The sequence below is a fragment of the Mytilus californianus genome, unplaced genomic scaffold (genome assembly GCF_021869535.1).
Source record: "Mytilus californianus isolate M0D057914Y unplaced genomic scaffold, xbMytCali1.0.p SCAF_9, whole genome shotgun sequence".
NCBI classification, from domain to species: domain Eukaryota; kingdom Metazoa; phylum Mollusca; class Bivalvia; order Mytilida; family Mytilidae; genus Mytilus; species Mytilus californianus.
In genome coordinates, this window is record NW_026262745.1 from 31,649,771 (window position 1) to 31,713,952 (window position 64,182).

Consider the following 64,182-nt stretch of genomic DNA (forward strand, 5'->3'; position numbering starts at 1 on the left):
ACAACAAACACCAAGAAACTCTACAAAGTTCTATACATGCTATAGTTCACTGAAAGCCACATCAACAAGACGAAATTTAAAGCAGAAGACTTTTTAAACATTTAACCGACAAAGAGTAAAAAATTGAAGGAGGAAATAGACTGTGCCCTCAACAAATACGTCCTAATTAACTATATCAATAACTGCTGGTTAAATGCTTCAATCCAAATGTTACGATGTGTCTTAAAACAAGACATGGATAAGTTAGAAAGTACTTTGAAATACATGATACACATTAATTTTTTTTTTTCATCATTTGAAATCCTATATTTCAACAATCTGTTCTACCCAAATACTGAATAATTCAAAAGTATCAAAAGAGAGGCGGACGATGTCAAAGCGATATTCAAACTCACATGTCAAAGACAAACTGACAACGCTATGGCTTACAACGACATACGACGAAAAGAGACAAATAAAAGTCTACAAAACACATCTTAATCAGCTAAGTACTGAGTACAAGAACTCCACCAAAACCCGGGGGTGATCTCAGGTGATCCAGAATTGAAAATGTATCCTACTACACATGCAACACTCGTCGTGTTCCTCATCTGTGTTCAAATTCAATGATAGTCTAAAACGGTGATATTAAACTGCAGGAAAAAAGAATGATCTTATCAAATTATGCAGCACAATAATCCCCAACTCATACGAGATTCATCTATACATCAGTGTCATAATAAAAGAGAGGCAAACATTATCAAAGAGACATTAAAACTCACAAGTCCAAAACTAGTTGACAACGTCCTGGCTAAAAACAAAAAGAATACTAAAAGACAAACAAAATACAAAACATCACATAAACACACGCACTTCACAGGGTGGGGTGTAAAAAGGGGGGGTGATATCAGGTGATCCGGAATGGTTAGCAGATCTTACTCCATGCGTGGCGCAAGTCGTATTGATCATTTAAGTTGAAACACGGTATAAATCTCGTGGTAAATACTTAAAAACATAAGTTTCTATACCTCCAGTCAGTGTATATTACATTTTGTAAAGAAAAGTCGCAAGATAACTGATTTTATTATAACTGCTGTTCTTTCATATAAATGCGTTTGAGGACTATGTTTCCGTCAATATACTAAGTAACAGATTTTCACTCTTTTGCGTAATTGGATAACATAGAACGCAGGACAACAAGGGTGCTACGTAGAAGTAACCTGCAGTTGGACTTCATTAAAAGAGGGACGAAAGATACCAGAGGGACATTCAAACTCATAGATCGAAAACAAACTGACAACGCCATGGCCAAAAATAAAAAGACAAACAGACAAATAATAGTACAGATGACACAACATAGAAAACTAAAGTCTAAGCACCACGAACCCCACCAAAAACTGGGGGTGATCTCAGGTGCCCCGGAAGGGTAAGCAGATCCTGCTCCACATGTGGCACCCGTCGTGTTGCTTATGTTATTACAAATCCGGTAAATAGTCTAATTCGGTAGGTCACATTCGTGAAAAGGGAAGGGTGTTGTAGTTACGACATAAGGAACATATCCGATATCATCTGTGAAACGGATATTCCATAACGGTCAACCAACTCGTGATGGCGTCCGTAAAATTTACGAAGGGATGATTTCAACTTCACCATTTGGAACTCTTGGTTTAATAGCTTCCTTGTGAGCAGCAATCCTCTGTCAAGGAAATCATGATAGGAAATACAAGCCCGTGAATATCGTATCAATTTGGAGATATATACTCCGTATGCAGGCGCTGCTGGAATGTTGCTACATAGAAATGGAAAGTTCACAATTGGGAAGCTGAAATCATCTCTTTTGTCGTAAAGTTTTGTTTTCAACCGACCCTCATTGTCAATTTCTAGATGTAAGTCAAGATATGAGGCAGACTTAACTGTATCTGTAGTATCCTTTATCTCTAGTTCGATGGGATAGATTCGTTCAACATAGTCACCAAATTTTGTATTATTTAGTGAGAGAATATCATCTATATAGCGGAACGTAAAGTTAAAGGATATTGCTAACTTCTTATCTTTCTTCCTAAGAAGTTCCTGTATGAAGTCAGCCTCATAATAATAAAGAAACAAGTCGGCAAGAAGAGGGGCCCACATTGTTCCCATTGGAATTCCGACAGTCTGTTGAAAAACACGTCCTCCAAACGTAACAAATATGTTGTCAATCAAGAAATCAAGCATCTTGATAATGTCAGTTTCAGTGAATTTTTTGTTTGAATCAGAGTAATTCTTTACAAAGTAGGATTTATCCCTCCCCAAGACAAGATACTTGTATCTACATTAAATATGTTCTTTATCTTAATATTGCGAAAATTAACGAGACATCAATTGTCATGCATTTGTCAAATCGATGCATAGCTTCAATATTCCACTGTTAAACAAAACAAAGTATGTGTTTTAAATAGAACCGGATTGAGATCATAATTGAATTGGTCACTCATATCTTCTACCTTTTATTACACACCATGAAATTCCTGTGATGAAAACAAGTATTTGTTTTTGAAAAGGAGTTGGAGACAAACTGATCATCAAATTGTACAGAATATTGTTGGATATTGAAACTTTAACCCAAACATCTTAAGTGCACCAATTAATGGTTACTTTTTTATAGTTACACTCTTTGTTTGCTTTTTTGTGCTTATTAAATTAGGCGTATCGATTAATGTTGAGCTGTTATGCCATAGGCTAAGGTCGTAAAACAATTTTGATTCAACGTATCTTAACTCGTAATTATATTTAATATTCAAAAATATTAAGTCTTCAACAGGTTCAAACTGTTAACTGCTTAATACCATATAAATGGTTTTTATAAGGATAATTACGATCGGAACACAAATTCTCATGGTAAGGGCTACAAAATCTGGTAGTCAAAACCGTTCAATGTTTCTTTATGGGCATGAAAACAATCTGGCCTGTTTTCCGCTTTTAAATCATCTTCAGATTTTCAAAATGTGAATAAATGGTGTATGGTATATTTCAATAGAAACCAAAATATGGCACAAAAATCAGTCTTAAACAAAAGTGGGCAATCATAAGTTGAATTTGTATAGTTGATTTATATTATTGACTTTACAAACTGTTGGTAAGTGCACGTGGTCAGGATCGTTAATGTTACAGGTTATCTAAAATACTGGTGTAATATGCGTTTTATGTGCTATATGGTTTGAAAAATAATATTCATCATATCTAATGATTATAGGTTAAACAATACCCATAATTCATAGTATGTAGGGCTATTACAGAAAGATTCAGTCAGTTTTTTAAACTGCTTTAAACGAGACGAAAGAACTCAAAGGGACATTCAAACTTGTTTAACTTATATAAAGAACCATGTGTTATAAAATACAAAAAAAATATGTTTTACACCTGGAAAGCAAACCATATCAAACGAGTTTGACTTCAATACCAATTCGGCAGAGGGGTTGTGTTGACATTGAATATGTTCCAATCCCCTTTAAACTATTTATTCACAGTAAATGCTTTGTGAAACATTAGTGTTTTGTACATTTATACTTGAAAGGAAAAATTCTTTACTCTTCTATCAATTATTTTGCATTACAAAAATGTAGTACATAACGTATGTAATATACACGTTCTCGATAAAATTGAGCAATCATAACAGACGTAATAGGTTAATGTGACAACTAGACTAATAAGATATTTTGCCATACAAGAGGAAACAGTAGTTGACCTTCATTTGGAATATAAAAAGTGATAATGACGGAATCGCTTCAACTTCAAAATGAACGAGACCGATTACGTCGACAAGTAAGTGTCTCCTGCTATGTATGCTTCACTCGTCATGGGATAATATACTATTTTAAAATGTCACGATAAGGGAAATTAAATTAGTACAACCAAAACGTTTTTCTGGGATTACATTCAACGAAAGAAAACGCCAAAACCCAATCAATTGAAATATATTTTTAAATATGAAACGGCTGTACTGGAATCTATACATCTAAGACTGCTATAAGATGCATCTTACGAGTTGAGACATAGGCACATCGTACTGGTCATCCAATTTATGATTGCAGCAAATAGAGACCAGCACTGCCCTTTTTTTCAATAAACAACAAAAATACAGAACACAAATTTAAATTCGAAAAGGTGGAAGTCCATAAAAACTGACAAAATCAAACCTGGTTTTATCGCTTGCCCCCACTTATAAGACAGTTGTTTATAGTTGTTTAAAAGTGGTATCAATAAAGTCGATTTCATTGCAAGCGCACAAAGAAATGTGGATTATTGACCGACATGACATCATCAATATGTCTAATCACCTAGGACAGATTATAATGGCAACCATGTTTTATATATATAATCTTTTTGTGTAGGCAATAAGTAATTTACCGTATGTTGTTCTATTATTATACAATATTTTAAATATGCAGTACAACCTTTTAAAGAAGGTTTTTCTTCTGAATTTTTGCAGCTATAAATATAATATTTAAAAATCAACATTATATGTTGAACTGTATTATCTGGGTAAACAATTTCCCGAATACCCAATATATATATATATATATATATCAATATATCTGTACGTGCAATATATTATATTTCCGAACAATTGCTCCTGTGAAAAGATGGTTCCATGATCACTGAAAAGATATGAGTTCCTGGAGACATATTTTAGTTTTATAGATAAAGATAGAAAAAAAAATGTAGAAGCCGATCCGAAATCGAAAGCAATTAGCAAGTGCCTACATTGTATCATCACTCTTAAAGTTGGTGAACTACTTGTGTACGTACGTACTACGTATGTTTTCGACTTGGATTGCCAGTTTTCCTGCCGAAGGTCGGTGGTTCTCTCCGGGCATCCCGGATTCCTCAACCAATTAATATGGCCGTCACGAAAAAGTCAATAATGCTGAAAGTGGCATAACACACCGAACGCAAATCAATCAAAGTATGTTGGCAAGTTATTCCAATCGAAACAAGAAACAATAGTATGACGCTTTACACATTTCACGAAAAAAAACTACGTTGAATAATTAGACACAACACCAAAAGTATTCCAACCAACATTCATTGAACAAAACATTACACAATTATAAGAATATTATAAATCACGAGTTGGCTGAACGTTATGGAAAATTTGTTTCACTGATGACGACGGATCTGTTCCAATCGTCGTAATCACAATCCCGTCATTCATTTCGCCAAATATGACCTACTGGATTAGACTTATCACCGGGTTTGTACTTGCATGAGCAACACGACGGGTGCCACACGAGGAGCAGGATCTGCTTACCCTTCCGAAGCACATGAGATCTCCGACCCTCCCCCCCTGTTTTATGTTGGGTTCGTGTTGCTCAGTCTTTAATTTTCTATGTTGTGTTTTGTATACTGTTGTTTTTCTTTTGGTCTTTTCCTTTTTTTGTCATGGCTTTGTCATTTTATTTTCGACTTATGAGTATGAATGTTCCTTTGGTATCTTTCGCCTCTCTCTTATAAAACAATGTATAATAAATGACTTCTGCAAACCAGTGGATCGATACCATTGCAAGTTGATGTTTTGCCCAGAAGTGTATCTCCTTCCACATGGTAAACCCGCCGATGGTGAATTGAAATAGCAACGGAATCGTAATTTCTGTAAATTCCCTATTCACGGGGTTCCCATTCTTTTTGCAATAAAAAATTCTAGGGTTTTCTATGATTTTTCCAGGACAATTTATTTACTTTTACTGGAAGACATTTACGCTAGTAACAGTAAGAGACATGTCGCTTTTCTTACAAACACTTCGGAAATTTGAATAGGGCTTTAATTATTAGGCGGCAAAATTATTCCATCCGATAGACGTTTAAAAGAGTAAACAGGTCTTTTTAAATGGAAGCAAAATTACAAACGATAGGAAGACTTTTTGAAGCATTGTTGTAATTTTTGTGCATTTATAGGACATTTCCTATCCTTGACCAACATTTCGGACATGTTTGTCCTATTTCCAGGATAGGATGCGAACCATGTGTTTATAAAGGTCAATTAAAACATTTCTTCCCTCAGCTTAGAAATCCTCGGACAGATTTTTTTATTTCTGGTTTTTAATGTTTTTAAACTTTGACCTTCTTTTAATGTCCTTTTTGAAGTTCCAAAACAGTTTTGATTTAAGCAAGGTCTGACATATCACATTACAGTTTACATAGCTTCAAGTTCATATACAACAAATAAGCATTACAAAATAATATTCAGCACCTTGAAAAATACATCATAAATACATTTCTATGTTCAGAAGGACGGTTTAAAAGACAAAATATCCTTTTTATATACAGAATATATGAAATACAAAAATAGTACTAAAAAATATATAATTTAACCTTAAACAAGTAATTATTATTATTATTTCTCATTGTTGAACAATCAATATCTCTATTCTTTCGCTAATGTGTTTTGGATTGGTTTATGTCTTATTTACATTTACCGTGCATCTTCTCTCATTGATACATATGTTGTTATGTTGAATCCTATTTAAAATACTTTAATTACATGAACATATAAAAAAGAAGTTGTGGTATGATTGCCAATGAGACAACTCTCCACAAGAGACCAAATGACACAGAAATTATAGGTCACCGTACGGCCTTCAACAATGAGCAAAGCCCATACCGCACAGCCAGCTATAAAAGGCCCCGAAATGACAATGTAAAACAATTCAAACGAGAAAACTAACGGCATAATTTATGTACAAAAAATGAACGAATAACAAATGTGTAACACATAAACATACTTATTAAGCTTTGAAACCCTGGAATTTCACCAAATGTAGCTGTAATTGTAATACCATTCCCTGTAACTATCATATAATACAATCCCATATGTATTGTTGCACGTCCAGATAAATAATCATATCTCTGAAGTCCCACTAAGTCAGCCCAATCCACGACTAACCATCCGGGAGAGAAAGCTCCAGCGCACAATAAAACTAATGTAACTACTCCAAATATTGCCGGACATAGTTTTTCCATTTTGTTTGCTGTGGACTTCGGGACAACGACTAATGTTTTTCACTTTTCAGGATATTCGGATTAGCAAAAAAGAATTTAGACCTCGACAATGTAATTGTATTCTTTTCGGATGAAGTGGTTTGAATGGACAAACAAATCTTTGTAACATATTTCATGTAAATTGATAGTTTAAAGTTACATTAACTTTGAATAATTTAAGATACCAGTGTAGTCGTCTCATCTGTAATTTTACCAACTGTGTTCTATTTCCGATTGTGACATTTTGACTGAGTGTGGATTCGCATGGCAAGTGATGTGTACCTAATAGGAGACGCCTATCATGTCGACGCATGAGGTCTCGTTCTTTTTGGAGTTCTAGTGATTCCCTCAGTTTGCGTTTATTATCTTGATTTGTCATCTTAATCGATTTATGAGATTTGGACATCGGTTAACTACTGTTGCCATAATAAACAACTTCTGTAAAAGTTGAGTCTTACATTTTTTTCAAGGTCTGTGGTAAAGAAATGTAAAACATGGGATTGCTCTCACATAATAGAAAGTCCCTTGCTGAGATTAACTCCTGGTTTTTTGTGGGGTTCGTGTTTCTCAGTATTCAAAAGCGTTTTGTAGACTGTTTTTCTTCTTTTTTTTTTTTGTATATAAACATATTAACATTTTAATCATACCGGGGCCTTCCAGGGGCGGATCCAGGAATTTGTCAGGGGGTGATCACCTTTTGAAATCTTAAATTAAAATTCATTTTTCTATTGATATCATGAAAATAGTTACAACTATAGAATTCACAAGTTACACATGATTTATAAAATTGAATCTAATTTCATTTTTCTTGGATGCCTGCGTGCAAACATGTCAACGATCACATCAAGTTCTAAATCTAAATTGTAATGCACGTGCATCCGTGCAAGTCCATTTAGTCGATCCTGGCCCAAATTTAATTTCTCTTCGTTTGTTAATTTACGTGTTGATTGTTTTACAAAACCAATGTCGTTTGTACTTATATGTAAGTCGGGGTTGTTTCTTTAACCTGATCACTTTTATTCGTATCAATGCTAGGTCCATTACAGGTCGTTGGTACTTCAGAGGGGGCTGATTTGTGGCGTTTCCTGAAGGAAAGAGGGTATAAGTTACTAAAAAATTGGAATGATCGGAACTTTCAGACAAACAGATGATAGAACGGGGGTATTCAATTTAGAATATTTATGTGACTTAAAAACTTTAAAATTATATTTGAATTTTGGTATCACTGTAAAAAAAACATTATTGGTCCAGAAAAGTTATTATACAAACTTTAAACGCAATGTAAATAAAAGTATGAATTACCTGCTAAAAACATCTAAGATTGAAGACTGTCTCTTCATTTTTACATCGCAATGACCGTGAGGGCATTCTGATGTATTACTATCGCCTAGATTTCCATTACCTGATTACGTAACTTTCGTTTTGGGTTCTAACCGATCTATAAACATGATAAGTACGCGGATATTAACGAGTGCAAAATAACATTCTTTATCGTTTGTTATAAATACATCTCTTCAATGAATACTGATAACAATATTTGTGTTTAGAACATAAATTAATAATATGAAAATGTTTTGTCGTTAGATATATATATATATATATATATAAGTAAAAAATCAAAAAAGCATGCGGAAGAATATCTCAAGAGCCTTTTGCGACAATCCCGGCAAGGACCAGTAACTCTGCATGGAAGATTGTTTTTGCGGGAAAATATGAATGCCTACTCATATCCAATCTTTTAGAAAAATCGAATTTTTACAGAAGAGTATCCACCATGCACTTGCACTGCACTCTTATAATAGTAGAATAGAATGATATACAAATGGGTGAAAATTATATATACATGCAACTGTTATATTAATATAATTTATAACAACAAACCAGTGTATACTGATTTGTATCACTACAATATATTAGTCATTACGGTGAGGTTGAATTTGATTACACCTTAACATCAAAGAAATCGACCAAGTAATTAGCGATCGACAACTTTATGACTGGTGATTACGATAGACAAATTGATTTAATCAAAGAATTTATTTTTCAAAATGTTCATGTGCACCATTTTTTTGGTACATGGTGCACCATATTTGCAAACCCAGGGGGTGATCACCGGCACCGGGTGACCACCCCCTGGATCCGCCGCTGCCTTCTATAGCTTATTCCACGGTATGTGTTTCGCTCATTTTAAATACCGTGCTGTATCCATACGCTACTTACATTCTAGTACTTTGGTCACTTTTGGACTAGACACAAGTTGTTTCCTTTTTTCTTTTTCGATATTCAAATTTTGAAAAATATTCTAAGTCCAAACTGTATTTTTTTTTTCACAAAAATTTGTTTACCTTAAAGGAAATAGAAACTGAATAAGGAAAGAAATAGAAACCGAATAAGGAAATGAAAATCAAATAAGGAGATAGAAATCGAATAAGGAAATGAAAATGAAATAAGGAAATAGAAACCGAATAAGGAAATGGAAAAAAAAATTTGAGGAAAAAAAAATTTTGAGTTAATAAATTTGAGATAAAAAAAATTCAATTTGGATTAGGAATATTTTTCAAAATTTGAATATCGAAAAAGGAAAAAGGAAACAACTTGTGTCCGGTCACTTATGGATAGTTAGTTGTAGACAATCATAAACTAAAGTAACACTTTATTAATTTTATGCGTTCGGAGCGCTTTTCTGGATTTATTTTCAACGGTAACTCTAAAACCCAAACATTTTCAAAGTAAAAGATGTATGAGGCCTAAACACGTGAAGATCTATATGACCTAAAAGATATAAAAAAAAACAAATATCGTCTACCTGAGGGAGGTGGAATCTTTTTTTCCTTATAGTTTTTTTAATTTATCAACAGAGAATTCAAGAAAACTTGTAAAAACATCATACTGGTACCGTAAACTGACTACTGAGTTGATGATACCCTAGGGGACTAACAGTCCATCAGCAGTGTTTTCGACCCACTGCTAGTAAATTAAAATAAAACCGCATTAATTTTGTGCGTCCGAATCACTTTTCTAGATTAACAACCTTCATCTTGAATGCTCAAACTTAATCATTTTGATAGCAAGGGATGTACAAGACCTTAACACATGGAAAGCTATATTACCGAAAGGCTATGGTCAACTTTGCCTGAGGGAGTTGGAATCTTATAGTTTCTAATATGTTTTTTGAATTTATCAAAGGAGAGCTTTTTTAAAAGTTTGTTAAAGATCATGCCGGTACCGAAGCACTGACTACATAGTTGATGATACCATCGGGGTCTAACAGTCGATCATGTTATTGATTTTACAGTAGATCAGTAGCGTTATGACCCAGTGCTAGTAACTTGAAATAACACTTTATTAATTCCGTTTGTCCAAAGTCGCCTCCTTTGATTGATACATGAATAAATAAACATCAACGTATCATATGTTGTTGTTCATTGCCACAGAGTGTTTGATATGAATAGGCATTTTCAAAATCATAACATTGTTTATCGTATAATAGAAAAAAGTCAAAGTTACATTCAAAAGAGAAGCAATCGGATTGAGCCGTGAAGAGTGTCATTCCATTTCAGTATAAGTAGTTAACTTCATGCATCAAATAAAAGAAAAAAATATAGCCCCTCCCGTCATCGATGTTGCAGCTAAATAGTCCTCCTTTATAATCATTTAGAATGCTGGAAACATCGGGAATTTCTAAGAATTTCAAAATTTCAAATTTCAAATTCTACTTTATTTATTTCTCGTCTTAATTGAATGAAATTTGTCCATTAAATACAGAAATGTCTGCAGATTCTTCCAATACTTAAAAACTTGAAACATATTTACGTTTAAGAATATCAGTTTCAAGACAAATTTGAATTTCTGGACACTAATATAGCTAAATGGGAAAAAATGACACTTTATTTCAATATCTGTAAATAAATATGATTTTTGAGTAATGACATATCTCAAAAATATTTATTAATAACCATAAAAAACTGTATATATTTATTAGCTTAACAGTAAAACCTTTATAAAAATAGAACATCAGGTAAGTTTGTGAGAAAGTTTTGAAAAATTGTGTTTTTATATGGAATATATAGGAGAATTTTCGGTTGGTGAAACACGTTAGACCGAAGAATGTAGTAGAGAATGCATGATATAAATGCCGGGTTTTACAACCTAAAACAGTCTGTCAGAACAGATACCATTAAATTTGTCCATTACTTACATTTTGAAATTGACAATGAGGGTCGGTTGAAAACAAAACTTTACGACAAAAGAGATGATTTCAGCTTCCCAATTGTGAACTTTACATTTCTATGTAGCAACATTCCAGCAGCGCCTGCATACGGAATATATATCTCCCAGGTGATACGATATTCCAAATTTCCAAATTTCCTTTAATGATTTCCTTGATAGAGGGTTGCTGCTATTAAACCAAGAGTGCCAAGTGGCGAAATTGAAATCATCCCTTCGTAAGTTTTACGGACGCCATCACGAGTTGGAATATCCGTTTCACAGATGACAGCGGATATGTTCTTAATGTCGTAACTACAATCCCATTCCATTTTTATTGATTGAGTCGGATGTATAAATACGCAGCCACGTCCGATTGAAATAGGGATTATGAATCCGATGCCTCGTATATTAAAAGTAGGACACTCCCTCCGCTCAAAAACCCTGGTAACACCTCTTTGGATCGGACGCACTACATTAATACGGTATTATTTTCATTGACTGTGTCAGATGTTTAAATACGTAGCCACGTTAACCGATAACAAAAAGTCTTAAAAAGCAACATATTTGTGGACTTTCCTCAAACAACAGTAATGCAATTAAACATGCTATTATTTCTTCATTTCTCTTCATTATTTTAATGTCCTTAAACAAAAACAACAACAAAACAACGAAAAAAAATGATTAAAAGCATCCATATGCCATTGAGATTGAATAATATGCACCATAATAAGGTTTTAATTTTTTATATTTCAATAATTTGAAATAAATTGCATTTGAACCATTATAATCATAACTTTTAAAACCAATCTAAAACATTGCAAGTAAACATAGTATGAACGGGGTATTGGATTATTTATGTTTTGTTTTAGTTTTGAAATATATTAAGTTCACAAATCGATAGATATTTGCAGGAAATGGGATGTAAAAATACGCAGCAATGTCTTGTTGGAATGAGAACGATATACGATGCCTCGTTTAAGTCTAAATGACACAATAACAGCGTAATCGTGTAAATAAAAACAATACATGAACTATTTGTCTCTCTGTCTCTCTGTGTTGTAGTTACAATCAGTAAATAGGACTTGCAGAAATTTAGAAATGGATAATAAAAACGAACATAAAAAGTACCACTTCCTCAAACATGTATATTATAGGACTACACAGAAACATGTTAGAACTCAAAACTTATCGAATAGTCCTTTCAAGAAATTAAAAAATAATTATATTGGATTTTTTCACCCCTGCAACCTTTCCCCCTCTCTCATCACTAACCCAATGCAATTTTGGATTATAGACACTTGACCAAGTATCTCCGCGATTAACATAGTTACCATAATTATCTCTTGTTAACAACAGTAAAATAACAAAAATACCTCAGAGAAAAATCAAAACGGAAAGTCCCTAATCAAATGACAAAATAAAAAGCTCAATCACATCAAACGAATGGATAACAACTGTCATATTCTAGACTTGGTACAGGCATTTTCTGAGGTAGAAAATGGTGGGTTAAAACTGGTTTTATATATCTAGCTCAAACTCTCACTTGTGGGACAGTCGCAAAAAAAACCCATTATGTTGACAACAATGTGTGAACAAAACAAACAGACATAATAGTTAAAAATGTCAAAAATAAGGGTACAGCAGTCAACATAGTGTTATAATCTTAATCACTTTAACAAACAAATATGTCAACAAAGAAAAACAAAAAGGCATATAGACAAAGCACTCAAGTAAAAACGAAAGACAAGCATACACAAATTTACCATAGCACAATAACACAATGACGGGATGTATAAGTACCGAGCCAAGTCAAATGGATATAACTAAAAATAGACTAAACAGTAAAAAGTAATAATTTACAAAGACAAATAAAAGAACACTATTGCATGTAATTAAGATTATAAACAATATCAGTACCTAGAATCTATATTTCAAGACCATCGTGTACCATTTGTGAAGTTGATACGGAATATTTATCAGCAAGGTCTTGGTATCTTCCGATGAACTTTTTTAGAAAAAGGACGAGACGTTTTTTGAAATAACCCTGGTTTATCAACTTTTTGCTCAGACACTGGTGACGTTTTATAAAGTCTTAAGTAGCAGATGCAATCTCTTAAATACCGTATGAGTTAGGAAATGTATATTCCATATGCAGGTGAAGTTTGTATATTGCTACTAAGGTAGGGGAAACTGATAATTTCAAAATTAAAATCGTCTCGTTTGTCATAGATTCTGGTACTTAGATGACCATTTATGTCAAATACTATGTATAAGTCTAAAAATGATACAGAGGAAGCCGTGTGTGTTGTTTCTTTAATTTCTAGTTCTGGCGGATATTTTAATGGAACCCAATCAGAAAAGTTTGGAATATTAATGGAATATTAATGGAATATTAATGGAATATTATTGGAATATTAATCATCAATATATCTGAATGTGAAATTAAATGATCTAGCATTTTGATTTTTTTGTTTTTGACAAGTGTCTGAAGGAATGCTGACTCATACGAAAATAAGAAGAGGTCGGCAAGGAGAGGAGCACAGTTCGTTCTAATAGGAATGCCGACATTTTGTTGAAAAAGTCTACCTCCAAATTCAACAAATATGTTGTCAATAAAAAAAATCCAGCAAATTGATTACTTGTTCATCTGTGAAGCATGTTATACCTTTTTGTTCACTATTAACAAAATATGCCGTATGGTATCCCAAAGTAATAAATTCATAGCGTATGCTACAATTTTTTTTATGTTGAAAAGCATTGTGAATTATTTCTTTTAGACGATTTTTCAATTTCACTTGGGAAATGGTGGAATACAGGGTTGAAAATCAAAAGTTTTGATAGTACGAATTATAGAGAAAGATCGAGATTTAAAATTATCCAGAAGTTCTTTAGAGTTTTTTAGAATCCACATATGGTTAACACCACTACGCGAGTAAAAAGTTTCACAGTACAAAATGTATTTCTGAAGACCCTCTCTAAGAGTGACATACTTTCTTTATTCTAAAACCAGTTGTTGGCATGATACGGGTTATGTTCTTCTAATATATTTTATGATGGTATGATACTAAACCCCTGACGGGAGGGATTGTGCTTGATTTTCATTTGATGAAACATAATCTTTCAATCAGTTAAATTGAGGCCTGGAGCTGGCATGTCAGTAACTGTAGTAGTCCCTTGTTAATTTATGTATCATTGTCATTTTGCTTAGTTTCTTTTGTTACCTATTCTGACATCGGACTCGGACTTCTTTTAAACCGAGTTTTACTGTGCGTATTACTGTGTTTGTTTATTCTACATTGTCTAGGGGTATAGGGGAGGGTTGAGATCTCACAAAACATGTTTAACCCCGCCGCATTTTTGCGCCTGTCTCAAGTCAGGAGCCTCTGACCATTGTTAGTCTTGTATGCTTTTTGATTTTAGTTCATTTATATGTTTTGGAGTTAAGGGTGACGTCCATTTTCATTGAACTAGTACACATTTTGTTTAGGGGCCAGCTGAAGCCCGCCTTTGGTTGCGTTTCTCACTGTATTGAAGACCCATTGGGGGCCATCGGCTGTTTTCTGCTTTTTGGTCGGGTTGTTGTCTCTTTGACACATTCCCCATTTCCATTCTCAATTTTATTTCTGTACGTTTAACCATCCTCGTAACAACTCTATGAAAATTCCGTATCTGACAAGACCAAATGTCAGGGCCTTCAAACATTATTTTTATCAAGTAGGAGCTTTAGGGTTATTCAGACCAAGTTTGATTGAAATTAGTCAAATAGTTTCACAGGAAAATATATTTGAAATTTGAACGAGGACGACGAAGTGATGGCAATGACTCGCAAGGCCGCATGAACAGGTACTCGATAAAAGGAATAACTGGAATCATTAAATATACTGTATAACAGACCACACATCAACCACCAACACCCAGTTTCTTCGAGAGGAAAAAAACAGACAAACAACAACGAACAACACATGGTTCCGATATCCTCACTTGGTAGTCACAAAATGTGGTGTGATAGATATGTTAAAAATGTAAGGTCATAGTCACATCACAACTAACTTTTCCGAACTGAAGGGTCTAGATTATATCATTATACTCACTTCTTAATAGAATTCACATAATAGTGAAAGTATTGAAGAACTTTACATCTTTACCTTTCAATTGTTTTAGGTTTGAGCGTCCTGATGAAGGTCAATCAAATAATTTTTTAAGGATGCACCAACTTTATTAAATGATATTTTCATTTTCTATTTATGCTGTTTCAATTGACAAATAACGGCTCTTGTAAAACCTCCTACTTTAAAACCAATATTAGAGTTCTGGCCATACATATCCAATCTTATCTTATCAATAAAATATTCCCACATCTCTCTGTCGTCCCTATTTGTAATACCTGCTTTTTAAAAAAGGAATGAAATATTTGCCACTGGACGTTTGCGAACAAAGAATGTACCTTTAAGACTTTCTCAAGACTTACTAGATAACGATAATTTTTTTTTTATACTATTATTCTCTAAGATTTTAGTGAATCTTACGAATCGATAATGATTATATATACTAGTCACTTTGATGAACTTAATTAATATTCTTTTTGTAAAGGTAAATTTTCGAACCTTCTCCTTGTACCTCTGGTATTAGTGTCATTTACATGAATGATCAAATAAATTTAAACATTTGAAGTTTGAAAGGTAGAACGTCATGAGTTAAAAATATCTACGACTTAGTTATAGCTTGCAAAATTTTTAATATAGGCCAGTTTTGGGTATGAGTTTTTTCACATTGTTGAAGACTGAATGGTGACCTTTAATTGCTTAATTCCACGTCATTTGACTCTGGTGGATAGTTGTCTCAATGGTAGCTATACCATATCTCATTATCTTTAATTGCTTATTTTACATCAAATCTTCAAATTCTGCGTTAAATTGATAACATTATAACCACGTTCTTCGCAAAACTCAGTGAAACGGAACGATACATGCACAATCATACTTGTATGTCAAAATACAATCAAAATCTTCAACGCTATCATTGGAGTACCTTATTTCTATAGACAAATGTCATTGCCATTATATTTGCTTGTCACACTTCTCTTGCAATGTTTACACGAGAAAGCCATTCTCCTGTATACCTCTTTTGTAAAATGCATTCATATACTAGTACACGTTTATTTCAGAGTATAAGTTCATAAGTTGAATTGCAGTTGACACAACACTAAACACCAATTCTTGTTTGACGAGGCTGCATATTTATTAATCTATAATAAAGCAAAATGAACATCCCTGGGCATATTTTTCATGCAGACTCAGGACGAAAAGAAATGTGTTTCCCTTTACAAATCTTACAGTTGATAGGTCTATCCGCCTTTACATATAGACGCAATCGTCACTAAAAACCAGACGTAAAATATTCAAGAACATACCAATTTCTATCAAACTGTTATAAAATAATACCTTTGCATATCATCCCCATATGCCTCAAAGTCTTGGATTGAATCGTTATATTGCTACCAGTATCCTGTCAAGTGATGCCTTTATGATCGTATCTTAGAATTATTGTAAAATGTACATTTATAAAATGGTCGATTATATTCATTGTTCAGAACTTCTTTTTTAAGTGTGTCAGTTATGAATAAATATAGTATGTCAAAAACATTTTGAATATCATTTTGGTTACTTACTTTCAGTAACTGCGAGAACTCTTGGATCGTTACTTTGTGTATGTTGTCTTTGTGTGTCCAACCTTCTATAATCAAGTGGGATAATTATATACGGTATTTCCGTCTCAGGTTAATTGTTCGTCTAAGTTAGTTTATCATGAATTTGTGGTCACATAAAGCTTTCCGCTATCCTTGAAAACCGTTTTCTGGATAAACTAAACCTAGATAACTGGAAAATAAATAATACTGCCTTCTCTTTATTTGAACACATTTGTTTCCTTTGACGTCATTCAAACTACATGTATTTGAAAATGTTAAAGATCCTACATTGACTTAAAAAGCTCCAATACTGCAATACAACAACTTTCCCTCAGGTTTGCAAGCAAACTGTGGTTTACAAATACAGTAAGTGCTATAAGATACACGTGTGCTTCCTTTGACCAATCTAAATGATCAAATTCCCATACATCATGCTAAAAGAGGGAGATTCAAAATCATAAGTAGAAAATAAACTGACAACGCCATGGCTAAAAAACGAAATGACCAACAGATGAATAATAGTACACAAAAAACAATCTAGCATAATAACAATAAATTATTAGTTCAAAGTGACACCGGTAACATAATACGATCAACTTCACATAATGACAAAAAAATTAGCAGAATTTGAACACTTTCAGATAAATGGTCTCCGGGAATTAGCGTTCATGTGACTTCATTATGCTACAAAGTATGCAAAAAAGTCGTATAAAAACAGACTATACAATGACCAAAAATAAACCGTTGAAAGAACAAACAAAAAGAGCAAAACATTACAAAGAAATATAAAGATTAAGCAAAACAAACATCATAAAAATTTAAACCTGGTTGAACTCAGATGCTCTTATAGGGTAAGCAATTCCTGCTCCACACGTTGTACCCGTCGTCAATGTCTATCTTTTCAAAGATAAGGCAAGATTATCTTAAGTCCACATTTAATGTACTGCCTTCTCCTCTGAGACCCAAATGCCAAAACTTTCACACAGTTCAACATGTTTCTATTTGACAATTTTGAAGGAGTAACAGTGGATTTATCTCTGTGGGTATTAATTTTCGAGGATATTTGATTTCGTGGTTTTGGCACACATTTAAAACAAAAACAATGCTTAACATATTGAAATCTTTATATAAACACAGTTTTTATTGCACGGAAGCGCTTTATTCTCAATAAAATGTGCGAACAATCAACGCTTTTACAAGCTTATAACATTATTAAAAGAAGCATTCGATTTTTTTAATTGGATTTTTGTGCTACAACCATGTTAATAAGAGCTGCTACTAGTACATCAAGCGCTCTGTTTGTCCTTCTGTGCACTGTTTTCACAAAGTCACGGATAACATTTGCAGTCGTTGCTGTTCTATTTAAGATTTTATATTAAAGTGCCTCACGATTGTTGTCAGCAAATCAAAATGACGGATTCTAAAAAAATATATGAAGGGTAATGTATTCTAATATGACGTCCCTCTTTGGCTTTGAATACAAAGCCATGTTCTAATTAACACGTTCTCAACTAAAATTAGAAATTCTCATATGCCACTTAACTCTTTTTTGTGTGAAAAAGCTACATCTTTTGGCATGATTGATATATTTCGCGTTAAAAAGTCACTGTATAGCATTATTTATATTTGTCTGTCATTTTTTTGCAAGATTTTTGGTCTTTTTTTGTTAATGCGAATCCCAAACTTCATCATTTTATAATTAACCTTTTTCATAGGATGCTAGAATGAACTATTTCAACACTCAGGAAATAGCTGAAGCAAATAAACCTTAAAAAATTACTCATTCTGCAATTTTGTTATACTTTTATGCCATTTTTGCAATATATACATAGCATTTACCCATCTTTATTACAGATGTTTCAATGAATAGTATGCTAAATGCAGTCTTTTTTCTCTTACTTGTATTTGTCAGGTCTGTATGCCTGCATACCTACCTGGTGTATGCCAAACTCTCACTCTATGTGTATACTAGAATTTGTCAGGTCTGAATGCCTGCATACCGACCTGGTGTACGCTAAACTCTCACTCTAAGCGTATACCTGTCCCAATTCAGGAGCCTGTATTTCAGTGGTCGTTTGTTTATGTGTTTCATATTTGTTTTTCGTTCATTTTTTGTACATAAATTAGGCCGTTAGTTTTCTCGTTTGAATTGTTTTACATTGTCATTTCGGGGCCTTTTATAGCTGACTGTGCGGTATGGGCTTTCCTCATTGTTGAAGGCCGTACGGTGACCTATAGTTGTTAATTTCTGTGTCATTTGGTCTCTTGTGGAGAGTTGTCTCATTGGCAATCATACCACATCTTCTTTTCTATATTAGATTATTATTTATTTTGGCATTTTTCAGCCAGGTATGCCTGCATGGATTCTAAAATCTTATTCTGGATACATGTTTGTAGAGGCAAGTCTGTATGCCTGAACGCTAAGCATTTACTGTGTAGTAACATTTCTTATTTCTTTATGTCTGCATAACCAACATCTTTCAAAATAAGGAGATGGTGAATGATTGTGAAAGAGACATATCTCCATCAAAAGCCGAATTACATGGATGTAAGGAATTACTAATGCATAGCCTTCAGCTTCGTTTGAATTTGAAAGAAAGCTCTCAATTCTTAACTGCAACACTCAGGGGTTTATATCAACCCTATTCGCAATAAACTCTTGTGAAAAACACGGAATTCATAGGTTTTCTTGTCGGCATACCGACCTATAGTCCTATACACATTTGAACATGAAAGTTTGCATATTTGCTTGGCATTTCCAGTTCACGGTATTCTTGCATACAACACTGGTGTACGGTGAACACTTTTTTTTACTTGGATATATACCAGATTTGATTGCCTGTATACCCACCTATGTTCTATTGAATTATAGTTTTACATACATTTTAGTATTGTCAAACCAAGCTGGTGTTCAATGAGCTAGTGTAATAGTGTAGGGTTTGTCTCCAGTCTAAAAATTCTGCATATTTGGTGGAACTTATTGCATATTTAGCAAGCTGAACGGTTTGCATTCTAACCAGCCGTATGTTGTATTCATATTTCAAATTATAAAACTATTATTTTTCATCATGATCATAGTTCATAGTAACTTCAATTAATGGATAGATTGAACTGTCTTAAATTTTGATATAGATGGCAATATGCATACTAAATAGATAGTGATACAGCAAAGTTTTTAAGTCATTGTGTTTGCATCTCTGCCTGTCAACATGGTGTATGACAAAGTTCTTGATTGGTATTTTTTTTAAATGCTTTTAGGGGGGGGGGGATGTCTGTATATAATTTGCTGTAAAAAGATGTATGCCAAACATGCATGTATTCTAATTATCGGTAATTTAAACAATTTGCAATGATCTGTCTTGACTGCATATCATAAGTCGATATCTAACTGGACTGGCTTATAAATGAAAATAACAGTGAATTTATAGTAAACTGGCATATACACTGGAGTTATGAAAAATAAATCCTTCAAACAGGAAAGCCAAAGAATTGATGCTTTTTCTAGGTGTCGTCCTTTTCTAGTGAAGCAAATTTTACTTTATAAACAGGAACGGCAAAAGGTCAGGTGCTGTTTATTGGTGTCGTAGTATTCTAGGAAGACATTGATTTAACCTATCCAGTCACTAAGAAGTGTTACAATTCAATTCATAAGCAACACATAAATAGTTACATGAAAGATATAGCCACTGTTTGAAAAATGCTGAAACGAGAAATGGAAACTACATATAATATACATCTATATGTAAATATTATACACTTCATAATTTTAACATTATCACAATTACTGATTTTAAGGATTCTTAGTGGTTGAATTGAAGTCGTTCCCTTGAAAGTGTTTTTGTCGCCATGCATCTGATTGAAGATCAATGAAATATGTCATTTCCTTAATAACATTAATTTTTCCCCTGATTTGAACACTCTTGAAATGTGCTGTCCAGATCTTTTCGCAATAAATGTATGTTTAATTTGTTTGAATAACTTCTTTTTTGTTTTTTTCTTGCTCATTAAATTTCAAAAGTTTTCTGTTTGTCGTTCGATTTTGTTGATAGTTTTTCATAAATTACCCTGTTACAGTAACAGCTTCTTACATACACACATCACAGAATGCTGCATGATCATGTGACAAATTTACTGTACAGTTTTCCCAAACAAGTATAGAACATCATACAACCGCCTTGTAAAAATTAAGGAGATGTGGGATGATTGCAAATGATACAACTATCCACCAAAGTCCAAACGAAATGGATGTAAGCAATTATAGGCAACCGTACGGACTTCAACAATGAGAAAAACCAATACCGTATAGTCAGTTATAAAAGGCCCCAAAATGAAAAATATGAAACAATGCAATTGAGAAAACTAACGACCTAATGAATGGCAAAATAATTTACTAAAAAGGAATACGACAGACAAAACAATTTACGAAAAAGAAATACGACAAACATGAACCAACAACAACCATTGAACTACAGGCTCCTGACTTGGGACAGACACATAAAGACTAGCGTGGCCGGTTTAAACATGTTAGCGCTCAACCATCGCCCTTACCTGTTGTTTCCCTAAGAATTGTTTTAAAGAATAAGAACTGCATGGGTTAACTGAAGGGCATTGGTCATGCATTTTGAAGGATCTGAATGGGGCTGAATTTCAATTTAAAAACAAAACGGGAGACTTAACTTAGTGGCAGATCCAGAAATTTTCATAAGGGGGAATGGATACTGACTGCCTTAGAGAGGGACCGCTCCAGTCATGCTTCAGCGATTCCGTCAATAATCAACCAAATTTTTCCCACAAAGCACCCCCTAAATCCGCCTCTGTAACTAATGCAAGGATACATCACTGTGTTACACCTAATTGTAATTCCCATTAATTTTTTTTTCTCTAAATGCTTTCAGGAGGGGGGGGTGGGGGTAGCAACTTGATAGTAAAACAGCAAATAGTTAACAAAAATAGTAAATAATAAAAAGATAATAGGAAAGGTAAATTTCGCCACACGAGGTCTAGCATAAAATTGATTCAAGTGGACAAACCTCTTGAAAAAACACATTTAAGTCTTATCGGCTCCACGATAAACTTTGCAGGCAAGGGCCCGACTATAACAATTTGAAATATTTTGTATGTGTGTATGGGTCTCTACTGACTCTAGTGGTAGCTGTGGAACCGTATCGCTTAATATACACCTTATAGATATAAGAAGATGTGGTATGAGTGCCAATGAGACAACTCTCCATCCAAGTCAAAATTTATAAAAGTAAACCATTATTCCCGGCTGACCCGAGAATCTGTCCCGCTTGAACTATTGACGTCATACAACAATCACTTTTCCATTGTGGCGTCAGATATTTTGTACTATGACGTCAAAATTTCACCCATTCTTAGCCAAACAATTTTCTTTGTAAGAGTTATCTCCCTATTCACTGTTTATCAAGTGTGTGCATCTCCTTCGTAACAAAAAAAGATATCGACAAAATTCTTTTTCTAAATTGTTCGTTACATCCTCAGGAATTTTTGGCTTATTTGGATCGAACCGAATCGATGAAGTTTTAAAGAATTTATCTACCTTTACCAAATAAATTTGTCGGTATGTTTTTTTAACTCATAAATCGTTAACCGTATAACCCTGGAATCTTTTTATTTGAGGTCCCTATATATAGCTAGGTTCTAACTTAGAAAATGAGGTCAAGGTCTAGTTCTCAATTTTGACTTTTCCTTGTTTTTGCATTTTCTCAAACACTTTTAAAGATATATATGAAACAACAAGTGCAAAATGTTTTCTTTATTGTAATGAAGATATGTTACATTTGGTCTGAAACACTCTAATGGCATCTTATAGGAGTTAGCGCCCCTGAAATGTCCAATTATAAGGTTAATTGATTATTACTTCAACTTGGTTCATTAAAAAGCCATATGACCTTTTCCAAAGGGTTGGATGACATATGACCTTGAAAAATGACAACCGGAAGTGACCTTTTTTTGCACTTTCTTCATGGAAAAGTACTCGGAATCCATATATTTTGTAATTTTAATACATTAACTTATCACTGAAGACTAGAAATGACTTTCGATAAACCGGAAGTGGCCAACTATCTCCTGGTTTACAAGCAAAAGTATATAGAAACTATATATTTTTGAAATCAGTGTGAAAGAAACTATTAAATGAGACCAGAAGTGACATTTACTTCACCGGAAGTAGCTAATTATCTCCCTTATTTCACTCAGAAGTATATAGAAACCACTTATTTATCGCATCAGTATGAAGAAACGGATGATAAGATGCCAATTTTAACTTTACATAAACACGAACTAGCTTCTTTTCAATAAATTTAAAAATTGCTGTGGAAAGACTTTCAATTGTTCTCTGAACAATTGGTTTTTAATCTTAATAATAGTTTTTAGGCGGGATTGAGTCATTTTTTAAAAAAGGGGGTTTTCTATGAAACTCGTGGAAAATGTACAAAAACAGCTAGGTTTACTTACCGTAAATGTACTTACATTCTGTTTTGCTTCTGGTATATTAAAATTTAGATAATAGAGCGTACTTTTCAATGAATTGTCCATTTTCTTCTTTGTGACGGGAACTCCTTCATTGACCAGTCTCATTGTTTACATTTTGAAATGACGTCATATAGGAGCGCGTAACATAAGGTGTTATTAGTGGCCATTCAACGCAGATAAATAGTCCATTTGTTCTTTAACTTTTTATCAATTAACAATACAAAGTATAAAAAGACTATTTTGTATTGTAATCAATTGCTAATATTTTAATTAAGTGTACTGGTAAAAGTAACTCGCGTAAGTCAAGGCCCTCAATTAGTCCTGATATTAAACAGCAATAAATAAAAGATAATCTGTGATAACATTTTTTCTATCCATGTTTAAAGATTTAAAAAATTTCAGTCAAATTATCTAACCTTAAATATTCCCCACAAAAAGCGTCAATCATGAATATTTTCAAAAATAAATAATATTTGGCTTACTTTTTATTTCCAAAATCACTTAACTGGTTTAATAAAAATATAAATATACCTTTAAATAAGATGTGTAGCATAGAAAAATACAATTTTGCAAAAAATATGAAATATCATAAATTTTGTAAATCAAATTATCTCCCTTTCGTCAAAATATTTTTTTTTCTAAATGAATGATTAATAGCATGGCAAATCATCAAGAATTAAATAGAAATGAACATAGTTTTATTATGGAAAGAATACACTGTCAATTTTGCAAAAAGACTTGGCTCTGGATACCTTTTTTTCTGTATTAAGCTGTTTTTCGTTTTAAACCTCACTGCTCTTCTATAAATCTCACTGACTGCTCTTCTTCAAACCTCACTGCTCTTCTATAAATCTCACTGACTGTTCTTCTATAAACCTCACTGCTCTTCTATAAATCTCACTGACTGCTCTTCTATAAACCTCAATGCTCTTCTATAAATCTCACTGACTGCTTTTCTATAAACCTCACTGCTCTTCTATAAATCTCACTGACTGCTTTTCTATAAACCTCACTGCTCTTCTAAACCTGCAAAAACATATATATTAATTACACTTAATTTATTGGATTCAAAAATTTTTTATATCAATAATAATCATATTCAATGTTAACCTGTTCTTTAATATTGTCTATAAACATTTTCTCACAAATTAAAATGACAGCGACAAAGCTGCAACTACAATTGTTTTAAAAGATGATTTATGAGTACAATGTTAAAATATATTAAAATTTACATGCTACTATTTTTTAAACAACCGAAAGTATTGTTCTTCCTATATATATTTAAATATTTATCCTAAAAATCTTGCGAAGAATGTCATTGTTATCTGTATATTTACATGTCTGCTTTTACTATCATACTACTGCAAGAAGATTCTGTGCTTTCAACAGAATCAACAAAAAGCAACAAATACAAACAAAAGCAGCAAATAAAAAAAATTGTAACATAACAATAAATACAATGGAATATTTCTAGAGAGACCTTTACTATTAGTAGTACGAGTATATTTACAGACCATAATTTATCATAATTTATTTTAGAATTGGTGGTGTCGCTAGATATAATCAAGTGTATTAATGATCTAGGATATATTTCTTGTACTTTCAATCTGAATATAGTTAAAATTTTCAAGTTTTCTAATAAATTCCTTAATTTGCAAAAGAGGTCGTTTACTGTTTCTAGAATGTTCAATATTTCAGCACATAAAAAAACATTCTTACACTGATATCTCTATCATGCCACGACATTTTTTGGTAATGACCTTACCATTCTGTTTAAGAAATAAAGTTGAGAATGGAAATTGGGAATGCGTCAAAGAGACAACAACCCGACCAAAGAGCATAACACAGCCCAAGGCCAACAATTGGTCTTCAACACAGCGAGAAAATCCTGCACTCAGAGGCGGGCTTCAGCTGGACCTTAACAGATCAGTGAAAATGGATGTTGCATTAAACTCTGAAACATAGATGAACTAAAAATAAATAAAACATACAAGTCTTACTAAGGCCAGAGGCTCCAGACTTGGAACAAAAGAACAACCAAAAGACAAACTTACATTTGAACAAAGACAACATGAGTCTGATTAAACCTTGCGAAGGTGACATGGCCAAAATCTGGAGATCGCCAGCTGCATAATATTCTTGCAGTTTAAAAACATACACTGCTGATTCACCTTCATACTTAACATTGTACCATTCAATGAACCCAGGAACAATGGACAATACTTTTCCTTTATATAAGATATGTTTTCAAATTTATGCTCGATCCATTTTCCAACTAATAGTTGTTTATTTACAGTGGTTCTTTCATTAGTACATGTAGTTGTTTTTGATTCAGAAATTAAAGTGTTTAAATTTGATTCTAATTGAGCAACAGTAAACTTCTTTTTTACCGCAGAAAATGCAAACAGGCATCTGTCACTCGGAATCTGTTTTAGAACGTTTTTTTCGAAAATTGAGTGCCTTTATAGCTGTTATTTTTTTTCTGTATTTGTAAAAATTTCCATTTAGTGTTGACTAACTTGTTCATGACTTTGCCATAGTCCAAAGTACATAATGTCATTTGTCATATTTTGTTTTTTCTGTAGCTGTTTGATCTTTTTGAGTCTAATCTCCTCTTCCTTCTTTCTTAATCTTATTAATCTTTCTGATTCTATTTGTTTTAATCTTTCTTTAAATTGATGTCGTATTTTTCTACCTTCTTTTCTACTGTTCTCAATCATCTGGTTTCTTTCAGATGCAGGAAGGTTATTAAGCCATTCATCTGTTTTATTATGAGGATAAGCTTCATTACAAAGTGTTGTTGCATTTGGTCTGTACTTCATAAGGAAATCAAGTTGTCCGAAGAAAAACTCTGGAAATTTGTTATGTTTTAGACAACTTCTGGTCTGTTCTCGTGTCAGCTGAGAAGGTGTTAAAAACTTCCCACCTGGTAGATGGTCACCTGCTTGCCTCTTTAATAAAGTAATCATAACAGCAAACAGAGATTGCAGTATTTGTACAGTCAATTCATCAGAATCATCTGGTTTAAGAAGTTCATTTAAAATTCCATCATTATCATTGATTTGATCTGGAAATGGCTTCAAATTTCCTGATAGAATTATAGAACTGTCTACTTTGCCCATCTCCAAAAAATCCAATAATGCAGACAAAAGTTCATTAAGATAAAATACATGACTTCTGTCCTCAATTTTCATCCACAATGGCCCACATACAAGTTTGGATATTAAACCTAAGGCTCTTGAACCGGCAATATACAATGGTGCCTTGATATCTGTCAAAACAGATGATAAAAGTTTATTTGTACAGCCATGAATGGATTTAAGAAATGTTTTTATATTGTTCCTATGATGATAGGTGGTGTGTCCAAGTTGGAAAAACACATTAAACCTGTTGTGTTTATATCTTATAAAGTTTACTTTGTCACCGATTGCTTTCATGTAAGTTTTGAAATCCCCATGTACACCATTTCTCTCATCAACACCTTTAGTAAATGATTTGCTGCATGTTGGAGTAAGCCTTATAGTTCCACATTCTGCATTTTTAACCCCTGAGTCTTCGCTGTCTGCCTCGAGCACCTAACGATTTATTGAAATTTTTTTCAAATTTTCCTAATGCCACTGAGCATACATCCGCAAAATTAACCAACAGATGCAGAGAACAGAAAAAATTGTTCATTTTTTAGCACACATCCTTTTCATCAGTACTCAACTAATCCCAGTTCTGTACAAAATCTGGTAAAAAATCAATCCGAAAACTTTACAGTAATGTATTAAACTTTTTCTCTGTAGCTGTCCGATCGGACATGGTATTTCTTATATTAGATAGCAGTCTATAGCCGACATTGCTTTTCTTTTCATTATTTTCTTTTTCCTGGCACAAGTCAGTTATGTCTTGCAAAATAGTTTTTAATGTATCCAAAACCGTTTCTGTACTCTTAGATGACATTTCACGCAACCTTAGTAAATAGCTGTTTTGGTTTTCGTCAGTTGCAGCAAATACTTCAAAACACCGTCCATATTTGGAGGTTTCATCTGAACACAATGTTAGGGTTTTTTTTATAAAGATTCTGTCTGTTTTAAGGCCAACGAAAGTCTTTGGTCAGTTATCCTATCAACTGTTTGTCTGCTAGGAAGCCTTTTTGGAACTTTTCCACACATCTTGCACACTTCTTTAACTACATCTGAAACATGTCTAGCTGAGATGTTTAGGTCAAGCAGTTTGATAATACATTTAGTTAGTTCGGGCTTAAAAGTTTGTTTTTATTCGTCCTAGGTGTCAATCACTATCTGATCATCATCATGCAAAAGTGCAGTCAAATAGTCATTTTCCTCTTTTAAATCATTGTTTTCACTAACAGTATCATCTAATGTATTCTTTGCTTCTCCCATTGTCTCTATACTATCGTTTAATACATCTAACATCTCACTGTTATCATTTTTAAGTTCTAAGCATTCCAATTCCTTATGTTTAAAATCTGTCTTTATATCTTTCATTTCATTACACATTTCAACATACTTTGTTTTCAAAGACTTAAGTTTTTCAACAGCTTCCCTTAAGCTGTTACATTCCTTAAGGAAACTGTCTTTAACAACAGACAGCTTTGAACATTCATTCTTAATTTTTTTATTGTTCTCAGATTTATTCAAAGCACGATCGAGTTTTCGTTTTAATAACAATCGCTCTTTTCTAACATTCAAATATTTTCTTTGATGGTTTCTTTCACTATTTCCACTTTATTTTTTTCATTTTCAAGAAATTCATTTTCTTCCTTAAGTTCCTTAATTACTGATAGTTGTGATGCTTGTACAATTCTCTTGAATTTTGCACTCTGAGTATTTGACAAACTCTGAGTATTTGACAAACTCTGAACCGGTGAAACATCATTGAAAGTGAGGACCATGGCGTTGTCAGTTTACTTTTGACTTATGTTTGAATGACCCTCTGGTATGTTTTCCCTCTCTATAAATGAATATAACCCTCAAACTTCTTAAAATAACATGAAGACATGTCATTTTCTACATAATTGTACTTGACTCTAGTCTTTTACGTGTTTGTATAAAAATTAATAAAAGACTCTAAAAAATACTATTTTCACTTCTGGTTTTTCCCGTCTAACAATGATGGTCTTAAAGCTTTTTTCTCCGGTGTATTGAACACCAATTCTTGATCAGAACTACTTGGTTCACACTGAAAAAAAAAAATAAATACACGAATCTCATAACAAAAGCAGAAACATAAAAATATGCTATTAAATTAAAATCATAGTGCTAGCATAGCATTAGTATAGTAAAATACTCAATATCTGGGGATATCCTTACACGTACATGCAACCATATATACCTTATTGTAGATTTGATTTTGTCTAGCTGATAACAATCAATATACTGCTGCACTTGTTCAGTATGGCGGAAAAAGCTGTCCGTAATATAGCAATTATAAATACATGTAACACATTTATCCCTTGAAAAATAGTGTTGCAAGTGTGTCAATTAAATGAAAGCTACAATGTATGGTACAAATTGTTAACATGTATTTTAACAAGACAAAATTGACTTATTTAAAACATTTTACTTTGCAAATAAAAAGAAGTGCTAACAGTATATATATGTATTCATCATATACTTAGTACAAAATACAGCAATTCTGTATATCTAATAAAGGTTCTTTTTTCCAGTCTGTATCACCTACCCTGTATCGCATACCCCGTATCGCATAGCTAAACCAGTATCGCATACCCCGTATCGCATAGCAAAATCCGTATCGCATACCTGGCGTGACGTCATAAATCAAATGACGTCAAAGTTTGACCTATGACGTACAGTTGCTGTATTTCCCTGCATAGGAAAACAGTGAGTTCCCTCTCAAGAAATTTCCCATCATTTCAACTAAAATCGATATTTTTCAAAAACAAATTACCCAGTAAGTTACTGGGTAATATGTTTTTGAGCGATTTTTATAAACAAGATAAAATAAGTCTTTTAGTGGGAACTCACTTTTGTCCAATGACTGTGTATATAGGAATTCCCTGTTTGTTTGTTAATAAACTTTGAATAAATGATACTTGGTAGCATTGTTGTCCATATTTATGTATACAAATGAACTCAGATTGTAGTATAATGGTTAAACTTACAAACAAATATTGGGCAGGTGGGTTGTATTCTACAGGAGGGAACAGTTGACAGTATCGTTAACTTAGTGAATGCTTTTAAATACATGATCTTAAAGTGTATTATTTGCCAGTTTCATAGCTCTATATTGAGCATGTAATAAGGCTGTTGGGGACATTACGATGTGGATATTAAGCATGTAAGGAAGTCTATAAAAAAACAAGTCAGCTGGAAAAATACAGGAAAATCCTTATGTTCTTTCCTTGATTATATTTTTGGACGATTTAAAAAAAAAATAACGTATATCACATGAATCTGATTCTATTTAAATATATGATAAACAGAATAATACATGACAAAATCCGTATCGCATGCTGTATCACCACTCGACCAATATCAGCCCTCGGGACCTTCGGCCCTCGGGACTGATATTGGTTTCTCGTGGTGATACAGCATGCGATACGGATTTTGCCATGTATTATTCTATATATATATATCTCATAAGTACCTCCACTCGGTTTCTTTTCAATTCTTATGACATTGATGATGATGTCTAATGATTCAATAAATTATGATAATGATAAACAAACTGTGTAAAATATATTATGATAATGACACAATAAAAAAATGTGAATTCAAATATTTACTTATCTGAATCAAATTCTTATATACTTTATTGAAGAAGAAAAAAGTTTAGGTTGAATTTATTTGTTATTTATATATTCTTTTAAACACAACAATTAAATTACAAGTTGTGAACTTGAATTGTCTATACAGATTTCTTCATAGACGATCGAAGTAGTCTTTTATGTTTTAGTATACTCAAAATGGGATTCAAAATTTATCAGAGACGATATTGACTATTGTTGATAATATTTCTCTTCCGACACAGTCTTTTTCATTAAATATAATTTCTCTTCTGACACAATCTTTTTCATTAAATAATTTACATGGTCAAAACTTAAATTTTATACTTTGACTTTGAGTCAATGATGATTTATTGATGGCCAGTTGACTTTATAAACAGTCTGGGTTGTCTTTTTTGTAGACTGTCCAATTTGTCTAGCATTCGTCTATTTTTGTCTCGCTCCTTTTTTTATGTACCTTGCAACCCAGTAGACTATTGGATATATAGAGCACTTATCAGAAATCATTAGATGACTGAAAAGCTATTTATCATCAATGTTCATTACGATCTACTAATTTTCTGGATACTGCAAAATTGCTGTTGTGAAAAGTTTGCTGTATTTTCTGTGAATCGGAAAACCGGAAGTGAAGAAATCATGAACAGATAACAGTAGTTTGCATTTTTACCTTAGTCATTGAGGAATACCATATCAAAGATTATCTCTATTTTTAAGCTAAGTACGGGAAATGTATGTATGTGCAATAGAATATATCAACTCAATATGAAATATGCTTCAAAATGAATCAAAATATAAAGAGGGACTATAGTTAATAAATAATATCCTTCATTTTTATTGCTTCATCGTTAACATGCCGCCTTATCATAGAAATTGTATGGGAAAATACCTTTGGTATTTATAGATCATTACCTCATTCTTCAAAACAAAGTCATCTGAGTGTTTGAAACAAACATGAGGTTTGAGTACACAGTCGTCCTTTTGAAGCTGTAAACTGGGTACGTGTTTGGAATGTGGTAAATAATGAGCAGTGAGTTATTTCCCCTTTGCATTGAGCATTGCTAATTTTAGGCAATAACTAGAATTTTTTAACAACACAATATTATATTTAAAACAAATTATTTCACATACAAAATGTGTACACCCTTTAAACTGTATTGAAAAGAGTTAGCGATATTGTCTAGTTCTTGTCAAAAATTTAAAAAAATATGGAATGCCATTCTAGAAGTAAAAGATGGTGTTTTCTGAAGTATTTATTCAATGGCTTTCGCAAAAGCATATCGACACTAAAGTAGCAAAAGTATGCAGTGGAAAAAAATGCAAAGTCTGTAGTGCTTTGAACAAAATTTGAAAGTCGAGAACTTCAAGATAAAAAAAAAGCTATAATAGATACAGATGTTAAAAAAGGAACAACATTGGAAGATGATTTGATGAATATTACTGATTTTCATAACTTATCGCCTTTCAATAAAAACGGAAATATTTTGTTTCCAAAACAGTATGAACTGGTTTAAAAAGGCTTAATTATTCTGACTTGTAAGCAAATTATGAGCTCCTTATCCAATGCAAACTTGAAAGTTATTTCTTCATAGGTATTTGAGAACAAATTTTAGAGTTATATGGCAAAAATGATTGACATTAGTTTAGAAATTAACATCATCGCTAAAAACCAAATGAAAGTCTCTGTGGTATTCTGGTTGCCTTGTGTTTTTGAGATGTCAAATTTGATCCAGTGCCAAGTCAAACCAAGTTAAAATTTGTTGTTTGATACTTGTCTGCTGAGTGTTCAGTATTTTCCAGTAGTAGCACAAGCTTATTCTTATAAGGTAGCGGAAAGATAAAATAATAATCGCGATAAGCCTGATTTTTTTCTGCAGACTTTTACAAGTACATTTTTAGCTAGCATATCAAATTCTGTCTCAGTTTAAGGGTCATGTGCAAAGCAAAGTATAATTTATGCTGATTCGATTAATAAGAATTAAATATTTCCCTCTGTCGGTTCTGAACATGAAGTACCAATCAATTATTTCCAATAACTACAAATGAAATATAATATAGATTTGCAATTGCTGGCAATAGCAGATGGTACCCTCGTCCCCCGTTGCAAGGGTAATGGCAGCCATTTTCAAAATTCCAAAGTCAAACACCGCATCTACACAAAAGTCATGACTATTAACATTTTTGTTTAGTTTCATAAGGTTTGGAGCATTTTGAAATTTTTGACATTTTTGCTGTTTACATAGTAAAAGTGATCATTTCCAAAATTCCAAAGACAGATGCCACATTTTTTTTACATAGTTTTTTGGGGTTTGATGTATCATTCTTTACGAAAATGCTTCTTTAATGTGTTTCCCCGTAGGTTAATGTTAAACTATCTCCCTGTTTCCATGAGAATGGCGGCCATTTTGGAATTTCTAAATACTGTCTGCACATCTAGGGATACCAGGTGACATTTCCATAAAGTTTCATTCAGTAGGGTCTTATAATGAAAGATTTAAAATTATTTTTTTCACATTTTTTTCGGTTTCCATAGCAAGGTTAGCCATCTTGAAAATGCAATACCCGATTGCAAATTTGCACAAGCTGGTTAACATGTATAGTTCCATTAAAATTAGTTCATACTATTCCAAGATTTAAGCTGGACAAAAAAAGTGGAATAAAAATAAAAAATTGAAATGTAGAATAACTATATGTCAACCCAACTCTGTTGAGGGTGCCATAATAAAAGTAGATTATGGGTTTATATAAATGAGACTGCAACCCAACGTCAAAAGAAACACAAAGGCATAAGCAATATACATTCAATAACAATAGACAGGAATTTATTCAAATTGTTACGCTCTAATTCGTTCATATAGTCTATGACAGTTGTTAATCAATTAAACAGAAATAGTCAAACATCTGTAATAAACACTCGATTCCTAAATAACAGAAGATGACATAATAACATGAGAGAACAACTGACGAAGTTTCTAACTTGGGACATGCAAATGAATATGTGGCATGGCTCTTCTATCCTTCCTACTTTAATCTATCAGTAAACTAATAAAACAAACATAACAGGCAAGTTCTCCGGTGTCCGCGACTACATATAGCTAAGAATTTCTTTGGCATTGCTGTTTTCAATTTATTCCTATGGAACTATGATTAAAAATACCTTTAAAGGCCTTTTAAAGACAAAATAATCGAATAATTCATAAATGTCTTCTAACCAACGAAGTAATATATTTTAATAGGATAAAAATATTATTCCACTTAAACATTAACAATCTTTGTGTGCAAGTGCCAAATGTATTTTACGTAACGACAAAACATGCTTTTTTTATATATAAATCTTTATATATCAGAAGAAAGAAGTGCTGGATAATCCTAATATTGTTTACAGATGCCTTAGGGTCTGAAACTTCTGTCGGACATTTGTTCTTTGTCCTTGAACTCATTTCCTGGTTTAAAACCTAAATAAAATTTAGAATGGAAATGGGGAATGCGTCAAAGAGAAAACAACCCGACCAAAGGATAGAAAACAGCCGAAGGTCACCAATGGGTCTTCAACACAGCGAGAAAGTCCCGCAAAATTGAGGCGGTCTTCAGGTGGCCTCTTTACAAAATATGTACTAGTTCAGTGAAAATGGACGTCACACTAAACTCCAAAACATATAAATGAACTAAAATTAAAAACATACAAGATTATAAAGGCCAGAGGCTCCTGATTTGTGACAGGCGCAAAAAAAGTAGCAGGGTTAAACATGTTTTGTGAGATCTCAACCCTCCCCTATACCACTAGCCAATGTAGAATAAACAAACACACGGCAATATGCACAGTAAAACTCAAAGTTCAAAAGAAGTCGGAGTCCGATGTCAGAATAGGTAACAAAAGAAACTAAGCAAAATGACAATGATACATAAATTAACAAAGGACTACTAGCAGTTACTGACTAGTTTTTTTTTATCATGTGATGATTTTCATTTATTTAGAATAACTGTATTTGTTATACATAATCAATGCAAGGCATTCATGTCAGTGGGACAGGGCTCACCTAATAGTGACCCCCACAATGTGTTCGTTGGTTTATGAATAGATGTCTCGTAATCATAACACATCTGTTTATTTTTGTATTCAATTCATTATTTAGTAATCAACTCTTACTTTTCCTGATTAAGTACATTCTTCAGACACTATAAGTTATAGCTCAACTCAATTTGATGTACATAATGCATTAAAGATGTACATGTACGTATGTTATGGTTCATCTGCCAAACCATGATCTTATTTTCACAGTTCATTGATCAACGTTAAGTTTTCTGACTAGGTCTGTTTCAAAGATACTATAAATATTAAGTCAACCACATCCGGTGTATATAAATTTTAATAAGCTCTATCACCGCCAGAATTTTGGGTTTTGTATAAGAATGTTTTTCTTGTACATTTTGTTTTTTAATAAATACTCCAAATTTGTCAAAACGGAGGTTTTGGTCTATCTTACAGCATTTACAAATTGGCATAAGCCATATTTATAACCACAAAGTTTCTCCTAGAAGGTATACTGTAAATTAACTACGTTGTGACAAAGTTAAAGACTCATTGATTATCGTCTGAAGGTTACAACTGTTATACACTTGTAATTGCCTTAATGACCTGTACTAAGTTAAGTAATGTAGTCTGTAATTAAGTGGCTGGTGGTGCTGTAACAGAGACAAAATGCCTGATTGGAAACGAATACATTTCAACAGAGAAAACTGACAAATATAAAAGAAATATAAAATGTATTACAAAAAATAAAATTATATAGTATTGCCCTTGGGAAATCATCTCAGCTAATTTTGAAAATATTTTTGCTAATTATGAAAATATTTTCCCGTCGAATTCCCTGAATCCTGAGCTGTTGTAAAGCGTAGTTTGCGCGAACTATTAATGCTTGCGAAACAGTGGTTGACAGGAAATTCGACGTGACCTGTCCTATCAACTGTAGTATAACTAATGAAATGTGAGTTATAAGTTGATAGAACTTGGGGGATAAAAAATTGTCATTTAAAAGACTGACCAGTGATAAAAATTGCAATGAATGGCCATTGCTCAGATTATATGAAATATATAAATGTATATGAGCTGAGTAATCCCCCAAGTTGTAAGATATTAAGTGAGGTGGAATTCAAAAGGGGTATAAAGGGAGCCTTCAAGTAGCATGTGGTGAAAAAGTATTAGAGAGAGAGAGAAAAACAAAATGAATATACAAATATGATGCAAAAAACATAACTGTAAAGTTTGATTGTATCTAGAAAAAAAAAACAGCAACTCGTCACATGGCTGAATATTAAGAAAACTATAAGGTTCACATGTGTTTCTTTTCACATTCCAAGCAGGCTCTAAATTGAAATACGAGTTTCTCGGCAAAAACTCAATGACACAAGTTCGTTAAATACAGTAAAATATAAATCCACATGTATCAGGGGAAAACAGCAACTCTTCGAAACGGCTGAATATTCTATGAAATCGGTAAATTCGAATTCAAATAATTGTCACTATAGATAAGACTTAAAGTTAAAAAACATTGTTTCTTCTGCTAAACGATATTGTATAAAGATGTGTCCAAGTGTATCGAGAGAAAAACAGCAACTCTTCGAATGGCTGAATACTTCATAACAAGTAAAGCTAATTCACATAAAAGTTCAATTATGGTCAACAAGTTCACAATTAAAGTTCATTGTTTTTGGTAAAATAACATCCATTCAAGTTCGATAATGTCCACACATCGAATATGACTCAGATATTTTTAGACAATGTCAAAGACTTCTGTGCTTTTCGAATCGTGTCCTTGGAAATACGAATATAACGACAATAACTGTCTGATGTCCACCGACCAAGAGTTTTGATAAGATGATCTTGAAAATTAACAGATCCTGCCGATGTACTGGCACCAATTCTAAAAGAATGACCATTGTATAAGCTTGAGTTGTACCCACAAATATCTAGTACATGTCTTAGACTTCTGGTGAAAAAGTCCCTGTCTAAAGCGCTACCATTCTCTTTGACAAACAATGGATCTGAAAAACAAAAAGATGCTTCTCTACCCTTTCTGACTGCGATATACTTTTGGACAACAGAGAAAGGACAAATGGTATGATCGGATTTGTGAAGCTGTATACTGACACCTTTACGAAAAGGATCTGTTTTTGAGGTTTTAAGGTGTAGAATAGCATAAGAATCGAGAAATTCAACATCCGTTACACTTAGATTTACAGTAGAATCAAAATGTTTAGAAACTGTAAATTCACCACATCTAAGAAATCCAAAAAAGGCTACTGTACAGGCCGTTTCTAACATACAATCAGTAAAGGTAGAGAAAACACCTGCTCTAAGAGAATTGCAAATTCTCCCAAGTACCTGAAAAGTAATAGGGAGACGTGGTTTTGGATTATGCTCTTCTTGTATACGTTTGACGGCGCGCATTATCATATTGAGTCTATGGGGTGTCGATTCATTTGTATAATCAAACGGATGGTCACTGTTACTTTGGATATAATAAAACCGAATTCCACATACTTACAATTTAATGGTTGTATGTTAAAGTCTCAAGTTTTTGTAACAATGTGCGACAAAATAAATAAAAATATCCTCAGACATCGGAGGCATGGTTTTACCTAACCAGACAACCCCGTTGTTAGCAAGACATGCAGTACAAGCTCGATATCCAACTTTATACGTCTGAGATGTTCTAGTTGATAACACATGTCGCCATAAATCCGACACTGTAGACTTTAATGCCACATTACTCGTGAGACTGGCGGGCACTTGTGAGGTACTTTGTCCGCTAAAGGTGCAAGAATCTTGAAACGCTCTAGCTGTAAACGAGAAAGAGAGTCACTGATATTATTCTGAACTCCAGGAACGTGTTCGGCGCGAAAACAAAAATTATTTATACAGGCATACAAAGTAAGAGTTCTCATAAGTTTCATTATCAATAAACATCTGGAACGACCTTTATTAACAATATATACGGTGGCTTCATTGTCACATCGAAATAAGATTCTTTTAGTTGTCCATGAATGACCCCAAAAGATGGCTGCAACAACTATAGGATAGAGTTCTAGAAAAGCCATGGAATATTTCTTTTTGCATGAAGAATTTAAATCATCCGGCCAAGGAGAACAAATCCATTTCCCCTTGAAATAACTACCATAACCAATGGTAGAAGCCGCATCTGTATATAATTCGATATCCCTAACACTAGTATAGTCAGAATCATAAAACATATTAATGCCATTCCAGTTTACCAAAAACGCAAATCGGTACGACATTCATCGGTCAAATAGATTTTGTCTTTGAGATCCTTGACAGTTGTTGATAAGGATATTAGGTATGAGACAAAAGAACGACCCGGAATTATAACCCGCATAGCAAAATTTAAATGCCCTAACAATGGTAGAAGTTCACGTTTAGTACAAGATTGTCTGTTTAAAAACTTCTTGATAAATTCACTGATGCGACTTGTTTTATCTAAAGGCAAGCGAGTCTCCATCTTTTCCGTGTCAAGTATAATACACAAATATTCAATAACTGTACAAGGGCCAACAACCTTGTGTTTAGCCAGTGAAATATTAAGTCTTTTAAAAAGAGTAGTCATTAATGCCATAGTTCTCTCTGCGCAAGAATCGGGTTTATCTATAGTCAAGAAATCGTCTAAAAGGTGAAATATATATTCAATTTTGTAGATATTAGTAGCAATCCAACAAATTGCTCTGGATAAGTTATCGAAAATAATTGGCGGACTCCTACAACCAAACGCTAGTCTATTGAAGAAATAGTATTCTTTACACCATTTAATGTAAAATAAATGCCACTGGTCCTTTCTAATACCCAATTGTTTGAAAGCGGACTCTATATCGAACTTTGAACACAATGAAAAACGACCTAATTTTCGTATAACTTTGATCGCATCGTCTATTCTGACATACGTCATTGAACAATCTTCTTTACTGATCAAGTCATTAATACTACAATTATCATCATCGTCATGTGGGGCTGATAAATCCAATATAAGCCGCTTTTTCCCGGAGTACTTCCCCACAGCAAGTCCCAAAGGGCTGACTCAATAATAGTTAAACGGTGGAATTTATACGGACCATACAAGAAACCTTTTTTTTTACATTCTTTGTCAATATGCTCCCGCACGGATAAAGGTTGAGAGCGAGCTGAAAAGTTATTCTTACATTCAAGTGTCGGTATATCAGTACATTTAATCATAGTGTCAAAACCCTCGTTTATTCCACTACAAAGATAATTAACAAAATTTATATCCGGATGCGTTTGCAATAAATCACGTAACAAGTTAACATTGATAGCTGAATTTTCGATAACAGGAATTGTTACTAGTCATTTTTTATCTTCGTTGATTGTAGTCGACACCCTAGAAGATGTGTTCCTTTGAGTATCTTTGTTGCAGTTAAAGGCGGAATGAAAAGCGAAACAAGAACTGCAAATATGAGTCAAAGAACAACCCGGTCTGGCACACCCCCTTGTGATGTTATAATTATTGCAGACCTCTTTCCCATCGTGCAAAACTCGTGTTCTGCCCCTCCTATCAACGCGATCGGAAGAATGTCTATTCTTCGGATAAGTACTACGTTCTACTGATTGAGAAGAAAGAGGGCAAAAATTTGTTCCGTGATCAATAGCGTAACAAAGTCTACAAACTTCTGGCCTTGCAAGCGGAGCTAAACGCGTAAGAATGTCATTGTCTTTTACTCCCCAGTCAAATTTAATTTTGAAATCGCGAAGTGCAGTTGCAGCTTTGGCGGCAAAAAGCTTATGATATTCATAAAATTTTTCGCCGTAGCTAGATTCAATCTGTAAAATGTTAGCTAAGTAACAATCTAATTCTTCGCTGCGTTGAGGAAAAAACCCTACACATGACGTGCTTATATCTGCCAAAAGCGCATACGAACTCTTTAATAGTGAGCGTTCTATGAAGCCGGATATCCTTTTTTTCCTGTCAAATTAATTTCTAGACCACTGCTAGTAAGTAAAGTACTAGCTGCCTGAACGGATTCGTAATCTTTCATTAGTAATCCGGCTAGATTAACGTCCCTACCTTCAATGATTTGCTTTTTAAGCGCTGGTAAAATGATATCCAAAAAGGGAACAGACGATGATGGCACTCCGTTAATAGTAGCTGTAGATGTGTTAAGGGTGGGATTTATCCCGCAATCGCTTTCACTAAGAGAAACACCGTACCATTTGTATAATGTAAACACATGATCATCTGCTGTGTGCACTTGATGAAATCTATTTCGTCTTGTATCTTGTATATTCCCGGAAAAATCCACTGATAAAGGAGTATTAGAATTATTCCTGTTGGTGTTAGAATTCCTAGAATCCCTTAGTCCTAAAACAACTTCTGTTAAATTTCCGATCAGAAGTGGAAGTTCATTAGACGAATGACTGGTCACATTTAGGAAAGTTGGCGAGCCTTCCTGGTCTTCATTTGACAATTGTTCATGTTCGGAAACTGATTTGAGATTATCAAAATAATTTTGTTGTAACACTGTTTTACTTAATTTTGAAGTAATGTTTATTCCAATATTTGTCAGTTCTTTCTTGAACTTCTTAACTGTCCAAGACGAACAGTCACTTTCTTGTCTGTTGATTTCAATTGAATCCGGAGAAAACCGACTTGTAGATTCCCTTTTTCTCCGAGAAGCCATAGTGTTAAGTAATCCGTAAAATCATTCAAAAGTTCCAACTTAACTTTAGATATATATAAAAAGTGTTGTATTAATTCCGGAATATTTTTGGTAAGACAAGAACTGCTAACGAAACTGATCGAAACAAGAAGACAGCGTTATCTATCAAAATAATTTCAATAATAATTATTTTAACGGCTATGGTCTGACCGCTATCTGACTGCTAAGCTATAAAATTCTCGACGAGGCACAGAAACAAAAACAAAACACCCGAAAGTCGTTATGGATCATTAAGAGAAGAACTTCTCAAACGAGCAATAAAATGCAGCTGTCGAAACAATTATAAACCAAATTATTTGCTATATATTCAAATAATTTGACACTACTGTTAGAACTTTTAAGTACATGTATATGTATGCATGGAGCTGTGATAACTGAGCATTAAGGTAATGATTCAAAGACATTTTGAAAATGGCGGTGAGAAATAAATTCAGGGGGAACTCATTCAACTCCTTTCACCATAGATGAGCTTTTATCGTGTTCTCAAATGTTAAACTAACTATGACGAAATAGTAGAACAAAAGATCATCATAGATCAAAGTATTTGATAAAAAGAATATACAATTATGCATTTGTTAATCATAACTCTTAAAGTTATTCTTAACTGAAACACCGTATAGCTGAAAGTTGTTCAGATTGAATCTTTTCAAATTAAACTCCACTTTTTCTAGATTTTTGGAAAATTGGTATTTAAGAGTACTGTAGGATGAGTTTGGATATGGATTTACCATTCACATTACTGTTTGGCATAAAACACATTAAAGAGCCCAACATTACAGAGACAAGCACTTGAGTTCTTTAGGTTTACAAACACAGTACACATTAAAGTTTTGATTTTCTTGGAGTTAAATGTTTCAAAGCATAATTCCAGTTTTTTGTATATTTTTACTGAAAACTTGGATTTTAACCCCAAAATTAATGGTCTAGCATTCTTTAACAATTACTGTATTTGAATAAATCATTTAAAAGATATCAATAAAAATCACAGATTAAACTGTTACATTTATTGATTTCAAAATTTGTTTTTAAACCTTTTACTCCTGTTTTCTGTGATTATTCAATAAAAAGTCACCTTTTAACCCCAAAATGACAGTTTTTACATAAAAATACACTTTGATGTATAGAATATTGTAGTACCTCGGGGTAGGGTCGGTGGTGCTCCACTGGAGGAGAAGACAGATCCGGAAGACAGGGAGCCTCGTTCCGGATCTGTCAATCGAAAGCTAAACCTGAACAAGAACAGTCGTCTACACCACAACAGTGTATCCGATTTCTACGTATTACTGACAAGCTACTGCCAGGGTAAGTTGCATAAAAGCTTACATTGGCGCTGCGAGCATTTTTCGTACTAATTCACTCGGGGAGTTGAATTCTTAAGCGAAGAATACTTCAAAAAGGGGCCAAAACAGCACCTCCATTTTGTTTTTAGGGGATCCCTGACAGGTCACCTATTTCTAGTTTTTGGCTACCCACGGTTTCGCTGGTGTAGTCAATTCAGGAGGGAAAGTCAAAGCACAGGGAAGGGAAAACTTTTGTGACTAAGTTTCAGTCACGGATTTGTAAAATTGTAGGGATTTTTCACACTTGACCGTCTGCGGAGCCCTTGTAGGGAATTGTGTGAACCCCATATTTGTTCTGAAAAACCCTTGTAGGGAATTGTGTAACCCCTGAATCCACTTCAGCCGCGCATTGCACTACGTGTCATTCCACAGTGCAGCAGCAGATATCAGGTTATAAAGAGAAAAAAAAAGAAGAAAAATTGTAAGTGTCTAACTTTAAAACATTACACACATACACTTTGCATAAAAATACCTCTGGGGTCGACTTATAAGCTTGATCCCCAGTTATAAAACTTGTTGTTTAAACAATACCAAATAAAAAGGCCCTTTAGCAGAGACACCGGTACTTGCCCAATTTTAAATAGTTCATATATATAGTTGTATTACGTGTCACCATGGCTAGAGTGCATATAAACTCAGCTACTTTTGAGGAATTGTTATCAATTCCAGGGGTTGGGGCAAAAATAGCAGCAAAGATTTGGGAATTGAGGGAGGATAAGGGTATCCTAGAGTTGGAGGATCTCAGGTATGTCCCATATATGAGACTTACGGAAGCAGCCATGGATGCCATGGATTTTAGTACCTCCTTGCCATCCAACAGGGGGGCTGAAAAATTTTGCAAGGAGGAGATAGGGCACCAAGAAAAAGTGCAACGTATTGATAATCTAATACAGGCACGCGGCAGGGGCCAGACCACCACCCATGACTACCCCACCTAAGCAGGAGAAACGCCAAGGGCAAGGGCAGCTAGGTCACCTTCCCCCTCCCAGCACCTAAACTGGCAAGATGGTGGGGAACTTAACCGGGGGTTCAGGGAAGAAGGGGTCTACCAGGACAGAGGGGACAAGCCCACGCCCCAGTATGGGAATACCAGAGACTACAGGTATGAGGAAACACCTCGATCCCGGTATAGCAATGCAGGGAGCACAGGCAGGGAAAGGGGGGGCTTAGCTAACCGGTATACCGATAGTGAGGGCCCAAGGTTTAGAGACGCCCATATCGAAAATGAGGCCCCAGTGACGAGACAGGCCAGTAGTATGGGGTACCCAGGGGCAGCAAGACGGGAAACTGGAGACCAAAGGAGTTCTCGTAGGGATGCATATGACCACCAGGAGGCTAGGGCGGGGTCGGATACCCAGAGATTTCAAGACAGGCCAAGGGGGCCAACTGGGGGCAAACCACCCATCCTACAAAAGAGTCTCAAGTACGATGGGAAGACTAATTGGCAGGCTTTTTACGCCAAGTTCTCGCGATTGTGCCAGGTCAGTGGATGGTCTCAAGGGGAGTGCAAGGACCAATTGTGCTGGTCCCTAGATGGAAAGCCCAGTGAGTTTTATGCCTTGCTGGTGGAAAGAAGGCATGATTTGTCCTACGAGGATTTAGTGAGTAAGTTGGCCAAACGGTTTGGGTTCAATGAGTTGCCAGAAACCGCTCAGGTTCAATTTAACATTGCCAGGCAGGGGGGGACGAAACCCTAGAGGACTGGGCCGACAGAGTCCTATCCCTCGCCACAAAAGCCTTTCGCCACCTGCCCGAGGACCACATGTACCAACAGGCGGTCATGAGATTGTGCCAGGGGGCCTCAGACAAGGAGGGGGGAATGTTGGCCTCCAATGCTAAACCCAAGAGTATTGAAGAGGCGGTGGACAAAATCAGGTGGCATCAACATAACCACCAAGCCATATATGGCCGTGCCGCCAGAAAGGAGGTTAAAAGTGTCAGCCCTGATACCAGAGGTAAGGGTGGGGACAATTATACCATATGCTCCACCACAAGGTCCGAAGCCATTGGTTCTACCACCCCTAAGGATGTTCAGGAGTTAAAAACTCAGTTTAATGCTTTTAAAGGGGAGGTAACTGGAACCCTGGGGAACATTATGTCGGAGATCCAAAAGTTGTCCTTCACGGTGCGGAACAATGCAAGGCCCGCCTCGCGGAGTCCCTCCCCTAGGCCTGCCAATGGTGGCTGTTTTCACTGTGGTGAAGTAGGTCATTTTAAAAGGGAATGCCCTAAATATCAGAGATCTATTTCTCCTAGACCAGGGGGCAAGAAAGTAACTTTCCAGGACAACAAGGGTCCGTTAAACCCCAACGGGTCGACTCAAGAGGTCTGAGTCTGGCCCCTAAACCACGGAGTTTAAAGGACCTCATAATAAGCCACAAACCACCCCTCCCGTCACACCTTAATAGGGAGGGTACCATAAGTCAGATAGGAATGGCTCATGGGGACCAATTGGCCCTCCTAGAGGGGAATTCTTTTAAAGAAGTCACTGATTTTCAGAAACTGCCAACCCAGGACGTAATTGTCGGACAATCCCCTCCACAAGAACCGGGGGTAGAGGAATTCCCTCCCACTGACCCACCAGACCCTCACTCCCAAATCAATGTGGATCCAGCACAAACAGCATGGCCATGGGGGGCATCTGAAAGTGAGCCCAACAGGCCCGCAACACCAGAAATGTCTGAATCCGAGTCACAGGGTGAAGAGTCGGGGGAGGAAGGGGAACAAACACTGTGCGAGGACAGCCCAAACAGTGATCGGGAAGGGGACCTTATAGCACAGGGGGAGAAAGAAATGGTAACCATAAGCCAGTTAACAAGTGGGACCATGTATAGGGTGCCTGTTGTAGTCCAGGGTCAAAAGGTTGATGCCGTGGTGGACACAGCGGCTCAGGTTACCTTAATATCTGAGGAACTATATAAGAGTTTGAAGGACCCCCAAGCCCCCCCCCCCCCCCCCGATCCTTAAAGAGGTGGTCATGAACACAGCAGGAAAGGGCCTTCAAATGAACGGTTTTGTCGCTGGGCCTTTTCAGGTGGGGCTTGGAACACAGGAATACACCTGGGACATTTATGTGGCTCCAATAGGGGATCAAATGCTATTGGGAATAGACTTCCTCAGGGCACAGGGCATATCACTTGACCTACATAGGAATCAACTATCCATCCATGGGGAGGTCGTACAGATGTCATGGGGTCAGGCTAGGTTGCTGCCCCAAACAACGGGGGTGCGGGCGGGGAAGAATCACATAGTCCCAGCAAATTCGGTTAAAAGAGTGATAGGGGTGTTGGCTGAACCCATGGGTCGGGAATATATCATAGAGGCAAAGGCCGAGGGCAATCTGCTGATACCTAGGACTTTACATGAGGTGGGTCAGGACCCAGTGTTGTGTGTGATCAACCTCTCAGATAGCCCCCTCGCAATAACAAAAGGGGACTTACTGGCCCAGGCCCAGGAAGTTGAGGTGGGGGGCACCAGAGTCCGAAGGTATGCAAGATGGAGGTGGCTGAAAATTCTGAGAAAAAGGAGTTGCCTCAACACTTGCAAGAGATGTTTAAGAGGTCTTGTGCCGATTTATCAGAGGGGGAGGAGGAGACCCTGTGTTCCCTGTTAAAGGAATTTCAGGATGTCTTTGCCTGTAGCGATCTCGACCTAGGACATTTCACTGCCCTGGAGCATAGTATTGACACGGGGGATCACCCGCCTATTAAACAGCGAATGCGGCGTACGCCCTTAGGGTTCGCCCAGGAAGAAGAGGCTCAGTTGGAAAAAATGTTACAGTCGGGGGTAATCCAACCATCCGTGTCGGAATGGGCCTCGGCCCCAGTTCTCATACGTAAGAGGGATGGCAGCGTGAGGTGGTGTGTGGACTATAGAAAGGTCAACGGGGCCTGTTCCCGCCAAATTTTCCCCTTGCCCTTAGTAGAAGAGTGCCTAGACACCCTTGCCGGTAATGTGTGGTACTCAAAGCTGGACGCCAATTCGGCGTACTGGCAGGTGAAGATCAGGGATGAGGACCGGCCCAAAACCGCCTTTATCACCAAGTACGGGTTGTTCGAGTTTGCACGCATGGCCTTTGGGCTATGCAATGCCCCAGCCACTTATGCACGGGTTATAAGCCTTTTACTAAGAGGGTTGACATGGAGGGTGGTGTTGGCTTTTTTGGACGATATACTGGTCCTGGGGAGGGATTTTGGGGATCATCTGGCCAATTTAAGAGTGGTATTTGAACGGTTCCGAATGTACGGGCTCAAACTAAAACCCCGAAAGTGCGACCTGTTTAGGAAGAAAGTGGAATTTCTGGGGAGGATTGTGGGCCCAGAGGGGATGGAAATAGGCCCAGGATACGTAAAAGATGTTCAGAACTGGCCAAAACCCCGGAACTCAAAAGAGGTAGAACGGTTCTTGGGGTTTGCGAATTATCACCGGGCGTTCATAAAGGGCTATACGAACCTAGCCTTACCGCTTCAAGCCCTGACCGGAAAGCGCCCTTATTCATGGGGTGACGAGCAACAAGAGTCTTTTGACAAACTCAGGGAGGCCATGGTTTCAGCCCCTGTCCTATCATTGCCCAATGCCACAGACCCTTTTATCTTGGACACGGATGCTTCTGATAAGGCCATTGGGGCAGAATTATTGCAAGTCCAAGGGGGGCAGGAAAGAGCCATTTCATATGCTAGCTTCACCCTCACCCCAGAACAACAAAAATATTGTACCACCCGAAAGGAGCTGCTGGCTATTGTCAGGTTCACTAGGCTGTTCAGGCATTACTTGCTGGGACGGCGGTTTGTGGTTAGGACTGACCATAGCAGTCTCACCTGGTTAACCAATTTCAAGGAACCCCAGGGGCAATTAGCCAGATGGCTGGAAGAAATCAGTCAATTCGATATGGAAATCAAACACCGGCCAGGGGCTAAACATCCCAATGCTGACGCTTTGTCCAGGTTGCCCCAGGAAGGCCCGTGCCCCGAGTTCCGAGTGGAGCTGGGGTTAAAAGACCTGCCCTGTGGGGGGTGTACGTACTGTACCAGGGCCCAACAAAATTGGGGGCAGTTCACAGTGAATGTCGATGATACGATACCTTTGGCTAAAAAATCTGCCAGTGTTAAAAAACTTACAGGCACCCAGGAGCAAGTTGTGCAGATATCTCGGGTGTCTGTGTCTAGACTGGGGGACGAGTTGGCCATATGGACCGAAGGCGAGGGTGATATATGGGTGCAGGAATTAGGGGAAGACCCAGGGGTTAACTTGGGAGTCAGTCAGGGGGAATTGTTGGGGAATCAGGGCGAAGACCCGGAATTTAAATGGGTGGTCCAATGGAGAAAGACAAAGGAGGAGCCCTCGGAAGGGGAAATTTTCTTGAGCAGCCCCGCGACCAAGTATTATTGGTTAAATAGGGAATTATTTGTCTTGGGGGAAGATAATGTCCTTTACAAAGAGAGTCCGACAGGGGATTCAAAAAGGGTGGTTATCCCTCAATTGATGCGGCAAAGGCTAATGGAGTTGTGTCACGATATTCCCGCAGCGGGCCATCAAGGGGGGGACCGAACATACCAAAGAGTCAAATCGTCTTACTATTGGAGGGGGATGAAGAAAGAGATTGAAAGGTATGTAGCAAGTTGTGCCCTGTGTAGCCAGAATAAAAAGGCTACCCGTACCAACAGACATCCCATGGTAAAACATCATGCGGGGGCGCCCATGGAAAGAGTTCACCTAGACTTTGTGGGACCCCTTCCAAAAACAGAACGAGGTAATGAACACATCCTCATGATGATGGACCAGTTCACCAAATGGGTGGAATGTATCCCACTCCCATCCCAGGGCGCCGAGCTAACTGTCCGGACAGCAGTGAACGAATTCTTCTCTCGTTTCGGGAGTCCCTTTCAAGTATTCACTGACCAAGGAAGGAATTTTGAGTCCCATCTGTTTAAAGCCATGTGTGACCTACTTCAAATACACAAAAGTAGAACAACCCCATACCGCCTCTCATCCAATGGGCAAGTAGAGCGCTGCAATCGGACCTTGATGGCCTCAGTGCGGTGCTTCGTGGGAAAAAATCAGAAGTCCTGGGATCTATTCCTCCCGCAATTAGCCGGGGCGTTCCGAGCGTCCGTCAGTAAGAGCACAGGGTTTACTCCAAATCATCTCATGCTTGGGAGGGAGGTCAATCAGCCGGCGGAGTTGATGTTTAAGGGGCCCCAAGGGGGAAACATCAAAGATAGGGAGCAATATGTATCCGACCTAGAGGGGGCGATCCAAGGGGCCCATAAATTGGCCCGTGCCAATCTCAAAGTGGCACAAGAACGTCTCAAAAGGGACTATGACCTCAAGGTGGTGGTCAAGAGGTTTCAGGTGGGGGACTTAGTGTACCAATTAGATACAGCAACCATTAAGGGAAAATGTAAGAAATTAACGCCTTCATGGAAGGGCCCGGGGGTAGTGTTGGAAAGTCTCACGCCCTACCTGTACAGGGTCAAAATGAGGAAGGCTATGGTAGTGGCACACCATGACCGGATTAAGTTGTGTACAGATAGGGAAGTCCCTAATTGGTGTAGAAAATTACAGGCCCAGGTGATATCAGGGAAAAATTGGGAGGAGATAGAGGAGCTGGGGCACAAGGGAAATAGGGGCAGAAACATTTATTGTTCGTGTAGGGGCCCAGATGATGGGGGTCTGATGATCATGTGCGACGAGTGCAGGGAATGGTTTCATGGACGATGTGTGAATATCACTCCTGAGGAGGCTGAGCAAATGGACGCCTACCAGTGTCCTGGATGTTCGGCCTCCACGGGAGTGCACGTGTCCATGGTCACCCTGCACTCGAAGGCTTACTTATTTCAGATGAACCAGAAGGAGCAAGCAGAAAGACAGGCCTCGGGGGATGGCAGCCCGCCATCCACCCCGCTGCAGCCCTCCATAACAGAGGAGGTGTTCATTGTGACAGTCCCAGAGGAGGAGCTGCGGGGGTTGGACCCCGAGGTACAGGGGGATTTGGGGCTCCCAGTCAAGGTAGGTGGGGGGAAGGAGACCCAAGGGGAAGATGGGGAGTCGGAAGGGGGGTCTGAGGGCGCCACTAGGGGAGAGGCGGAGATGGAGGTGGGGAAGAAGAAGAAGAGTAAAAAGAACCGAAGAGACAAGGACCGCCGTCGGCGGGCTGCCAAGAGGAGAAGTAAGTCCGAGGCAAACTCTTCACCTCCAATGCAGGCAGCCTCACCCCAGGGGGACAGGGTGGAGGCTCCAGGTCAGGGTGATGTGTGTCGGGACCAGCCTGGTTTCCCAGCCCTCAGTGAGGTGGAAACATCTCGCTTTGTGGGGCAGGGTGGAGCGGTCGGAGCTGAACTGTCGTGTCCAGTTTCCGGCTGTGAAACCCGGGGGCCAGGCCTGGAAGGGCACATTCTGGCGGAACATGTGGCCGAAGTGTTCCGGGACCTGGGGGTGTCTGACCCAGGGTTAGCTAGGGTGCGCCTCACCTCCCTGAGCACACTTTTCCGGGCCTTGGGGGGTTCAGCTGTGGGGAACCCCATCCAGTGGGTGATTGGACAGCTAGAGACTGTGGGGCTGACCCCAGAGGACCTGAGTGCTGAGTGGGTAGCCATGGCAGCGGTGTGCCGATTGGCACAGTGGGAGGTCCCTCGGACCTTCTGTCTGTCGCCTATAAACTCACCTGCAGTGCTCATTCACTGGAGGGCGCAGGTCGAGTTGATGGCTCTATTACAAGATGGTCAGCGCCGGGCCTTTCTGGGGGAGGTTCACCTCAGCTCTAGTGAACCATCCCAGGCGAGTTCCTCCAGTGAGCAGGGGAGTCCTCCAGCCAAAGCAGGAGTTTTCTGTAGGTTGGGGTCTCCAGTTTGCACACCAGAGTCTCCCAGGCCCATGGGGCAGGTAGGGGTGTTTAGCTCCAAGGGTTTTCCTCCCAGGTCCGTTCCCTCCCTCATGTCCCTTCCGTATACCAGTCCTACCCGGGCACTAGCAGGTCTAGGGTCTAGAAGTTCACCTCTGTCTGTGGGGGCACGGGGGTCGCCGCCGACGGGAAATTCATCAGGGAGTAGGGGAGTGGAGTCCCGATTGTGCAGGGATCTGCCAGAGGCCTTCGATAGCCACATGCACCTGGATAGATCCCTAAGCAAGTTGGGAATGCCTCCCCGGACACCCTTGGGGGATTTCTTACTGCTAAGGTTGACCCCTGCTCCTGTGGATCCTATCAAGCTAGCAGGAGGGGTGGCAGTCTTCTGCGATCCAAAGACCTGGCCCCGTGTGCCGCTTAGGCTGGAACCGGGATGGGTGGGGGCAGTGGGGATCCACCCCAAGAGTGCCGGGCAGTTTGAAGATGCCACTCAGCACCGGTTTCACCAGCTGGTGACTCACCCCAGTGTGTCCGCCCTTGGAGAGGTGGGGGTGGATTTCACGGTTGAGGAAAGATTACAGGCCCGCCAGATCTCGACCTTGAGGTGGGCGCTCCAGTCGTGTCGCTTTAACCAGCCTGTGGTTTTGCACATAAGAGGCGACCGACTGGACCGGGTTCACGCCCGGGCTCATCGTGAGGTCTTGAAGGTGATGACGGGCCTGGCAATCAATCCGGTGCAACTCATCCACCTTCATTGCTTCCAGGGGGGGATAGACCAGGTGAGGGAGTGGCAGAGCTCCTTCTGCAATGCCTATTTTGGTTTTGGAATGGGCGTCCATTCCTTCCACACCGAGCAGAAGGACGCCGTGAGGATGGTGCCACCGCATCGAATCCTGTTGGAGAGTGACGCACCTTACTTTCCCCCGCCTCATGCACGACATGGCCACCCTCATTACTTGTTTGAGGTGGCTAAGGCAGTGGGGGAGGTGAGGGCAGAATCTCCACGGGAAATACTGCGGTTGGCACGCCTCAATGGTGGCCGACTGTACGGAGTGACCACATAGGCTGGCCTCTGTCCCTCTGTGTAAATAGTTGGAACAAGGAGAGCCCGTTGGCTACCAGTTAATGAATTTAAAATTGAGTTTCTACAGTTAATGAATTTAAAATTGAGTTTGTATATAGTTTGCTCCAGGGGAAAATTACTAGGGGGTTCCATGGTCCTAGTGTTCTCGGGGGGTTTCCGTTTGTAGTAATTTAAGGGTCCCCATGTTTATTGTACCCCATCCCCAACCCCTTTTTTATCCACAATGTGTGATCGCCACCGGAATTGACCCCCCTTCCCCCCCCCTTTTTTCCCCTCTTTTGATTCACTCCTTTTTTATAAAGTCAGAGGGAGTGTAGTACCTCGGGGTAGGGTCGGTGGTGCTCCACTGGAGGAGGAGACAGATCCGGAAGACAGGGAGCCTCGTTCCGGATCTGTCAATCGAAAGCTAAACCTGAACAAGAACAGTCGTCTACACCACAACAGTGTATCCGATTTCTACGTATTACTGACAAGCTACTGCCAGGGTAAGTTGCATAAAAGCTTACAATATGTTTAAGGCAGCTAAAACAAAATATAACACAAACTGCATCCATGATATTATAACAAAAGAAAATTGTCAGGCTTATTTCCATTTTTTCTTCATTTTCGTACAAAAACTTGTATTTCTGCCCAAAAAATGTTGAATTTGGCATTTTAGATTTTGCAAGACTGTGATATGTTGTAGGGGACTGATAAACCTTCAAAATGAGACCAAATTTACTTCTGTTGCAATTTGTTTAAGGTTTGGATATTTTTTTGGTAGATTGACTGGACTAATTGATATCCGTCTGTAATTCCCTCCGCCTTACGTCACAAGGTCCCTGACGTCATTTGAAATTTTGTCAACAATTTGGAACAGTTGGAAAGCAAGTCCTTAGAAACGTACAAATTATGATCGCCTCATTTTTCCGTAATTTTGATTTGCAAAAAACAAAACAGATAACTTGCATGTCAATAAAGTGATCATAGTCGTGGAACTTGAGAATCGGTTTTCATTTAACAGTAGATTTACAACAGTAAACGCTTTACCGGTTTGCCTTGCAAATTAACGCTTTTTTGTTTACCCGGGAGAAAATATAGAGGTCAGTCGTAGTTTTGTAGTATAAAAAAAGAAAAAATCGAAATCGGTGTTAAAACACAACAACTGAAGTAAAGGATTTTAGCAACACCATGTTTGTATGCACTACTGATTCGTTTGCGTTACATTGAAGATTCTGGAAACACCAAGGTTCGTATGCTGGCATACAGACCTGCGAAATACAACATTTGATTCAATATTGGCCGCTCTGCATACACCAGGTTCGTATGCAGGCATACAGAACTGAGAAATACAATGTATAAATTAAATGTAGACTATAGCATACACCAAGTTCGTATGCTGACATACAGGCCTGAGAAATGCAAGTTAGTTTATCAAAATTCAGTTCAGCATACACCAGGTGTTCAATATACAAGATTCACGATTTTCAAGTGTTTGATAAAAAGAAAAACGTGTTTTCCTTTATTTTTCTCGTTTTTTGTATACGTTTGTCTTATGAGCAATAATTCGACCTATTTGAGTACGAATTATGGCAAATGACCGTGAAGAGAATTTTTAATTTCAATAAAACATGGGCTGCATGTGATTGACGTCACAATTGAAAGTGCAGCGTCAGTTGAATTTTAAACAACGTAGGAGATCAAAATGAACATTTGTGTTGGTATTGCTCGCTATGAAAGTAAATAAAATCATTCTAAAGTAAGTTTACATGTATCTGTTCATTTTTTATCGTTAAACTGATGATTTTCTATAACATTTTTGGTTGATCAAATCAATATGGTTGCCTTTCGAGCGTGTATTATGGATCCGCTTCGAAGTACAAACGTTCAAAATCTTCCTATTAGAACCGAAATAATTCTAACGCTCGGTATTAAGATATTGACAAATATAATGCCTACCCATGTTAAAATGAGCATAGAGCATGGCATGAAAGAATGATTTAATAATTGTTCAATGTTATTTAAATGAAAATTAAATTCATTTCATCCTGAATATACATGAAATAAGTGCCACTGGACATTACGCAAGCTATAACCAATCAATCATTGAACAACCATACACTATTGCTAACTTCGGTTCAGTTATAAGTTATAGAGAAGCGCTATAACTGCATGACTAAGAAAGTGACAACCACACATGTATACCCACCGACTGTAACCACATCCGACATGTCAAATGTGCATGGTATTGATGCAAATCAACGAAGTTATACCAGAGACTTTTGTCAATTTTATTCTTTTAAAGTTTACAATATGATGCATATAATACAGTTTTTGCGATAATTGTAAAGTTATCTATCATCATTTTACATTTCAATATACAAATTTCAATGATTGGTTGACGCACAAATCATTTTTATTATTACGCTTTATGAAGTATGCCACCGCCATTACCATAAGTCTATACGTAGCTTTTTTTATCCTGTGATTGTCCATATAGCGGCGGCCCTTGCGTATACGGCTGTGTTTGTGTATAATCGGTCATTGCAACACCAGAATACACCTGACCCCCGTGGGCTGGTCTATCAGCGTTGTGCGGGCAGTACATGCAACTTACACATATCATTATGATCCCACAAAAGATGGCTCCAAGACCACTCAAAATTAAAGAGTAGGGGACGATCATTGGTATGTCTGAGTAAGGTGAAATAAATATCACGCCGTTAAGCCAACGTCCGACTGCTATAAATGTAGATATTCCTGAAAAAAAAAATGAAAATTTGAAGATGCACTTGTTTATAGTTAACAATTTTTTACTGCATGTATACTTTTAAATGATATTTTGGTCACCTGAAAATTTATGACATGTACTTTAAAATACAAAGTTCGATTTTGACGGTTTTGGCTATTACATTAAAAGAGATGTGTCCTAAATTTTCTTAAAATTTTGATTTTGTTTCTGATAGATTGTAAAATTTCCACTAGAGAGAATCGCAATTTTAACATTATGCCAACAACCATGTAATACTAGTCAGGTTCGATTTTGGTCTTGGGCGTTTTACCGTTTAAGAGCTATGCTGCCGAAAGAAGCAACTAAGGCTACTAGATCAACTATATCTGATTCAGGATAATTATTTTGGGGGGAGTGGGTTTCGCATTGGCGCAGTTCCATCATCTCTGTTTTATTGATGCTAAAATTCGGGTAGGTACAGAAAAGTTTGTCCTTATCTTTACATTTGAGGAATGATAACAGATCGCTTTAGAATCATTAACATTTAACTTCACAGCCAGAACTTCGAGCCATTTACGGCCAATTGCAAATTGGTATCACCTGCTTGAGTCAAATAAAATATATTTTTGATATATAGGCTTAATCTAAATAGAAAGAAAAAAAGATTTGCGGTCAAACTTCCCGAAGTTGATAAAAGAATTCCACCATGCACAATAATCGTTTTACCCGATCTCTTTAAATGGGTGATGCATTTATTGTATCAATTGCCTTAAAAGTCTATAACTATCGAATTCGGGTTTTATAAGCTAAACTTTACATCAAAAAGAATTCATGAGCTTTTTATCATTACTTGCTCATAAACGCATTTTTGTTTATCATGTATTTGTCAGTATTTTTTTAGGATTTTATGACGTTTTCCTTTTATCAAAGTATGCCTTGATCTATAATAAAGCAATTAAAACCTTAATTCGACAGCGCTCGACACTTCCATTGATTTGTACTCATCATTGTTTTTCGCTTGATTAACCTTTATCAGCTGATTTCGTTTCCACTTTATAAAATCATGTGATGAATAGGCGTAAAAACTAACTTTTATTAAGTAAATAAATATTATAAATGTCTATAAAATCAAAGTTCGTACAGACCCCAAAAATTCTGCACAGATCGGATGTAAAAAAAATTTCACATTCCGAAATACTAAAAGAAAACGGAATTAAACAGAGTAAGAATTACCTATGTTATGTTTTATATTAATTTAGATTTCTCTGCTGTAAAATAGAATGGATAGTTTAATAGTTTAACAAAATTCGTCCTATATAAATGGCATCCGGCCTTTTTAAAATGAAGAAAATGAGCATAAATCTTAATCTCCAATATCATTTTTAATTAAAAAAAAACAAAAAAAAAAACGGAGAAACCGTCAATAGGGATGTGGAAAATTGCACTAAAGAGGAAGTAGTAAAAAACCAGATCAAGGATAGGTAGTATTGTCCTCTTTATTAAGATTTTTTGAATGTAACGAGTATAAACATAATAAAGAATTGTGTTTAAACAGTTCACACTCCTCTACACAGGTAGCACTTTCTGCTAACTGTTTAAAAGAAAAAAAAACCACTATTAACTATTCACCGGTGTTTGATTCATTCACAATGTCAAAGTTTGAAAATTGTAAAATCCAACCGGAACTTGAAAATAAAAGAATTTATATTGTCTACTTAAAATATCATTTACAGTTGCTGTCGGTACAAATTGCAAATTTTGCATGTTTTGTCAAATTTTTGCATCGTACAGCGCTGCTTACCAAATGAATTGATTTGTATCCGACAGACAATGAGCTTTTCTTCCAGGAAAATTTGTTTTTGCTGAACAATGCCTATATACTTTTTTTTATAAGTTTCGAAATTTGACCAAAATCTGTCAAGTTATGTTTTGGGCTATATTTAGGCGTTTATAATTTGGTCAATATTGTTAGGACTTAAAAGGACGCACATTGGGATGTGATACTATAAATTTGGGTAAGAATTGAAAGACTTTTTGAAAATGGCCCTTACCTGAAATAAATTCAGGTAAAATTGGCTCTACATCGTACCTCTTTATACCGTTGGGTGTGTCAATTCGACGGGAAAATCAAAGTTGATGTTAAAAATGAGACAATGATGGTAACATTAACAAATCCATTGTAGTTACAGAATTGGATTGATCAAATACAGTAATACAGGATATGAAGTCGCGTGGTATAAAATCATGAATATTGAAAAGAAAGGAGACACCTAAATATTGAATCGTTGAATATTATTTTCAGAAAACAACCCAATGTTGCTGTCTATTTTTAAATTCTTTAAACTCATACGACACACCCCCTTTTTTGTGACAAAACACTTTACTACTGACCTGCTATAATGTACATTATTATAATAGCAACCAAAACTCCATTCGTTCCTTCTTTCTTGTATTTGAAAGTCAGTATGACTGATATAAAACATAAGACTATTCCCAGGATAACTTCTAACTGGTATTCAAGAAAACCAATTTCTACAAATTAACAGAATTTATGTTTATGATAATACAAGGATGATTGTAAATTAATATAAAACGCGAATGCCTGTGGCTGCTGCATGTTTTGTAACAGACACAGTAACACGATTCTGTTTCTCATTATAACACATACATTTAAAAAAATCATCAAAATACCTCGATCTGAAATCAAATAAAATGTTGACAACTACACAAAAGCCACACAACCCATCCAAATGAGCATCTTTGAGATATAGTACCACGAGCGCTTGAAGTTGAACGTTCTGTTGAATGAATTCCAACTTCTTCTTGGACCCTCGTTGTTGAAAAAGGTCAACTCACTAACAAAAAAAACTTACTAGAAAGTAAATCGATTTATTTGTTATCTCCTCTTGAGTTATGAGGAAAAAGGAGTCGATGCACTTTAAAAACAGGTCATAAATTGTTTATACAAGCAAAGAACTAAAACATAATGATGTCTTTATTTATAAGCCTCAAGAGTTTTTACGTAGAACTTTTTTATGCAGTAAACTGTGGGGTATTTAACGCAACTCTGCAAGTGTAGGAATTTCTCTGTTTACGTACTATTTGACGTGAAATCGACAGTGGTGTTTATCGTTTGTTGGAAAAGCATCTTAGGGTCGCCATCTTGACTTTGTTGCTTATTATATAAGTCGATTCCTATTTATTTTAATACTTGCAAACATTAAAACGTTTATTTCTATTGGAATATACTTGCTAAATCTTTTGTTTTATTCTATAGGTTAGGGTATATTTGACAAATGTACCGAAATGATTGATTAATTCACCAATAAATGAAATCTGTGATTTTGCTGTGGTTTAAAATTTCAGCTTTTGAACTTTTTTTTACGCCAGAACATGATTAGGCGTTCAGTAAATAATCATATCTTTATGAAATACAGATGATATTAGTTGCAGTTGAGCAATATTTGAGAAAGCAATGCTTGCAAATATCTTTTTTCCTCAATTTTATTTTGTATGCCAGAAAAAATGATTTAGTGTTGGATACCATTTGTCAAATTCAACAGGCAGGAAATCAAACCAACATTTACTTTCGATATGTTGGAGTATATGTCATTTGTATCCTATCAAATATATACATTAAAAACAGAAAGACAGACTGGAATTCTTAACTGTCACAGTTTTGAAGAGGGTGTGGATGGGGTTTACTAGAGATCCGTTATTATCATCTTTTAAATGATATATTTGAATTTTATATTACGTTAATTATATGTACAGTACAGTTTGTCAGAATTATTCTGTTTAGTTCATGTCTCATTGGTATTCACCGTACATCTTTTTTCATTAAAATAAATATGGTCATGAATGCTTTTATCTAAACAATATTAAAAATTAAACATACAAGTGCATACTTAACATGCTGGATCCACTAAAATCTCCATATCCCGAAACTTTTCTAAAATCTTTCCCTACAGCAACAAAATAAAATAATCCCATATGTATTTCAATACCGTCTGAAGTATAACTGCCCTCATCTCCACTTAATTTTGCAGTGTCAATGGCAAACCACCCGGGAGAGAAGGCTCCAGCACACAATAAAACTAATGTAATTATTCCAAAAATTGCAGGACACCGTTTTTCCATTTTATTTTTCTGTGGATTTAAAATGAACTGACAACGTTAAAAGTGTATGTTTTTAACTGCTATTGTAAAAACGGTTATTTCGTGAGATCAAACAAGGTTATTTCTACCTCTATAAAATCGCCATTCTTCCGGAACGGACGAGTTCATATCAATAGGCAATTTTTAAAATGGTTTACATCTAATGTAAATAGGTTAAAGTTATATTGACCTTAAATGTTGTTTATCCCTTGGAAAAAAGAAGTTCTATGTCTTCATTATGATTTAAAGTAAAAGTTCTATTTCATAGAATACAAACACAGATGTTATCTAGGCATTTGGCAAGATGGACTATTCCTACCTGCAAGTTTGACCCATGATGGTATTGGTGTCTTTTTGGACAATGTCTGTACCAAGTCAGGAATATAAAGTTGTTATCCATTCGTTTAATGTGTTTGAGCTTTTGATTTTGCCATTTACTTAGGGACTTTCCGTTTAAAAGTTTCCTCGGAGTTCGGTATTTTTGTTATTTTACTTTTTACAATCATTTCTTGTTCCCATTGTGACTTAACGTTAATGTTATATTTCATGGAATACAAACACAAGATACATTTGATCACATGGACTTCTTATACCCGATAGTCGGATCCGTACAAGTATGGGTGTCTATGACCTGTCAGAAAGAGGTTGCCAAATTAAATGATCTTTGCTGGGAATATCTACTTTAGTAAACATGTAAAGGGGCCTCTGCTAGAAGATATAAAAAAATTAAAATATGATTTTTTTTAAACATCAAAGTGAAATAGTGTAATAGTAATTCGCTTTTAGCAGCCATTTTGAATTTTGTCAATGTAGGCCAGAAAACATCACTAAGGATTTATTCACTTGCAAATGAATAATCCGACCTTACTGAATCCTTATTCATGTGACGTTCTTTTTAATCCCTTAGTTAGAGAAGGGGTTACGCATGAACTAGGCGCGTTAAGCTATTTAAAGGAAAAGAATGTCAACATTGAAAGTTAAACAAGGGTAAACCATTTGGTTGATTGATTTGATCCACAAAAACTCGTTCTTATACAGGTACAAATGTACAAATGACGATTAACACATTTGTTAAATCGATGATTAACATATTTGCTTAACTTATAATATTGTATCAAACAGACCTAGAAAATCCAATTGCACGTGTTCACTACCTGTTATATCTATATTTATGATTATATCTGGTTCAGTCACCCTCGGTTGTATTCGGAGGACACCTTGATGGGTAATTAGATGGCATCTAGACTACAATACACACGAACTACGGATACATATTATCGAGTCCATGCATTGTTTAATTTTCATTTTAGACTTTTTGTAAGTTGGGTATACGTTTTAGTAGGTTATTAATCAAATATGAGAATTTGAGTCAAATCAGTGAACATGAGTTTGACAGCTAATGTCCCTTCAAAGGGTCAGAAGAAGGCCTTTTATCATAACTAAATACTCCTATATAGCATTTACTCTTTTTAGTCCTGCTATGTATGCTTCATCTGTCATGAGAAAATATACCCATTCAAAATATCGTGATAGAGAAAAGCAGATTATGATCATAAAATGTTTTAATTTAGGGAAATGCTATTCTCTGTTTACAGTCATCGAAAACGCCAATGCCCAAACATTTGAAATCTATTTTTTTATTTTAAATACGAAACTTCTATCATGGTTTTTTATTATATCTACGACGGTTATAACTTTGAGACACAGACACATCTTATCGACCAACCAATTGAAACAATTAAAGACCAAAGTGATTGTTTTGATTATAAGTAACATTATGAATAATACTAAGTTTTGATACAGTCCTTCTTTAATTAGTGGTATCTTAAGTGTCAATTTCACTTGGATAAATGAGATGCAAACGCACAAGGAAATTTAGGTCATTGACCGACATGACATCATCAATATATTGTTACGTGAAAAACTTTATATTTCCGAACAATTTCTCATGGAAAGGTGGTTCCATGATTTCTATAAACATTGAAATAACGGTCTAGAACAAAACTGCAAATCTAATGATATGGCTTATTATAAAGTCGTGACTTCTTGAACCGCATACACTGATTTGATTTCCTGGAGATATATATGATTTATAGATTTTAAAAAAAGTAGGAGCAGATCAATTAGCAACAGCGCCTACATTGTACCTTTATCGATGAAGTGAGTCAACTATTTAAAATAGTTCAAAGTTCCTACTATGTTTGCTGGAGCTTCGGTGGTCGAGTGGTTTAAGTAGCTCCACTACTATATCAATAGTCTGTCAACAATAAGGTTGTGAGTTTTAGCCCCGTACGTAGCTGGTGCCTTCGACTCCAATCTCAATTTTCTAAAAAAGAAGGTCGTTGGAGCGTGCCTGGCACTCCCGCTTCCTCAAACAATAAAAACTAGCCTCCGAGAAATAGCCAATAATGCTGAAAGTGGTGTTGAAATACCTAAAAATCAATCAAACAATCAATGCAATCATCGTATTTAACATTTTAATATCCTATCGAAACTAGTATGACGCTTTACACATTTCATGAAAAAAGCTGTGTTGAATAATTGAATACACCAAAGGTATTCCAACCATCATTTTCAATGTGTTTCAGCTTTTGATTTTGCCATTTCCGTTGTATATTTCCCTTGCAGTTCGAAATTTTCCTTTTTTTTCTTTTCATTGAACAAAAAATAACTAAATTATTAGTTAATTGTAAATCGCGAGTAAGTGAACCGTTTGAAATATCTGTTTCACAGATGGAGATGCTTATATGTGTCAATCGTCGTCACCACAATTCCGTCCTTCTTTTCTCCAAATGTGACCTACCGAATTAGACTTATTACCGATTTGTTTTTACATGAGCAATACGACGGATGCCACATGTTGAGCAGGATATGTTTACCGTTTTGGAGCACCTGAGAACTCAGTTTTTAATGAGGTTTTTGTTGCTTAGTCTTAGGTTTTTATTTTCTGTTTTGTATACTGTTGTTCTTTTGGTCTTTATCATTTATTTATTTTTTTGTCATGGAGTTTATTTTCGACTGAGTTTGAATGTCCTTTCAGTATCTTTCGCCTCTCTTTTATTAGCGATGTATTTCAAATTACTTCGGAAAAACCAATGGATTGATATAGTTGCAGGTTGGTGTTTCGTCCAGAAGTGTATTTCCTTCCAGATAGTTAACACGCCAATGCTGAATTGCAATGTTACATGAATTGCAACTTTCTGTAAATTAATACCATTTTAATTACAGTGAATGTGGCCATTTTTGGTAAATTCATTGTTCATAGGGTTCCCATTATTTTTGCAACAAGAAATTAACGGGTTTTCTATGATATTTCCAAGGATGGTATCAGATAACGAAACCATAAGTTACTTTTGCTGTCAGACGATATAATTGAAAAATTGTTGAAAGTAGTGTAAAACCTTAATTAATAAATCAATCAATCGAAGAATAGAGCTTGTTTGTATTTAATGTTACTTTTCTTTAGTCATTTAGTTGGACCCAGTATAACTGTATGTTGTGTTACTTAATTGTTTATCTTTATCATTTCTTAGGAACCTGCAAAAAGAAGTTAAAGTAAAAGATAAAGATAAAGATAAAAATTCTGAAACTAGAAATAATTACAGAGAATCGTCGCCTGTAGGTATTCAGGTTAACAAACCAGTTAAGTCCGGCAATTAATTAATGTTGTTGGTAACATTTTGTGAAGAGCAAGTCTTTTGCCTTCTTTAGATAAAAAACCAAAGGGACCAAAATTGTATCTATAAATTTTTTATACCTGGGCGAGGGGGTGTATAATACTAATTAACCGCTCGCTGTCAGTCCCATTAAAATTTCATCGCCTTTTTCTCAGGAACTAAAAAATTAGAGATTGCTGACATTTGGTATAAAGCTGCATGGGAGCATGCGATACAATGCTTGTTTTCACATCCATCGCTGATCCAGATGACGTTGATTTTAAGAATCAAAATTACTAAAAAAAAACCTATACCCATGTAACAAAGAATTTTACATAATTTATTGATATTTAGGTACAGAAATTACATCATGTCTTGTTTCAACCTATAACTACTAAGTGACCAGTATTCAACTTAGTATTTGGCATATCCATTGTGTTCGGTAAACAGACTTATTTTTTAGGATACTTTTTTTTAAATTATATCCTTTTGTAGCCTACTTTGGGATAATTTAGTTTTTTTACAATTTTTTTTAATTTCTTTAAGCATTCGTATGAGAGAAGATCCACGTTTGACGTTTTCACTGGGGTTTTAAATTTGCATTATTTTTGTATTTGCAATAGTCAAATATAAATGCTGGCGAAAAATAAACTGGATGTATAAATACGCAGCAAAGTCTGGTCGGAGTGGGAACGATATTAAGATGCCTCTTTAAAGTGTAAATGCCACGATTACTGCATGAGCTTGTACATAAAAACAATGCATACAATGTTTGTCTCTCTGTATTAAAAAAAACCTCAATCGATTAGTAAATGGGAAATAGCAGAAACTAAGAAAAGGTTAATAAAAACATGTTAAAACTCAAAACTTATCGAATTGTTGCTTCAATATATTTGAAACTATTCTATATTTGAGGTTTTTTTTCTCTTGTCCCCTTTTTCTCCTCTCTATCTCTCTAACCCAATGCAATCTTTTGGTATAGAAATTTAAACAAGTGTCTCCCCAATTAAAAAAGGGACCTTAAATACATCCAGAAAAGTGTTTCGTTTATTAGCGCTGGGTCTATACCCCTGCTGTTGAACTGGTAGTCTACCAGGGTATCATTTGCTTAGTAGTTAGTGATTCGATACTGACGTGATTTATAACCAGTATATTTATTTAAAATGTCTCGTTCATTAATTAAAAAATTATTGAAAATCAAGGTTAAAACTCCCTCATGCAAAGTTTACCTTAGATGAATTTGACTATTCTGAAAAGGTTCTAACGTTGCAACGTATTTACGCATCCCTAGCTTTCAAATGTTTAGTTTTGAGCGTTCCTGATGAAGGTTCATCCAGAAAAGCGCTTCAGACGCAAAACCTCTCTAACCTGTTCATTTCATTAAGTAGTCTGCCTTTGCACGCTTCCAGACGAATCTATGGTTTCCTCCAACTTTGATGAAATATAAAGCTTTTGGGGTTTCCAGACAACTAAAATATGACAATGCAATGTTCCATATGCCTCATACCTCTCTAGGTCATCCCTATTTGCAAAACCTGCCGTTTAAATTTATTCTTGATTTGTAGCAAACCAATTACTGTTCATGTTGTGAATATGAATGAAATATTTGCCACTGGACGTTTGCCAAAAAAATGTACATTTATCATGACATACTTGATATTGATATACCAATTATTGTCTTCGATTTCAGTGAAAATTACGATAAAATTAAATATAATAGTCACTTTGGTCAACTGAATGAATTTTTTCTTCTTGTAAATGTATATTTGTTTTTATAAACTTTTCCTTATACCTCTGGTATTAGTGTCATGGATGAATCAAATGAATTAAAACATTTGGATGTTCGCTACTCTGTTTCCCTGGATAATACTATAGGATTTCGAATATCTGACAAAACGTCAAAAACAAGAGTAGCGAACATCCTTAATAGGTTAAACGTCGTTAGTGAAAATTTCTACGTGTATAGTCTTCATCAAGTCTTCATATGTTGGCCTAAATTGATTGTAACCGCATTCTCCGCAATACTAGTTCTCAGTTAAACGGAATCATACTTGTCACAATCATACTCGTATGTCAAAATACAACCAAAAGCTGCAAACCCTATCAACAAAGTAGTCTGCTTTCTATAAACATATGTTATTTCCAATAAGTGTTTTTGACGCACTTCTCTTACTATGATTACACAAGAAAGTAATTTTCCTCCGAACATTTAGGAGATACTGACGGAAATGCACATTTAATTTCAAGTTATTGTATCGTTCATACATATCTCACAAGAAAAAAAAACTATTTTATTATTTTATCAAAATATTCAATCATTTAAGTCGTGCTGAACTTTCTAGAAAACAAGTTTTGTTCTTTATAAAATATAAGCAGTTGATCTCGAAAGACTCGAATATGAAAAATTCTCCAGTAAGCAATGCATAAAATATTTACATCAGAACTGCATGTTATGTGTGTTTTCGTCAATTTTCACTTGCCTCGAGTTTTTTCCTCCTGATAATTATTGCGATATACTGAATATTGCAGTATTTCAGGAGAGCTTGGACACTTTGATCTCTTGTGATGAAATTAACCTAATTGTGTCTTTATGGTTCACAACAGCTTGTACCATATTTTTTTCATTATATAAATTTAAGCATGGCAGCTTTAGGTAGAATATATTTTTTTAATGTTGTGCATTGGTATATGTCACTTTCAGTACAAATTCTTTGCATAAAAAAAACAGTAAATTCTAAGCAATGATGTGCAAAGTGTTCTGCAGACTGCCGTTGACAGCGCTCATACCAATAATATTTGACTTTCTTAATGTTCCCTTCATATTTCATTGTGTGTTCAACAGATAGTTCATGGCTGGAGAATGAGTTAAGAAATTTAAAAAACCTTGCAACAAGTCTTTGAGGGGTTCGTAGTAGGCGTGTTGCAATACAGTAGCTGCAAAACGATACCATTGCAAAATTGAACAAATATTAAAAAAGAATGACCAACGTAGATACAAATATCTTGTTTAAAGGAGGATAAATCGTACTTTGTAAAATAATGCTCCTATTCAAAGAAAACGTTCTAAGAAATTGAAATTTTCAAGATGCTTAATTTATAGATTGACAACATATTATTTTACGTTTACAGGACGTGTTGAACAAACAATCGGCATTCTCATTGGAATCCAACTGTGCTCTTCTTCTTGCCAACTTGTTATCTTCTACACCTATGTTCCGTTTACGGTGAACAGAAATAGAACTTCACATACGTCATTTCTAGATTTCATTTGGCTCCTTTTGTAAACATCTGATACTAGTAGTTAGATGCAAGAATGTTCAATTTTACCCTGAATTGACATGTTATCATAAAATGGAGCTGAGATGGTGTCTTTTCAACAACTTTCTCGAACAAGACGCCATCTGTTTGAATATAATATATTTGAACATAGCTTCAGTATTAAATAACGTCGGTTTGGTTATATGTGCGTATGTCTGTGGTGTCTTACTTCAATTGTGATATCTTCATATTTTT

The 64,182-nt window shown here is 35.9% G+C and overlaps 1 protein-coding gene, 2 long non-coding RNA genes and 1 pseudogene across 3 annotated transcripts in view; 2 read left to right on the forward strand and 2 right to left on the reverse strand.

Annotated features, from left to right (window-relative positions):
- Nucleotides 1-7,077, reverse strand: part of LOC127715138 (uncharacterized) — a 16,794-nt gene extending 9,717 nt beyond the window's left edge. Inside the window, exon 1 of the long non-coding RNA XR_007988186.1 lies at nt 6,741-7,077. This is a non-coding gene — a long non-coding RNA (uncharacterized LOC127715138). The remainder of the gene's footprint in view (nt 1-6,740) is intronic.
- A 34,071-nt stretch (nt 7,078-41,148) lies between these two features.
- Nucleotides 41,149-44,143, forward strand: LOC127715865 (uncharacterized; annotated as a pseudogene).
- Nucleotides 44,144-49,351: 5,208 nt separating this feature from the next.
- Nucleotides 49,352-50,168, forward strand: LOC127715866 (putative deoxyribonuclease TATDN2). The gene has a single exon (XM_052221989.1). The coding sequence runs from the start codon at nt 49,352-49,354 to the stop codon at nt 50,123-50,125; it is 774 nt and encodes a 257-aa protein (XP_052077949.1). The 3' UTR covers nt 50,126-50,168.
- Nucleotides 50,169-52,391: 2,223 nt separating this feature from the next.
- LOC127715135 (uncharacterized) lies at nt 52,392-57,089 on the reverse strand. The gene is made up of 3 exons (XR_007988183.1): nt 56,764-57,089; nt 55,247-55,387; nt 52,392-52,884 (listed from the first exon to the last, which is right to left on the reverse strand). It is a non-coding gene; the product is annotated as an uncharacterized LOC127715135 (long non-coding RNA).
- Nucleotides 57,090-64,182: the final 7,093 nt, after the last annotated feature.

Bases quoted from the DNA above. Each gene is read 5' to 3' on its own strand.
- LOC127715866 (XM_052221989.1), top strand. From the start codon at position 49,352: ATGCCTCCCCGGACACCCTTGGGGGATTTCTTACTGCTAAGGTTGACC.